Source organism: Jaculus jaculus, chromosome 16, assembly GCF_020740685.1.
Source record: "Jaculus jaculus isolate mJacJac1 chromosome 16, mJacJac1.mat.Y.cur, whole genome shotgun sequence".
Taxonomy (NCBI): domain Eukaryota; kingdom Metazoa; phylum Chordata; class Mammalia; order Rodentia; family Dipodidae; genus Jaculus; species Jaculus jaculus.
Window position 1 is genome coordinate 34,315,812 of NC_059117.1, and position 72,089 is coordinate 34,387,900.

Consider the following 72,089-nt stretch of genomic DNA (forward strand, 5'->3'; position numbering starts at 1 on the left):
ACTATAGCATGTGGTGTTGTGGTGGTTTGAATGAGCTCCCTCTCCCCTACCCCCACCCCATCAGATTCAGGAATTTTATTCAAGCTTGTAATTCAGCATCACAGAGCAGATGCTAGGGTCCAGCCCTAAGGCGTGGGGGTGGATTTGGAATTCCAGTCTAAAGATATGCAAAGTGCTGGAGTTTTGCCTGGAGTTCCTGAAGTGCACTTGCTTGCTTGTGGTGGCTTGTGGCTTTTCTCTCTCTGCTTGAACCTGTGAAAGGGGGCCAGCTTCTTCTGCCATTATCAAACTTCCACTGGGTCTGTAAGCTTCAGATAACTTTCCTTCCTCCCTAACTATGCCTGGTTTGAAAGTTCATCCCAGCGACGTGTGGCTGTCTACTGCAGGTACCTTCAGCAATAGAGTCTTAGCATCTAGTTCTGATGGGCAGCCAAAAGCATTGCAAACACGCTGTATTGTTTTAGGAGCCTCAGGGGGTCTCCCTAACCAATAATCTACAGCCTTTCACTTTTTTTTTTATTTTTGTTTTGAGGCAAGTTTTCTTGATCACCATGGCATTCTCCAGGCTAGCAGGTCCCTGGGCTTTTAGGGATTGTCTACCTTCCATCCTTATAGCTTACAGTATGGTGTGTAGTTTTATATAGTGACACACACAGAAAACAACTTTTCCTGGAGATGTGAACACATGTCTTCACCCTAAGTAGGACTCAGATGGCAGACCAAAGTACAATTGCACCAATACCGGGTCAGTGAATCAATGGATTGGGGGAGTGTACAGACCATGGAGGGGGGTTATTTACAGGAATGTGGTACCCCCAGAGGAGCAGCTGTGTTGATGGTTCTTCCTGTGTCAACATTACTCCTTGGATGCTCCTCAGCCACAGACTGAGGACTAACTTAAAGAACATGGGGACCCCAGAACAGCCACAGCAGTGAGAAGTTTCATCCTATCATGGGTGACTATTTCCCCACAGCCGCTTCAAGGAGCTCCTTATCACTGCCGAGGAGTACAGAAACCACAGAGCCGCACTTCCCTGGGGCTCACTATATTGAGCTAGCCCCCACAGATGCTGTTCCCTCAGCCTCAGGATGAGGACTTACTTACAGAGCGTGCCGTTTTAGTGAGAATATACTTATTGTGCAACCTAATGGTTTTGTGGCATTTTCCTACATTTATTTTAGGACCTTTATTTTTATTTATTTATTTATTCATTTATTTATTTATTTATTTTTTGAGGCAGGATATCACTCACTCTGTAGCCCAGGCCAGCCTTCTACTTTAACTCCCAGAGCAATGGGATCAAAGAAGTGAGCTACCTTGCTACCATGACCAGCTTACATCATGAACCTTGGTCATATTCAGCCCTCCATTCCATCTTTTGCCCCTCCTCTCTTCCATTCTATTACTTTCATGGGTCTTTAATTTGTTTTTCAAATTTTTATTAACAATTTCCATGATTATAAAAAATATCCCACAGTACTACCCTCCCTCCCCCCACTTTCCCCTTTGAAACTCCATTTTCCATCATATCCCCTCCCCATCTCAATCAGTCTCCCTTTTATTTTGATGTCATGATCTTTTCCTCCTCTTATGTGGTCTTGTGTATGTGGTGTCGAGCACTGTGAAGTTATGGATATCCAGGCCATTTTGTGTCTGGGGGGAGCACGTTGTAAGGAGTCCTAATTTTTTTAAAAGATTGTATTTTCATTTATTGATTAGAGAGAGAGAGAGAGAGAGAGGGAGGGAGGGAGGGAGAGGGAGGGAGAGAATGGGCACACCAGGGTCTCTTGCAAACGAAATCCAGATGCATGTACCACCATGTGCATCTGGCTTACATGGGACCTGGTGAATTGAACAGAGGTTCTTTGCAGGCAAATGCCTTAAGAGCTAAGCCATCTCTCCAGCCCATCTTTTTTACATACAGCATGTGATAGTCATCCTTCTAATTCTGACTTCCATGGGGCAATGTCCAGTTCCATCCATTCTCCTGCAAATGACAGTTTCTTTCTACTTTGTGATTGAATAAAATCTCACTGTGGTTTTATATACAACACTTTATCCAGTTTTCTTCTTCTTCTTCTTTTTCTTTTTTTTTTTTTTGATGCATGTGCCACCATGTGCATCTGGTTTATGTGGGTCCTGGGGACTCGAACTGGTATCTTCAGACTTTGCAGACAAGCACCTTAAGTGCTAAGCCATCTCTCCATTCTTCTTTTTGGTGGTCCCCTAGTCTGATTTTTGGACTTGGCTATTATGAGCCATGCCATCTTAAACACAGGTATGCAGATACCTCCACTTATGGCATACACCTATGGGGGGGTATAGCTGGATCATAGTTTTAGGGGTTATTGTTGCTTTTTCTCTATGTGTGACAGGGCCTCATGTAGCCCAGGTGGACATAAAATTTGCTGTGTAGCTGAGATGGCCTTGAATTTCTGGTCCTCCTGCCTCTACCTGCATAGTGCTGGAATTGTAGGCATGTGCCGCCATGCCCAGCTTAGTTTTAGTTTGTTTGATTTCCGTAGTGGCTGCACCAGTTTACTTTCCCACCAGCAGTATACAAAGATTCCTTCCTCCACACACACGCAACCTTGTTGACATTTCTTTTGCTGATGTTAACCATTATCACTGGATTGGGGTAGAGTCTCGGTGTAGCTTTGACTTACAATTGATTTGCTTTTGAGATAGAGGCTGCACCAGTCTTCCCTTTGAGAACCAGCTATGCCCACCAGCTGGAGACACTGCGCGCTGGAGGCTCACAGCCGAGGCCTGCTCTAGGCAATGGTAACACCCGGAAGGCGCAGTCTTGGCCAGTGTGTGTTGTCCTGCCCGGATGAACTCACACCCTAAGACTGGCTCACATGGAGCTATGGTGCTCTTAAGACCTTGTTCATTTTTCAGTGGAGATTTTAAGAGCTTCCGCTAGGACAGAGCAAGGCTTCTCTTACAGCCATCTTCTCTCTGTGTCTGGTCCTGTTTTCCCTAAACCTCAGGAAATGACTTGATTGCAAGTACCAGTGATGAGTTTCAGAGTGGATCGGAGAATCCATCTGTGACAGCTGCATGCTCACAGCACAGGGAGTCTTCCAATGAGACTACCACAACAGCAGAATTAAAGACCACCATTTCACATAAATCGCCATGTTTATCTTGTGCCTTTGTTGTCCTTAGGTTACAGTCACTTTAAGGATAGCCTGTCTCATTACTCTGTCAGGGTTACTGGAAATCCCGTCAGGTGATCATTCCACTGACTCAACGTGCAGGCGAGTTCTTTTGTTTCATTTCACACTTTATTTGTAGACATTTTGTTTCCAAGTTTAAATGTCTATGTATTCATATGCTCCTAAATCACATAGTAGAAAATGGTTTGTAGAGAAGTAGTTTCCCCCACCCTCTCCCATGTGTAAAAACTTCTTGATTTTTCAGTTTCCTTTTTTTTTTTTAATTTTATTTATTTATTTATTTGAGAGTGAGAGAGAAAGACAGATAGAGCGAGAGAGAGAGAATGGGCGCGCCAGGGCTTCCAGCCTCTGCAAACGAACTCCAGACGCGTGCGCCCCCTTGTGCATCTGGCTAACGTGGGACCTGGGGAACCGAGCCTCGAACTGGGGTCCTTAGGCTTCATAGGCAAGCACTTAACCGCTAAGCCATCTCTCCAGCCCCAGTTTCCTTTTTTTTTTGTGAAGCAAGCTCAACAGACTGGCCTGTGAGAGAGCAAGAGTGAGCAAGAAAGAGACAGAGAGAATTGGCACACCCGGACCTCCAGCCACTGCAATTGAACTCCAGACATGTGCCACCTTGTGTTTATGTCACCTTTGTGCATCTGGCTTACATGGGATCTGAAGAGTCAAACATGGGTCCTTAGACTTTTCAGGCAAGCACCTTAACTGCTAAACCATCTCTCCAGCCCTTTTTTAAAGTTTTGGTTTTGAGTTATTCCATTGTTATGTTTTAATATACACATGATCAAATACTGTGTGTGCATGTGTGTTTATTTGTATGTAGTATATAACCCCTCTGCTCTCAAAGATGAATGGTAACTGATACACACATTTATCTCTTTAATTTTCACTTAAAATATATTTGGGGGGCGCTGGGGAGAGAGCTTAGTGGTTAAAGTATTTGATTGCAAAGCCTGATGACTTGAGTTTGATTCCTCAGTATCAATATAAAGTCAGATGCACAAAGTGGTATATGCATCTGGAGCTCATTTGCAGTAGAAGGAGGCTCTGACATGCCCATACAGTCTGTCTTTCTCAAATACATACATAATACATAAATAAAAATTAATTTTTTTCTAAATGTATCTTATGGCTGAAGAGATGGCTCAGTGGTTAAAGGTAATTGCTTGCAAATCCTGACAGCTCAGGTTTAATTCCCTAGTACTTACATGAATCCAGATGCACAAAATTGCCTTAGAGTCTGGAGTTTATCTGAAGTGGTAGGAGGCCCTGGTGTGCCCATACTTGTACAAACACACACACACACACACACACACTCTCTCTCTCTCTCTCTCTTTGTCTGCCTCTGTATCTCTCTCAAATCAATCAATAAATAACATTTTTTAAAATGTATCTTACAAAGCACTCCACTAAAGACGTAGTTGTAGTTTCTCTCTGTCTCTCATGTATGTATGTGTGTGTGTGTGAGACAGAGAGAGAGAGAGATGGTGTCATACGTGTGCGGCATAATGTGTGTGGTGGATGCCCATGTGTGTGCAGATGCTGACGCTCTGTGTTTTGGCCAGAGGAGAATGGCAATGTCCTGTTATTGCTCATCTTGCTGTTCCCTTGTTTGCTCACTGAAACTGAAGCTGCTGGCCATTTTCTGTCAGATCAGAGACCTGAAGTGATTCTCCATCCTCTGCTCTCCACAGGAGTAGGGTCACAGTCATGCAGGGCCACACCCAGCTTTTTATATTGGTGCTGGGGAATCAAACTCAGGGAGAATCAGACTCTTTCAGGCCCTCATGCTTGGCATGACAAGTGCTTTTACCTAGTAATTTAACTCCCCAGCCCATCCTTGTGGTTTTTTTTTTCAATATTTTATTTTATTTTTATTTATGTGAGAATGAGGCATAGTTGCATATTACTCCATTGTTATGTAGAATATCCCACCAAACTCCTACTGTTGAGCACTGGGCTTGTTCCAGTCTTACAACTAGGGGGACACTAGCTGTTTTGGTGTATAGTATCCTAGAAGAAGTCACATCAGAACAATGTACAAATGATTTCTCTAGAAATTTATAAATGCTTTAGGGTTGTATGATTTTTGAATTCCCAGCAGTGATGGATGACAGTGCCCGTTTTCCCAGCCATGAGAACAATTTCTCCTCCCAGCGAATTCCTATCTGAAGTTTGAGTGACCTGGATCTACAGTGCTCTGCTTGCTTCTCTTGCCTCCGTTTAAAAAGTAAGTCGATTATAAAGCTAAGAGGTTAAAACCATACTGTTATATTGCAGTTGGAGTTTGCATTTTTCCTTTGTAAAGAAGACTCAGTATCTTCCCATATGCCTAATAGTTGTTTGCAGGGTTGAACAGCTCAGCAAATTAGAAAGACAAAATAAAAAGGAAAAAGTCTAATTCTAAGAACTTAGGCATACATGCTATATGCCTCAATGACTTTCCTTTCTCATTAATGCCAAGGGAAACTAGAAAATAAAACCTCTAGTTTGGATGACTATGAGTTCCATTAAAATTTGGATTGGGGGGTCTGGAGCGATGGCTCTGTAGTTAAAGGCACTTGCTTGCAAAGCCTGATGGCCTGGGTTCAATTCCCCAGTATCTATTTCAAACCAGATGCATAAAGTAGTGCAGGCATCTGGAGTTCATTTGCAGTGACAAGTCGTCCTGGCAATCCATTATCTCTCTCAATCTCTCCCATTCTTTGTTGTTTTTAAAATATTTTATGTATTTATCTATTTTTTTTAAAAAAAAATATTGTTATTTGAGACAAAGAGAGAGGGGGAAGAGAAAGAAAGAGACAGACAAAGAGAGAATAGGTACACCAGGGCCTCTAGCCATGCAAACAAACTCCAGATGCATGCACCTCCTTATGCATCTGGCTAATGTGGGACCTGGAGAATTATACCTAGGTCCTTAGGCTTCGCAGACAAGTGCCTTAATTGCTAAGCCATGTCTCCAGCCTTTATTTATCTATTTATTTGTGGGCGGGGGGAGAGAGAATGGGCACACTAGGGCCTCTAGCCACTGTGAAGGAACTCCAGATGCATGGACCACCTTGTGCATCTGGCTTATGTGGGTACTGGGGATTCAAACTTGGATCTATCTCTTTGCTTGCAAATAAACAAGTAAAATATTTAAATTAAAAAAAATACTTGGGAGCCGGGCATGGTGGTGCACGCCTTTAATCTCAGCACTCAGGAGGCAGAGGTAGGAGGATTGCTGTGAGTTCAAGGCCACTCTGAGACTACACAGTGAATTCCAGGTCAGCCTGGGCCAGAGTGAGACCCTACCTTGAAAAACCAAAAACAGAAACAAACAAACAAACAAACAAAAAAACTTGGAGTGGTGGTAAGTGTCCTATTACCAAGAAGAGTAAAGAATGAATGGACACTAGGGACAGCTAGCAGTTTCTGCCACATTATCATCTTTGAAAAAAAGCCAAACATCACTGTAGCCATTGAATGATGGTGCCCCACAGTTTTTGTCTCCAGTATGCTCCTTTTGACTGGCCATCATGCTGTTTCTCCAGAACCAAGCATCTTGAGAGTCTGCATGCTCTTTCTCCCCTATCTTGCCCTGAAACCTTCTAGAATCCATGGCACATTCTGTTACTGGTGTCTGCTCACAACTTATGCCTTGTCTCAACACTGATGCTGATTCACATCCACCCTTAATCCTTTATGCTCCTTTAGTTTTCCTCTTGGAACTAATCCCCATGCGACTGAAAAGACATGTGGTATCTTTGCTTATTTCTCATGTTTCCTCCTCTATAACTAATGAGTCTAGTATAGTGCTAGTCATGTACCAGGCATTTGTGCTTTTTATACATTTATATTTAGACTGAACTGCTTCTCATAGCACTCTGTGATCATCTCTTATCACCATACTCTTGCTACATAACAAAGCTGGTCACAACCATGTAGCTGGATGAAAGACCTGGAACTTGCTCTATGGCCCCAGGCTGGCCTTGAATTCATGGACATGATGGACTGGGACAAGACACAGACAGAACCTCAGCCTCCTGAGTGCTGGGACTAAAGGCATGTGCCACCATGCTTGGCTTGAAGGTCATTAATTCTTGACCATGCCTTTATTTATGCCTGCAGGCTGATCAAGACTAGACAGCTTCTATAAGTCAAGTCCAGGTTGGATCCTGGCCCCAGCAGGTTAGCTGGGGATGTCCCCCTCATGACAGTGGCAGAAGCATGAGAAAGCAAGCCTCACCATGCAGGAGAACCTCAAGCCTCTGTGGTATGTCTGTCTGTCTACATTCCAGTAACTGAAGGAAGTCTCCTGGCCAAAATTTTCATGAATGCTAACAGCTACTCTTCTCATAGGAGGTATGCAGGCGGCATATTTGCTGAAGAAAGAAAATTAGTTTTCCTGTTTAGCAAGCTGAGGCACCTGGAAGGTAAGTTGCTGGCCTAGTCATGCCCATGGCAGCACTTGGTAGAAGTGGAAAGTAAACCCAGTTGGAAAAGGTCTCGGCCTAACTGTTGTAAGTCTAGCTTAAACTAGCAATATGAGGATAAGCACTGCACTGTTTGGCCATTCTTTTCTACTCCCAGCACGTAGAAGAGTGCTTGGCACTCAGTAGGTGCTTCACACAAATGAAGTCAGCATAGTGTGTTGATATTTTAAGTGGTACTTGATAAATTATTGTGAACATTGTTTAAAATTTTAGAATAAGGAATTAAATCATTGAAAAATTTATTGAAAACTTGGAAGTAAAGGATAAGGTATGGGGGGCACTAGAGAGATGGCTTAGCAGTTAAGGCACTTGCCTGCAAAGCCAAAGGATCCAGGTTCAATTCCCTAGGACTCATGTAAGCCAGGTGCACAAGGTGGTGCATGCATCTGGAGTTCATTTGTAGCAGCTAGATGCCCTGGTGCACTCATTCTCTCTCTGTGTGTGTCCTTTCTTTCTTTCAAATAAATAAATAAAAATAAAGTAATGAGGGCCTGGAAAGATGGCTCAGTGATTAAGACACTTGCCTGACCACCCTGGTTCGATTCCCCAGTACCCACATAAAGCTAGATGCAAAAGTGGCACATTCATCTGCAGTTCATTTATAGACATTGGAGGTCCTTGCGTGCCCATTCTCTCGTTTGTCTCTCTTCTCTCTGCTTGCAAATAAATAAATATCGCCTTCTGAGTGCTGGGATAAGACATGTGTTACTACGCCCAGCTAAATAAAATATTTTTTAAAAGGGTAAACCATTGTGAAAAATATTGAAGACTTGAAAACAAGATACAGCAAAGGCAGCATGTCTTGCAATACAGTACAGGAATGTTATTCAACTTTAGAGTTGGTTCACTAAAAATAGTTTCATTACCTAGGGAATTTTTTCTTTTGATTCATTATCTACTCTTGAGGTTATATTTTTATTTACTGACATTACAGATATAGACTATTTCTGAAAAAAATTCATTCTGGTGGAGAAAAAAAGATGGTATTGTCTTGTAGGACCTTGGTGGCTGCTGCATGTATCCTAGCTGTCTTATTCCTGGAGCTCCTCTCCAGTGGGACATCAATGTTCTGTTCATGGGTGAGATGACGAAGAAAGATCTGCTATCTCCATTCTGTGTCTGGTGACATTTTTAACTATTCAAAGTTTTACTTGAATTGCTGCATTATTATTTCATTTTTTTTTCCTGCTGAAACTAAACATGGTTTATTCACTTCTAATTTAACAGTTATGTACAAATGTCTGCATCTGGTGGAGCAGGGGAGGCCAAGCTGCCCTGTGGGGTCAGAGTTACAAGGGGTCAGAGTTACAACTCTGTTAGACTTCCATGCTAGCAGCTGGGAGCCCCAAAGATGCGACAGATCACACAGAGCAGGTTTGACAGCCCTGAAGTCATGATAAAGGCTGTCCAGGGGTTTGTTTTAATTCAAGAGTCTGATCATATGGGGAGAAAAGCTTATAGATGGCTATGAGAGAATATTCCCTAAAGAAAAGAAAAGAAAGAACACCCAAGTCTTGCTGTGTACATTGATTTACGAGCAATGGCGTGATATATTGATTGTTGGAGGCAACACTTTTTCCACAACTTCTAAGGAACAGGGGGCTTAAAGTCCACTTTTGAAATTAACAGCGGGGAACAATTATTTAAAACGGTTTAGTTCCAAGAACTGGCAATAAAATAAAATAAAATAAAATAAAATAAAATAAAATAAAATAAAATAAAATAAAATAAAATAAAATAAAATAAATCCTGGCTACTTTAGGGCCCTGGGGAGCAAGGCTCCTTCTGTGGAGGCTGCTGACTGGAGCTGGTCAGTCCCCAGCATCCATATAAAACCTGGCACCAAGCCGCATGGAGTCCGGGCACTGCTATGGCAGAGGGACTTCGAGTGAGGACAACCAGGAAGTTCATGGGGTCACCTAGTGTGGCTTTCCCAGAGTCAGACTAAAGAAGTCCCTGCCTCAGACAAGGTGGAAGGAGAGGACTGACACCCCAAGGTTGTTCTCTGACCTCCACACATGAGCTGTCCGTACTATACACATACCGTCGTACATACACACAATTAATTCTCGGGCTGGACAGATGGCTTAGCGGTGAAGGCCCTTGCTTGCAAAAACCAAAGGCCCCAGGACCCACATAAGCCAAATGCACGAGGTGGCACATGCATTCGGGGTTCCTCCCTCCCCCCTCTCTGCCTCTTTCTTTCTCTAATAAATAAATAAATAAAAATAAAATATTTAAAAAATTTCTGGCTACATCAGTAATGAGAATTTTCTCAATACTTTCAATGGCAGTATAGATTTGGAATTGACCAAGATGTCCGTGGTGCTGGAGCTGGAACTCAGGGCTTGGGGCGATGCCTGGCATCTAGCACTGAGCTACATTCCCAGTCCAGAAGGATTGTGCAACCTCCAATCTTCCTCCCTTGACCATTTCACTTTTTTTGTTTTTGGCTTTCTGAGGTAGGGTCTTTGGCCCAGGCTGATCTGGAATTCACTATGCAGTCTCTTTTCACTCTTTTTTTTTTTTTTTTTTTTGGTTTTTCGAGGTAGGGTCTCACTCTGGTCCAGGCTGACCTGGAATTCACTATGCAGTCTCAGGGTGGCCTCGAACTCATGGCGATCCTCCTACCTCTGTCTCCCGAGTTTGGGGATTAAAGGCGTGCGCCACCACGCCCGGACATTTTCACTCTTGAATGGACCAGCAGTTCAGAGTGTCAGTCTTGGCCTTTACAGAGAGCGGTGCGTCCTCTTTAGAGTTATCTGAACCTTCCGGCTGCGCCGAGGATGGGAATCGGTTTGCAGGACTTGCATCTCCGTCTTCTTCCACCGCCGTCAGGACTCCTGAATGGATCCGAGACTCTTTTTCTTGAAATACTTAAGACAATCTCAGGCAAGGGGAACAAAACTCTCAACTCGGGCCACCCCTCCCCTAACCCAATTTCCATCACTTCCCGTTAATTAACTACCTTGAGGCATTCCCACAAGGAAACACTGGCCACCATGAACCCCGGGATCGCATCAGGGCTGATTTTGCGCTGTACCCGGAGCACCCCCAACATGCCCAGTGGGTAAAGAGCAGAGGGCGGTGGCAGGATGCGCTGGCCAAGGCGGGCGGGGGAGCCGGGTCTCCTCAGCCTCTGGCTCCGCCTCGGCAGGGGCGGGGCCGCCGTTCCCCGGGCAACGGGGACGCGCTGCACTCCCGAGCTGCAAGGTGCAGCCGCCCGCTCGCCCGCCGTGCGCAGTCGCCGCGGAGGAGGAGGTGCGCGCCTCCAGGGGTGCGCTGCGTTTGGAGAGCCCCATGGCTGCCCGAGCGGAGGTCCGGACGGAGCGCCTCGCCCTCGAGGCGGACCCGGAGCTGGCGGGCACCGCGGAGCCCGAGGACGAGGAAGAGGATGGGGAGGAGGACGAGGAGGCGGCGGCCGCCCGGAGAGCGCGGCGATTCGCCCGAGACCCCCGGGTCAGCTTCCTGGGCGGTCGCCTGTGCCAAGTGCTCCGGCTCCCCGAGGAAAAGTGGAGCCAGTGCTTGGAGAGCGAGGACAACCGACAGATCCTGGGGGGCTTTCTGGAAAGCACGAGCCCCGACTGCTTGGTGTTCGGTGTCCCAACTGCAGGGCAGCTGGTGGCCTTCCCGGAGGTAAGGAGGAAGGGGTGGCTGGCGGGCGAGGGTCCCTCGGGCAGGGAGGTGAGGCCAGGGGCGCCTGCCTCCCTGCACTCCCGCGGGGCGTTTCCAGGGATGCTTGAACCTGAAGTGTGCGCTCTAGACTCTGGAGACCACCCCCCCCAATCCCCGGGACACGCACGATGCCCGACTGCGGCTGTAGGCCGCTTTCCAGAAAGTCCCCGGTGGAGCTTGTTGAGCGGATGATGCCCAGCTGCTGGACATTGGCGCCAGGTGCGTCTTCTGTGTGCGAAATAACTTTTGTTTCCTGGGTGGGCCGCTCTGGAGTCGAAGCCTTAAGAAAGAAATTTGCGCTGGAAAGATGGCTTAGCGGTTAAGGCGCTTACCTGCGAAGCTTAAGGACCTATGTTCGATTCCCCAATACCCACGTAAGCCAGATGCACAAGGTGGTGTGTGTGTCTGGCGTTCTTTTGCAGTGGCTAGAGCCCCTGGAGGGCCCATTCTCCCCCACCCCGCACGCCTCTCTGTGTCGCTCTCAAATAAATAATTTTTAAATTTTTTATTATTTATTTATTTGCAAGCGGGGGTTGGGAGGGGAGATAGAATGGACGCTCCAGGGCCTCTAGCCACTGCAAAAGAACTTCAGATGCATGCGCCACCTTGTGCATCTGGTTTACGTGGGTACTGGGGGAATTGAACCTGATCCTTTAGCTTTGCAGGTAAGCGCCTTAACAGCTAAGCCATCTGTCCAGCCCGAATAAATGAATAAATTTTTAAGTATTTGGCAGAACACATATAACTTCTATATTTAGTCTCCTTGCCTGTCAATTACATATTGTCGGGGGTGGGGTGGGGGACTGAGTTCTTAAAAAAAACAATGTCTGGTGTTGTTTGAAAGATGGAATGAGCAAGGTTCCATGGTGTACTGGTGAGCACTCTAGACTTTGAAAGACTGAATCATTATTTTGTGTTACATGAATTGATGGATTATTGGCGATTTCAAGGAGCATTTTCTTGTTCATTACGTTGCAGATTCTTGCTGGAGGGGTCGAGTAAAGCAGCCCTCAGTTTTGTTTGCATGAGAGGTGCATTCTGGAATGCTTGCCTAGAAACAGAAGCTTTGAAAACTGCTTTCCAACTAATTCATTCTCTGATGTGTTTTTCTGTGAAATAGTGTGGGATCCCATCATATGAAACTGTAAAAGGAAAATGTAAGGGGAAAAAGTTAGTGTTTACCAAATAAACCAAGTATCGTTTTTTTGCCATCCACCCTCAAGCTCAAGTCCCACCCACCCCCCGTGTGTGTGTGTGTGTGTGTGTGGTTATATGTTTTGTTTTGGTTTTTTGAGGTAGGGTCTTGCTGTAGCCCAGGCTGAACTGAAATTCACTGTGTGGTCTCAGGGTGGCCTCGAACTCACAGCGATCCTCCTATCTCTGCCTCCCACATGCTGGGATTAAAGGCGTGTGCCACCATGCCTGGCTTGAATTTTTTGTTTTAAAGAACAATGAGGACTCACACTTTGTAGAGAGAGAAGAGCAGCCAAACCACCTTGTTTGTAAACATGGACAAGATGCCAGGTTTTGTTTCTTCTGTTGACAAACTGGCTTCAAGTGGCATACTGACAGTCCTTCCACTTAAACAAAGAAACTATACGGTAAACTTGAACTAATTGTCTTGCTTTTGTTTCAGATTCCAAGAGATGCCAAACATAAGCTTGTTTATCTCATCAAGAAGACGGCCGAGAGCACTGGAGAGAAGGATTTCTCCCGAACAGTTTTGTTTGGAGAACTGCCTGTGTTGTCTCTCACTCACATAACTACTTTCCTAGATGAGGTACTGGTCCACACCGGAGTCTTTCCTTTACCCCTGTGGCAATTGCAGTTACCTGGAACATCTGTGGTGTTTAAAAAGCAGCCCACAGTCTCTTTGACCAGGTGTATGGCATGGTTGCATTTAGCCTCTTTCTCAAGTAAGCTGATGCTAACAGGGGGGTTATTTGTCAGGTCACTCTTCTCTTCTCTTCCCCTTCCCTTCTTCCTCTCAAACTAGAGGAAAAGGCCAGGGAGATGACTCAGGTGGTAAAGTGCTTCCTGTGTAGGCACGAGGACCTGAGTTCAGAACCCACGTAAATACCAGGTATGGTGACTTCTTGTCTGTAATCTCAGCACTCAGGAGGCAGAGACAGACAGACAGACAAGCCAGAATAGCCAAATAGGTGAGCTATGGGTTCAGTGAAAGATCCCATCTTAATAAGGGGGAGAGAAATTGCGGAAGATACCAGTGACGACTTCTGGTCTCCACATACACACACATCCAAAAAAAACCAAAAAAATTAACGGAAGTATACACAAGCCAGTTCAGACTGACGAGGATCTTTCTCATAGCTATAGGACTTAAATGCCACATTCAGAGTCGGGACAAGCTTGTGATTTGCAGAGTGGTATTATCCATGTTCGTGTTCTGTTCAGACGCTGAAAGTGAAAGCTGAGGTTTAGTTATGTCCGAACCTGGAAGAGATGGTGGGAATGGCTTCCGCCCCCTTCCACTTGCCAGTGCTTGGGCTGGACGGCTTCAGAAGGACACGTGTATGGCTCGTTCCTGAGATTTGGGAGGCGGTGGGACCTCATAGATGGAAATTAGGTCACAGAGGGGGTGCCCTTTCCCTTCTCTCAGCTTCCTGGGTTCCATGAGCTGAGTGGCTTTCTTGGCCGCCCACTCATGTCGTGATGTGCTGCCTTGCTGCAAGTCTGGACTGCAGCCGTGAGCCGAAGTACACTTTTCCTGCTCTGTCTTAAGGAGTTTGTCACAGTAACCGAAAGCCACCCCTTTAAGTCAGAGAAATGCTCTCTAAGGAAGGTCAGCAGCAGGGCACTTAGCCATGTGTAAGAGCTGCCTGAGCGATCTGCCCTTATAGCTTGACTCAGTTTGCGGGGCCCGGGGTGGATTCCCTTTGTTCACAGATGGTTTGGAGAAACATAACAAGTAGCTTCCACAAAGCCCGAACAGTGGTTTTCAACTGTGCTGAACATTAGATGCACCTGGTGTGTGGGGGGGAGAGATTTCCTAACATCCCAGCGCCTAGGGCAGGGCTCCTGGGAACCACCAAACTCCTGCAATGGGAGCCAGGCTGGAGAAGTTTAGGGTTCCCAGCTGCAGTTCCCATTCAGCAGTCATAGGGCACCACAGGGTGGCTATCTGTGTATCAGGTCCACTCCTCGGTCTGATTGCTCAGCCTGACTTTAGTAATCAATGCAGTCCTGCCAAGACCATATTTATGGTTGGATGCCATATTCGTTTGTCATGAGTTTTTGTTTTTGTTTTTTCAAGGTAGGGTCTCACTCTAGCCCAGGCTGACCTGGAATTCACTATGTAGTTTCAAGGTGGCCTTGAACTCATGGTGATCGTTCTACATCTGCCTCCTGAGTGCTGGTATTAAAGGCGTGTTCACCACACCCAGCTTGTCATGACTTCTCAATGTTCTGGGATTGCTTTTCTTCTACTTGGGTCTGTTGGCTGTCTTCCTGGAAGGAGGTCTTTTCTTACTGTCACCAGGCTTGCCATGTCTCTGCCCTGGTTTCAGTCCTTTGCTTGGGTTCCCTTCCTCTTACTTGGTTTAGTTAAGGCTAGGGAGGGAGTTTTCTAGACTCAGTGCCTGAAGCAGATTTTGGTGTGGAGAAGGTACTCAAGAAACTTGCCTAACGTGGAATCTGATTACTTGGTCATTATTTGATCTACTGTGCTATCTGTCCACTGGGGCTTGGCAAGGTGTGGCTGTCCTTGATTGGGACTCCAATTCTGCCCTCTGTGCTTGGCAAAGAAGAGAAGGCTTGGATTCCTCTGTTTTGTTTTGTTTTTTCCCCCCTCTGAAATGATTTTAGTAGCAGGCACTGCATAGCATTTAGAAAATCATCTAAGTGCAAGAGTAAACTCACAGAGGGTACGTCTGTAGAAAGCATAAAACACCCAGAGTTTTTGTTTTTTTCAAGGTAGGGTCACACTGTAGTTCAGGCTGACCTGGGACTCAACCATGATCCTTCTACCAACTCTGCCTCCCAGAGTGCTGTGATTAAAGGCTGGTGCCACCCTACCCAACTTTGGTTTATTTTTATTAGAATGTATTAATTATATCAAACTAGTTTTCATTGTGACATTTTCATACATGCATTTAACATAATGCCTCATGCATTAGCCTCTTGTTTCCCTGCTCCCTGGTTCTCATCTTCTTCCCAAATAGTCTTCCTTATTTTTCATCTCTTTCTCACACTTTTGTTATTTTAGGTATGGTCATGCTGTAGCCCAGGCTGACCTATAATTCACTATGTAGTCTCAGGCTGCCCTCAAACTCACAGAGATCCTCCTACCTCAGCCTCTTGAGTGCTGGGATCAAAGATGTGACACCGTGCCTGGCCTGTTTGGTTTTGATCAACACAAAATTTGAATTTAAGTGACTTGGAAGAGTCTGATAGGAGCATTAGAGAAAAGGAGGCGTTATTATATCATGCATGCATCTGGAACTCGTTTGCAGTGGCTGGAAGCCCTGGTGTGCCCTCTCTCTCTCTCTTTCTCAAATAAATAAAATATAGATATATTTTTAAAAAATGAGCTTGAAGCCAGCCTACTTTTAAAAAAATGCACACCACAAGCAGGGGATTCATTAGTCCTGGGGTGGGACCTAAGAAGTTAAAAGTCTAACATGGTTCCAGGTGATGTTGCCGACTCCCCAGAGGCACAAAGTGATCTTGACCACAGTGATCCCCGGCTGTAGTTTGAATTAAACAGATGCTGAGAGGGGATGTGTCTGACCCTTAAGTTTCAACAAGAACACTCCTCTGTTCTGCGGGGTGGTGAGTCAGCTGCAGCAGGGCCCTTCCAAGGCTGACACAGCACCACAGGAGAGCCAGGGCTGATGCTGGAAGTGCTTCCAAGGTGGAAACAACATAATTGACTAACAGAATGCATGAATCATGTGAGTCACAGGAGGAGTGAAAGATGGCTGAGGCTCTCTGACCTGGGCACCGGAAGGGTATGCATTTAGAAAATCATTTAAGTGCAAGAGTAAACTCACAGAGGGTACGTCTATAGAAAGCATAAAACACTCAGTTTTTATTTATTTCTGCCTTGTGCATCTGGCTTGTGTGGGTCCTGGAGAATTGAACTGGGATCCCTTGGCTTTGCAGGCAAACGCCTTAACTGCTAAGCCATCTCTCCAGCTATAGTCTAGTGTGTATTTTATGGGGGAAGTACTGGCTCAGGGTCCCTGTGGTTCTGGCTTTCCCATTTCTTCTCTATAAAGCACCTCACTGGCTACTGTCCTTAAACACCCGAGGCACAAACCTGCTCCAAAGCCTTTGCTCTTAATTTCTCCTCTTTTCCTGAATTCACTCAGCTCATCCCTTCCTGCCCTTCAAGTCTTTGACTCAAATCACTTTGTAGTGAAGCTTCATTCAACAGAGCAGGGAGTGTTCAGGATGGAGACCAGGGTGAGAAAAGTGAAACACACACTTCAGTAGCCGAGTTTGCATAGTAAAAACAGAACCTCAAATCAACTAGGCAATCAAGGTGTGTGTGTGTCTATCCCATATGTTATGTTTGTTGAGGCAGGGTCTCACAAACACACATATACATGCATACATACATGTGTGTACCCCCATACACAATATACATATATGTGTGTATCTAAGTATGTGTGTATATATATATATATATATACATATATATATATGTATCCCCCATACACAATATAAACAGACATGTATGTATGCATATGTGTATTGTGTGTGTGTGTGTGTCTATATATCTATCTATATATATATATTCCCCCATACACACACATAAACAGACAATATGAGCCATCAATCTTGGCAAGATAGTATAAAAATAAAACAACAAATGTTTTATTTACTTTGCTAAAGTCTTGGGTCCAATAAAACAAACTGCTGACCTAATGTCAACAAGCTGGACATGTCGTGATACATTTGAGCTCATAAATCCAGAAGAGGGACCAGTGATATTAGTAGGGGGAAATGCAGATTTGAAGTCAGAACAATTGATCTTACATTGAAATAACATACATAGTCTGGAATCCTTTATGGACAAGTTTGTAAAGTTCTACAGTTGCTACATGTGCAATCTACTTTTTACAAATATGTAATTGCCTCCAAACCTTTACCTGTTATGTTTGGGGTTTATTGATTGCTATAAGTGCTACATTCTCAACGAAATTTAAAACAAGGAGGAGTGAAAAAAGTAAACATCTAGTTTGACATTACTTACAAAAGTGAGTCTAACCCCCCCCCTTCCTTCCAGCATACCATGTGGGGGAGATGATAGCTCAGGAAAGTGCCGCCTTGCGAGCGTGACAACCTTTGATATGATCCCTCGTCCCCACATACAAATGCTAGTTGCGGTGGCATGCACTTGTAATCCTAGCATTTAGGTAAGCGGAGACAGGAGGATGCCTCGGGTATGTTGGCCAGCCATTCTAGCCGTAATTGCTGAGCTCCTACAGAGACCCTACCTTGAGGGCGTGTGTGACCAAGTTTAATTTGGGTTGTCTGCATGAGCATGGGTTGGGGTTTATTTGCCAGAACACACAATCTACCGGTGGTTACACCATGAAGACCTAGTAGCTTCTCAGGGAGGAATGAAGGCCTCATGCCCTCTTCTACCACTGGTGACAGACAGGCCTTTGTTCTTTAAGTCCACCCCTGTTATGTCACTCGGGCTGAGCTTGACCTAGAGACAGTCCTGCCTCGGCCTTCTGGGTGCTGGGAGTACCACCCTGCGCAGCTTGGTGAGCTGACTTAGGTTGTCCTACGCTCGGTTCCAGAGGCTGGAGTTGTGAGTCTAGGGTGGCAGCAGGGTAGAGTCCACGGTTAAGGCCCTCTTTCAAGAGGGGGCAGAGAGGCAGCAATAGGGGTATATTACCTCTTTTCTTTCAGTAAACATGTTCAAATTATTATTTATTTAAGAGAGGGAGGGAAGGAGGGGGAGAGAGAATGGGCATGCCAGGGCCTTCAGCTGCTGCAAACAAACTCCAGACATGTGCTCCCCCTTGTGTGCATGTGTGACATCATGCACTTGCGTGACTGTGTCTGGCTTACGTGGGACCTGGAGATCCGAACTTGAGTTCTTAGGCTTCTCAGGCAAGTGACTTAACCACTAAGCCATCTCTCCAGCCCAAACTATTATTTTTTAAAATGTTCTTTTGAGAATTTGAAAGCAAAGAGCAAGAGAGAGAGTGACACACACACGCACACGCACGCACACATGCACGCACACACACAAATAGATATATATAGAGAGAGAGGGAGGGAGGGAGGGAGGGAGGGAGGGAGGGAATATGGGTTCACCAGGGCCTCTTGAACTGCAAACAAACTCCAGATGCATGTACCACTTTGAGTATCTGGCTTCATGTAGGTAATGGGGAATTGAACCTGAGTCGGCAGGCTTTACAAGTAAGTGCCTTTAGCCACTGAGCAATCTTCCCAGACCCCAGATTATTTTGTTTCACTGAGAAAGTTTGAAATTGTTCTTACAAACTATCCCAACTAAGGCAAAGAGGTTACCCCCCTAATTAGTTGGATTCTTCTGTGTATCATTTGTTGATTAAAATTTGTTGTAATTAACAAGCAACTCCCAGGTCTGGCTGTTTTGAGTTACAGGGACACTTTAGCTATTGACTTGAATAATTATTTTCCAGAGCTCAGAACATTTCTTTTTTTTTTTGAGGCAGGGTCTCACTCTAGGCCAGAACAACCTGGAATTCAAGATGGCCTCAAACTCACAGCAATCCTTGTACCTCTGACTCCCAAGTGCTGGGAATAAAGGCATGTGCCATCATGCCAGGCTGGCTCAGAGTTTTACAGCTACTTTACTTAGAGTTCACAGTGCAATCATTAGGTGTTCAGAAAAGTTGGCCATGTCACAGAATAGCAAATAGAGGGAAAGTCTGAAACTGTGCCTTGTCCATCAGGATTGTTGAGACTAATTGTCCTTTTATCCAACTTTCAGACCATGCTGTTGGGCTGCGGGATTTAGTCTAGAAGGTATTTCCCTGTGGACTGATACATGTTCATTGCAACTAACCTAATCTCTCCAGCCTGGTTTCCAAAGTGCTTGGAAATCCCGGTCCCCTCCCTTGCTGCCAGAAGCCTGTCATTTCTCTTAGGGGTACGGGTAGAGGGACTGTCAGGTTGAGGGACAGTTTCCCCTAAGCGCCACATTCCCTGAGTCCCCATGATTTTGGAATGTTTACAGTGGTTCTCAGTTGGAGCTTCTATAACAAGAGGCCATTGACTGGGTTCTCTATAAACAACAAAATTCATCTCATTACTCTGAGGGCTGGAAATTCGAGACCAAATGGCTGACAGATTTGAATTTCTAGTGAGGGTTCCCTTCCTGGTTCCTGATTGATGCTTCTTGGCTATGTCCTCAGCAGGTGAAAGGGGCAGATGAACTCTTGTGGCCCACTTTTATGAGTGTCTGAAGCTCCCTGGTGGTCTAATGGTTAGTATTTGTATTTGGTGTGCTTGTTAGCTTGCACCATCTAATCACCTGCCAATAGCCATGCCTCCTGACACTGTCAAAGGAAGGTTAAGATTCCAACATAGGCATGAAGGCAAGGTGCAGTCCTCCCTTCCGGTCATTCCCCACCTGTTTGTTTTCTTGTTTAGTTTTGTTTTTTTGAGGTAGAGTTTTGCTCTAGTCCAGGCTGGCCTGGAATTCACTATGTAGTCTCAGGGTGGCCTCAAACCCACAGCAATCCTCCTACCTCTGGCTCCCGAGTGCTGGGATTAAAGATGTGCATCACTATGCCTGGCCATTCAACTTGTTTTGCCTTTGCTCTTTAAAGGCTTTTCTGGCAAGTGTTTTCTAAAACCCCTTTGTTCCAGAGGCAGGTATGATATGTCATGTCTTCTTACTCATTTGGAGCAGACTGCTCATTGCAGTAGTTCACACGTGGGAGGACATGGTTTCCCGGACTTCCCCCACCCCCCCCCGGGCTCACTGGGGGCAGAGAGCATTTATTAATCGCCATACTTCTGGCTTGACACAGTTTTCTGGGAAGTCATGATGGCGATCGTATCATTTGGAGGGACTGCTTTGATACCATTTGAATGCAAAGCTGAGTGTTCAGTTTTTGTTTACCGGAAGAGTAAACAAATTGAATAAGTTTTATCCAAAAGTCGAAAGTCTGAAATATTTCAAAATCTAAAACTTACTGAGAGCCAACGTGATGCTCCAAGTGGAAAATTCCACACTGTAGAACTTTGTCTCAAGCAGTTATTAAAGTATTATGTTCATTTGCATTCCAGCTATCAGTATAAAGTGAATAGGAAAAACAAATGTATTTTATGTTTAGAGTGGATGCCGGTTCCAAGATGTCTCATTATTGGCACAAATATGCCAAATCCTCAAAAATCTGAAAATCAGAAACAATTATAGTCTCAAGCATTCTAGATGAGGAATGTTTATGTTCAACTTTAAAGAGGTGGACTAATTGCTTTCTGAGCATTGAGCTGCATTGTAGTTTTATAGCATTATTCTTACAAACTGCACGGATTCTATTGTAGTGTGAGAAATATTTGAAATTGCTAGATATTAGGAAAGAGTGGAAAATCAAGAAGACACCAATTCCAGTAGCAGTATGATTCATTAGTTCTGTAACTTGTGCTAGGCTCTGAGAATGCGATGAATATTTTTGGGGTGTGTGTGTGTGTGTGTGTGTGTGTGTGTGTGTGTGTATGTGTGTATGGTATGTGTGCATGGGTGTATACGTGTTTGTGTGACGATGTACACTGAACAGTCTCCAACTGAACATTCTCCCCAGCCTGCAGTAAATATTATTTTTAACAGTTCTCACATACTCATTCACTGATGTTCCTCATGTAGTGGGAAAGGTCCATGTAGTTGAATAAACTTTCTGACTATCCAGTGTTTGATCCACTGGGATGCCACCCAGCGGGAGAAGCTTACTAACTCCTTGCCTTCACAGGATTCAGAGGTTGTTTACATCAGTATGCCTGTCAGCATGTTCAGTTTCCATTAATAAAGAAGTGCATGTTATGTAACTTTACGACTTCCTGCAGTGATTGAGTTATTGGAAGCTTCCATAAGCGCTTGGTAAATGGATAAATGGATGAGCAAGCTACATCACATTTCCGTTTGTACAGAACCTGCATGTCACTGATTAAGTGTGAAAAGGGCACTGGCTTTGTCCTTTTGGTGTGGATTCTGCATTCCCAGGGTCTTTATGAAATTGTGAGGCTTTATTGTCAAGACAAAATATTGTATGACAAGAAAGTCTGAAGACACGCATTGCAAACCAACTGTTTTTTTTTTTCTAAACATGCTTTTTCTCTAGATATTAGTGCCAATTCTTTCTAATAAGAAAAATCACAAATCCTGGTCATGCTTTACTTCTCAAGATATGGAACGCCATGTCGAAGCCTTGAAAAACAAGATACATGTTTTTAGAGGCAAAATGTCTAGAAGAACTCTTCTACCAATTCCTACCATTGCGGAAAGCATTGACCTGGAACAGGACTATTCAGAGAACAGGTGTGTAGTGATGTGGTTTGCACACTGTGTTAAAATGGACAATGAACACTCCCATGTAGTGGTATACCCCTCAACCTATTAGCAAAACAGAGCTTCAAACTGTATATTATTTCCATTAAGAGCATACTTTTAGCTAACTGTTGCCACCATCTCAGCAATATTCCTTTAGGAAAAATACTTTTTAAGGATATGATAACTTTAACTTTTTTTTTTTTAACACGAGAGACATGCTAAACCTTGAGTAAAATGATGCCACACAAAACTGAAATCAAGAGTATGAAAATGTATTTTTTGAAGAATGTATAACATCCACAAAATGGGTTTATAGATGCATAAAGTGATTATTAGAATTCATATCCTAAGGTGGGGGAGGGGCAGCAAGAACAAATTGTGTTTAAGAAAATCCATATCCTGTATTTATCTGGACAGTCTCACTTTGGATTATCTTATTATTTTTAATATCTGTAGGTTGCAGTCAGATGAGAGGAAAATTATCCATGCAATTGAATCCGTGGTGATTAAGTGGTCACATCAAATCCAAGAAATCATGGCAAAAGCTTTGGTGCAGCCTTTGCTCAATGGCCATCGCCTGACTCCTGAGGCCGAGCTGGACTTCTGGGCCGTGAGGAGGGAAAACCTGGAATGCACTTACCGCCAAGTGAGCGCTGAGCCCAGTGACCCAGGCTGAAGCGGGGAAGCCAAGCCAACTGTAGATTGCAATCTCCAGAGCATGAGAACCCATCCTCAGGGAGAGTTAGCAGTCCGTATGATTTAGGGGTCGGCACTTTGCTTCCTCCAAAGTGCTGTCTCTGTGGCGTGTCTTTTAAAAATTAATGAGGATTAAAAGTCATTTTGCCTTTATGAGATCATTTTGACAGCATTGGAGATCACTGGGACTATTTTGGGGGCAGTGGAAAATGAGTAGTTCCCTGGGGAAGCTTGCAGATTGCAAGATTTAATTCATCTGGTCACGCTGATGGATAGGAGGAGCAAGTAGGGTCTTGCTCAGTGGGGCCATAGCTGTGGAGGAACCGACGTTGGTGTCTGCTCGGGGGCGTGCTGTGAAGTAGCTCACTCTGATGTTCTATAAACCGTGATGCTCATTCACAGGTCTCTCAGAGATTTTCTGAAACAGCTCCTTAGTTGTTTGTCTGCATCACATGTGAACTATCTCTTTGCAAAAAGTAAATGCAAAATGTATGTGCTTAGGAAAATATACTTAAAATTATTTTCAGTTTGAAACCAGCTATGCCTTTGAGCATTCTATACAGTACATATTGTGTGAGTGGAATATAATTTAAATATTTTATTAAGGTGTGCAGTTATTTAGTAATCTAGCTCATATTCCAGGTTTTTTTTAAACCTTTTTAGCTTCAGGCTCCTGTTGTCCTCAAGATGGCTCAGATACTGCAAACTAGGCAGAGCAGTTACTTTCCTACTCTGAAGGAGATCTTCATGGCTGTGGACTACGGTAAGACCCCAGTCCCTGACCCTGGCTTCACCATCACGGTTTGCCCATGATCCAGCCCCTCTTGACTGTCCATCCTTGATGTCTACATCACTGCACTTGGTTCTTCCAGCTGTATCTCTCCCCCTCTACTTGACTCTCCAGCTAAACTAAGTCCCCCAAATGTCTACAGGTAGAAGGTTTAACCAGATGGCAAAGGTGTTTATGGAAGGGAAAGGCTTCTGTACTTAGCAGAGGTCTACAGAAGCCCTTGGCAGAGGAGTAGGGATTCACCAGTTGGAATTGCTGGCTGTATTTGATCTGTGATTGATTCACTTTAAGCACTCAGCAATCACCATTGACATCCTTTAAAAAATATTTTTTATTTTATTTTGAGAGAGAGGCAGATAGAATGGGCATGCCAGGGCCTCTAAGCCACTGCAAACAAACTCCAGACACATTCTCCACCTTGTGCATCTGGCTTATGTAGGTAATGGGAAACCAAACCTGGGTCCATAGGCTTCACACGCAAGCGCCTTAACTACTAAGCATGTCTCCAGTCCCCCATTGACATCTTGATGGAGAGAAGACCTATGCAGCAGAGGAGCTGTAGAAAGATGGCTGAGTAACCATCTCGCCCTCATGCTGGCCCTCCCGCTGTCTGGTTTGAGTCTCACTCAAAGCAACCGTTCTCTGAAGTTTCTGATTTCTGTTCATTTATTTGTCCATGTTTAGGCACATCTGCATATACATGACACTGAAGTTTAAATTTTAAGATTAAAGCTAATGTAGACAAATAGTTTTGCTTGTTTCTAGCATTAAAATATCCTTTTTCTTTCCTGTATCACATTTGAATATTTAGGAAGTCATTAAAATTCATGTTAAAATGTGATACACAATTGAGATTGTCTCCATGAATCCTGTTAGCGATGACCACTGAGGATAAGGGGGAATATTTGATGTAGAATGCCCGTCAGATTTGAGTTCCTATTCTATCTCATTGTGAAATTGCTAAACCTCTGGAATTAAAAAAAAATTAATTTTATTTATTTGACAGAGAAAGAGGGAGAGAAGAGAGAATGGGCATGCCAGGGCCTCCAGCCACTGCAAACGAACTTCATATGTGTGCGCCCCATTGTGCATCTGGCTAATGTGGGTCCTGGAGAATTGAACCTGGGTCCTTTGGCTTCTCAGGCAAATGCCTTAACTACTAAGCCATTCCTCTAGCCCAAATCTCTGGATTTTTATTGGCCAAATCACCCTAAAACCTTTCTTGTGTAATTGCTGTGGGGACAAAGCAGTGTTTCTCATTATTATCCTGATCAACATTTTAGGTCAGATAATTCTTTGTTATGACAAATTATCTACATCCCATTATATATTTAGCATTATCTCACCCTCTAACCACTGCCCCATCCCAGTATGACAAAAATGTCCTCAGACATTGTCAGATGTCATTTGGGAACATATTCCCTACTCATTGAAATCACTGGATAAAGGTTCCATTCGTGTGTGTGTGTGTGTGTGTGTGTGTGAATTCACACACACACACACACACACACACACACATATATGGTGAGAGAGAGGGAGAGAGAAATAAGGTACTGGGCACATTGTAGTTTTGCTCTTAATAAATAGAGGCTGATAGCACTTTTTCTGTGCTTATATATGATGACTGTTTTCTGTGAACAAAGCCACAGGCATGAGTTCCAGGATCCTCAGAATCTTATGAGTATATGGCCTGGAAATTCAATAAACACGTTTTCAGTAGACATGTAGCTCAAATCTGTGGTCAGTTAGGGTTAGGAGGCTCTTTGCAAAGACATACTTGAGACTCTGAAATCAGCAGTCATGCTTAGACTATTTAAAGGACACTTACCTGTTAGGTGCAGTTATTTAAATTTGAAATTAACATTGATAAAATACACTAATTTCAAAACATTAGTGCATCTGGCTACATGTCAAGTTAAGCAGTCTAGCCGAGTGGCAGAGGTTGCAGGATTTTCTTGTCTTTTCATGTGAGTCCTTTGGGATAACACTGACAAATAAGATTTAGCTTTGTTCTTCACTTTCATGTACAGCTTACTTCTAGTAAATCAAAGTCTGCCCCAGGATCAAGGTGAAGTCTGATGTAATCAATTCAGGATATATTAAAAAGATGAATTTTAATTAAGAGAAAATTTTAATTTGATTAAGCAACCACAAACAGTACTAAAGATATTTAGTTTTTCATCCATCTATAAAATTTTTAAAACTATTTGTATTTGCACGGTTGGGGGGGGAGACACATAGGCACACCAGGGCTTCTTGCCACTGCAAACTCATTCCGCTTGCTGCATCTGGCTTTATATGGGTACTGGGGAATTGAACCTGGGCCAACAGGCTTTATTAGTAAGCACCTTTAATCACTGAGCTGTCTGACCAGCCTCTCTCTGGATTTTTAAAAATTATTTATTTATTAAAGAGAAAGAGAGAGAGAGAGGAAGATCACACGTGAGGTGAGCATGCCAGGGCTTTCAGCCACTGCAAACGAATTCCAGACACACATACCACCCTGTGCATCTGGCTTACGTGGGTTCTGGGGAAATGAACTGAGGTCCTTTAGCTTTGCAGACAAGCACTTTAATTGCTAACCCATCTCTCCAGCCCTCTCTATGGCATTTTAAAAAAGCATTCTTATATGCTTAATATTATTTAATTATTTATTTGAGAGAGAGAGTGGCAGATAGAATGGGTGTGCCAGGTCCTCTAGCCACTACAAATTAACTCCAGATGCTTGTGCCACCTTGGGCATCTGACTTTATGTGGGTAGTGAGGAATCAAACCTGAGTTCTTTGGCTTTGCAAGCAGGTACCTTAATATTATTTTTTAATATCATCATTTTTTTTGAGGTAAGGTCTCACTCTAGTTCAGCCTGACCTGGAATTCACTATGTAGTCTCAGGGTGGCCTTGAACTCAAGGTGATCCTCCTACCTCTGCCTCCCCAGTGCTGGGATTAAAGGCATGTGCCACCATGCCTGGCAATAGCAATATTATTTATTTATTTACTAGAAGTGGAGGGAGAATAAGATGGCGAGGAAATGGGTACAACAGGGCTCCCTGCCACTGTAAACAAACTCTAGACTGATCTGACTTTACATGAGAACTGGGAATTTGACTCCAGTCTGGTCAGCTTTGCAAGCAAGTACCTTTAACTGCCGAGCCATGTCCCCAGCCCAATATTGTTTTTATGTAGATAAACAATCACATAAAATATAAATATAAAGTTCAGTGACATTTAGGTTTTCGTGGTACTGTACAGTTGTTACTTCTGCCTGGCTTCAGGGTACTTTCATCACCATACCTAATAGTTGTAATGGTTACATTAGTTAATAAGGCAGTAGAAAATGTCCTGACCCTTCCATCAGCTCCCAGGACACTTTAATGACACAGTCAGGATGGGGCTGAGTCTACACCAAGCACTGAGGAGGACTGAAAATTCCCAAGAAGTCTGTAATGCAAGCCACGAAGTGACAACGACCCAGGGATGCTTTATTTCCACAGGGTGCCCATGGGGCCGAGGGTGGTGGTGTAGATCTCCTCAGAACCAGAGGCTTCCTTAGCCCGGGTCTTCCATCACAAAGTTGTTTCTGCTCAATGAGTACCTGGGCTAGAGCTCTCGTGGGCGCCGGAGTAACAGGAGTGACAAAGGACAGTGTTGCAGTCTTTGTCCAGACCACTCCTGTGTAGACTGTAGGAGACCTAATAGAAAAGGAAAGATGACGGCTTCTAGGTGTATGGCTGTCTTGTTTGACTTGGTCCTCTTGAACTTGTAAAGTGAATTTAGAAAATGAAAGATACCATGCTGTAAACATTGCTTCTGTTTCCTTTCAGCTCTGCTTGAAGCCCAAGATGTAGAGCTTCACCTGAGACCCCTGTGGAGCCACATCCGGAGCCTCCAGGAGGCCGACTTCCCACAGACCCGCGTATTAATCACCCCACTATTTCATACCATCTGTCTCATCTGGAGTCATTCCAAGTTTTATAATACCCCTGCTAGGATTATAATTTTATTGCAAGAGTTTTGTAATCTCTTCATTGACCAGGTATGAAGCATTAAGAATTAATAACAGTAAGAATCTTCTGCTCTGTCCTCACAGCCAAACACGGTTATCTTTGAAAAACAGTAGTGGAATTGTGTTGAAAGAATTCTGATTCATTGTTGATTTTAGAAATCTTTCATGCTTCCATTCTCCTTGCTTAGCTCACAAACTGCCTTTTTTTCAAAAAAAATATTTTTAAAATTATTTTTGTTTATTTATTTATTTATTTTTTAAATTTATTGGAGGAATGAGTAAATGACCATGGCATTCTTTTTTTTTTAATTTTTTTATTTATTTAATTGAGAGCGACAGACACAGAGAGAAAGACAGATAGAGGGAGAGAGAGAGAGAATGGGCGCGCCAGGGCTTCCAGCCTCTGCAAACGAACTCCAGACGCGTGCGCCCCCTTGTGCATCTGGCTAACGTGGGACCTGGGGAACCGAGCCTCGAACCGGGGTCCTTAGGCTTCACAGGCAAGCGCTTAACCGCTAAGCCATCTCTCCAGCCCTTGTTTATTTGAAAGTGACAGACAGAAAGTGAAAGTGGCAGAGAGAGAGAGACAATGGGCATGCCAGGGCCTCCAGCCCCTGCAAACGAACTCCAGATACGTGCGTCCCCTTGTGCATCTGGCTAATGTTGGTCCCGGGGAATTGAGCCTTGAACCAGGGTCCTTAGGCTTCACAGGTGAGAGCTTAACCACTAAGCCATTTCTCCAGCCCTAAAAAAATATTTATTTATTTATTTGAGAGAGAGAGAGAGCCCGGGAGGAAGGGGAAGATAGAGAATGGGTGCACCAGCCACTGCAGATGAACTCCAGGTGCATATGCCATCTTGTGCATCTGGTTTATATGGGTACTAGGGAATTGAACCTGGGTCCTTTGGCTTCTCAGGCAAGTGCCTTAACCTCTAAGCCATCTCTCCAGCCCACAAACTATCTTTTTAAAACAAAGAGACCACCTCCCTTGGCTTCCACGTCCTTTATCTGCAGTGTCTAAGAGTATTACCCTGATGTGAGAGTGTGTATTCGTTGGGAGTGTGTCATGGTCTTCTGGGTAGGCATAACTAAATGACCCTGGGCCTTAAACAATAGGTTTTCTCAGTTCTGGAGGCTGGAAGTCTACAGTCAGGTGAGGGCAGGGTCAAGCTCCAATCTGCTCCTCACCTGATGGTCTTGACCTTCTGGTCGAGTCGCACAGCCTTTACGGATTAGGGGCTCATGGTTTTGTTTTGTATTGTTTGTCCGAAACATGGTCTCATGTTGCCCTGGCTGGTCTCCAATCTCTTCTCCTCTTGCCTCAGGATTCTAGGCATGTACCCCACACATTGGCCTTAATTACCTCCTCAAGACCTGGTGACCAGGTCTAGTTACACTGGGACGCAGGCCTTCAATGTACGGATTTGTGGCCACTACAATTCACATGCTTTTCGGATGAATTAATTGAGATCTGAAAGATGACGTCATTTGCTCAGTTTCCCTGCAAAATTAGAAGAAAAAGCCAGGCCATACCAGACATGTGCAGATTTGTGCTTCAGAGGGTCTGATGACTGAGTTGTGACGTGTCTGTCTTCTTCTCTCCGGCCTTGTGGAAGTTCAGTGATGTGTGGCTGCAGACCAGCCTGGTTCTAACAGAGCCACTTAAGGATGTTAAGTTATTTCTCCGAGCCTCAGTCCTCCAGTCAGTGGGGATGGAGCCTGAGTCCATGCAACTGTGGAGACCAGAAGAGATAGTAATGAAATGTCCAGTGTGGTGCTGGGTGTTAACAGTTGGAAAGCAAATCTGTTTTGTTCTCTTGCCAGACTGTTGACTTTACAGGCCAGGTACAGCTCCTGATAGGGGATGGGTAGCAACAGGTCAGTTCCCTACTGTACTTTATCAGCCTCTCTGATTTCATTCTGTTTCTCTTCTTAGTGTCAAACTCTGTTTGCTCTGGTTAAGCAGGTCCCCAGGGTCCCAGTGGCTTCTCTCTCCTTGTTCCATCTCATTACCATGTCATAAATACAACCGGTACTTCTTCCCTCATCTGTATGAAGGACCCTCTTCTTTTGGAATTTATCAAAACCATTTCACTGTATTGCTATGCAAACTCCAACAGGTGGCCTTTCATTGGTGTAAGTGGCTTGTAAGTAGACCTAGTAACCTTTAAGCCAGTAAAACCTATTATCTCAATTCCTACTATGTGTCAACAGCCTGAGTCTGCCAAACTCCAGAGATACTGTAACTTCTCTTCTTTAGTTCTGGCTTCAGGCCAGAGGTTCTAGTGACCTGGTTTCCTTGATTTTCCAAGTAGCAGGTCCTTTATTTGGTAGTAAATCTGCCACCACATGTTAGGAATCTAAAATCTGCAATGAGCCAGCTTTCATACTGAGGTTTTTTTTTTGTTTTTTTGTTTTTTTAAGGCACGGTTTCACTCTAGCTCAGGCTAACCTGGAATTCACTATGGAGTCTCAGGGTGGTCTCAAACTCTCAGCGATCCTCCTACCTCTGCTTCCCGAGTGCTGGGATTAAAGGTGTGCGCCACCATATCCGGCCATACTTAGTTCTTTTAAGAGCAAATTTTCAAGCTGATTTGGTGGCGCACACCTTTAATCCCAGCACGTGGGAGGCAGAGGTAGGGGGATCGCCTTGAGTTCAAGGCCACCTTGAGACTACACAGTGAATTGCAGGTCAGTCAGCCTGGGCTAGAGTGAAACCTTACTTCAAAAAAAAAAAAAAAATCCTCTCCTTCCTATGTACCATTCTATGTATTGAACAAACATGATATATACTCATTATCTTGCAAGAAACTTTGTTTCTTGTGTTCTGTTGTATGGTCTCACTAAATGTATCAAGTTGGCCTGAAAGTTACTAAGTATCCCAGGCTGGCCTTGAAGTCATAAACCCTTTGCCTTGGCCTCCCAAATACTAGGATTATAGGCATGTGCCACCATGCCAAGCTTTGCCAGGAACTCTTTGAAGTCCTTTACAAAGTGTCACAGCTACTTAAGAGGCTGAGGCAGGAGAATCATGTGTTTAAGGCCAGTCTGGGCCCTATAGCAAACAAGACTACAGCAGAGACACTATTCATAGTTTCCTTGTTAATTAATCTGAGGGCCTGAAAAGATAAAATGATGTTCCCAGGGTTCTATTTCTATATGTGCAAGATGAGGAGATGAATCGAGAGAACCTCAGGGGAAATGGTCCCACTTCAGAGGTTTTATAAATAAGATACAGTCAGATTTATGTAACCGGACAGGGTTCTCATGCATGACTTCAACTAACCATGAATCAACAATGTTTAAAAAAATCTAGATACAGCTAGAAGAGATTGAGTTCTTACGCATTTTACTGTGCTTCACATTTTTAGTAGCACGTACTTCAAATGTCAACATACATGAAATGATGTACTAGTGGTAATGGTAAGGTGTTGGGTAGTATATGTGACTGTGTAGTCTTACAACACTGTCATTCTGAACCCTGCCTTTTAACTGTCTCTCCTAAAATGCATGCATGCTGATGGTTTTTAAAATATTTTATTTTTATTCATTTATTTGAGAGAGAGAGGAAAACAGAGAGAGAATGTACATGAAAAAAACAATACAGGGCTGGAGAGATGGCTTAGCGGTTAAGCGCTCGCCTGTGAAGCCTAAGGACCCCGGTTCGAGGCTCGGTTCCCCAGGTCCCACGTTAGCCAGATGCACAAGGGGCGCACGCGTCTGGAGTTCGTTTGCAGAGGCTGGAAGCCCTGGCGCGCCCATTCTCTCTCTCTCTCTCTCTCTCTCTCTCTCTCTCTATCTATCTATCTATCTAGCTTTCTCTCTGTCTCTGTCGCTCTCAAATAAATAAATAAATAAATAAAATACAAACCTCTAGCTTGGGTGCACATTGCTTATGGCTCTGGAACAGTATTTACAATTTACAGATTCTTTCTTGAAACTGTGTTAACGGCATTATTACTAATGTGTAAAAAGTTTTAGTGCCAGCTTTGGTCATTATAATTTTTTTTAATCAGGGCAATTCATTGGTTATTCAGCAGTGCTCTGTGGTTTCCTTCTGTGTGCCTTGCCTCTTGGGCATGGTTATACTCCTTTTGTTTGGTTTTTGAGACACAGTCTCATTATATAACCCAGGCTGGCTTGGAGCTTGCACAATTACACGTTAAAAAAACTTATTTATTTGCCAGCAGAGAGAGAGAGAGATAGACACACACACACACAGACACAGAGAGAGAGAGAATGGGAGGGCCTCCAGCTGCTGTAAATGAACTCCAGATGCATGCATCACTGTGCATCTGGCTTTATGTGAATACTGGTTGTTAGGCTTTGCAGGCAAATGCCTTAGCCACTGAGCCATCTCTCCAGCCCAATTACCCATTCTTGTACTTTTTATAATTATATTTCCTCAAGTAGCCTGCATATGCTTTTCCTCCATGAATTTCTGAATATTAATATTTTAATGAAAAGTAAACATTATTTACTTGTTACATAGGAGAAGTTATAAATCTGTAATATATATTAAGGTCATACTTAGCATTATATCAGTTACATTTGTTTCATAGATCAATGTACTGCTTTTATTTTGGGGTGTGTGTGTGTGTTTGGTCTGGAAATGAACCCAGGGCCTTGTGCATGCTAGGCAAGTGTTCTACAACTCAGTTAAATTCCAATCTGTTTAAATTTTTTTTTTTTTTTAGAAAGAGCCTCATTAGGCTGGCCTTAAACTCACTCTGTAGCCTAGGCAGGCAGTCTTGTCACAGCGTCATGAGTAGCTGAGATTGTTGGCCCCTTCTACCAGGTCCAGCTGCATGATTTTCTTCTTTCTTTCTCTTTTCTTTCCTTCTGACCTTTTATTTACTTATTTATTTTTTTTGAGGTAGGGTCTTGCTTTCGTTCAGGCTGACTTGGAGTTCACTATGTAGTTTCAGGGTGGCCTTGAACTCACGGTGATCCTCCTACCTTTGCCTTCCAAGTGTTGAGATTAAAGGCATGTGCCACTACACCTAGCTTTGCGTGACATTTTTTAATTAAAAAAATTAGTATTGCTGTTTAATTTAAGTAGATTTTATTTCCGATATTCTAGCTTCCACCGAAAAGTCAGAGATATTGCCATGCTGTTTGTGCCCTCTTCATTGGCACATTTGGCTGTTGGAACTCATATGCTCCTGTGGACAGGCCAGGTGCTATTGAAGGGACCACAGTCTTCATCATTTGCCGTGGCTCCTGCTTTTCCGCACTCAACCCATGTTTAGCCTCATGGCTAAACCCAGCCATAGTCAGAAGCCCTTTGGTTACTTGACAAGCAAATGTGTTTCTCTTGACTAGCTGTCTTACAGCGACCATTAATGCCATCCCTTAGGCCAGACACACGAAAGACTTCATCTGGTCACCTGGCTTTAGTAACAGGGCCTTCTCTTAGTGCCTTGCCTCATTTCCCTGGTAACCTGACTCTGCTGCCTCATCATTATGAGTGGTTATCTCTTTGGGTTCACTTCTGCTCGTTCCATGGTGTGGAATCTCTATTGTGGGTATTAACATCCATGAGACCCCGGGGGGAGGGTCTGTGGTGGGAGGAAGTCTAAGTGTCAGAAGTCCATCTTGCATAAGGGATGTGTCAGTATTGAGCAAAAGTAAGAGTTTATGATAGCACATAGAAAAGAAAAGCAGCAAATGGGAGATAAGTATCAAACTCACAGGACATCATTGGAAAATTGACAGTTAACTGTAGCTTATGTATCTATAAATTGGTAGAATATTTATCCCTCAATTATCTGTGGGGTATTAGTTCCAGGACCTCCATGGTTACCAAAATTCATGGATGTTCAAGTCCCTTATAGAAAATGATAGTATTTTCAGATAATATATGCATGCCACCCCATATCCTTCAAATCATTCCTTGATTGTTTGTAATACTTTATGGTGCAATGAAAAAATGTGATGTAAGTAATAGTTATAATGTATTATTTAGGAAATAATGCCAATGAAAGGTCCTACATGTTCCGTACACATGGATGTTTAAATGTTGACTCCTGCTTAGTTGAATGCATGCATGAGGAACCCTGTTAATGCAAGTCCGACTATATTTTACCTTATAAAGCCTCTGAAGTGGGACTGGTTGCTCACCAGAGTCTCTTGATTCATCTCCCTCATTTTGCTGATGTGGAAATAGGTCCCATGAGGCGACTTGGCTAATGTCAGTAAAACAATTAGTCTTCATTTGCTCATGGCCCTTGATGCTCTTTCCCTTACACTGTATGCTGCCCAGTGTAGAGACGGACTGAGTTCTACCATCGGGGCTCGTAAGCCCCATTGACTTGTCTCAGGAGGCGATTTTCAACACTGATTTTATATAACCAGACAGTTCATGGGATGGGATGGTCTCAGCTTTGGGAGGGTCAGGCAAGAAGCACAGGAAGGCACATTAGGCTGGCTTGTCTTGGTGATATCACTTTAAATGGAGGTGGCTGATTAAGTAACAGGGGGCTGCTGAAACAGGGGAAGCTGAAGTTATCATAGAGTTTCAGCTTCCTAAAGTGTAATAGAGTACATAAAGTCTATAAGGAACATCACCCTGATGAGTCAAGTGGCTTAGTGCTCACACCACGAAGGATCTACTGGGAGATCTTTTCCCTGTTCTCTGTGGCGTGTTGGTAGCTTGCATGTGGAGGTTGAGTTCCTGTCCGGCATGAGTAGAAAATAAGAGTGCAGATTGGGAACCAACATCAGTTAGAACCTGTGCTTGGTATTGTGATCAGTAGGGTTTTTAGATACTACCTGAATAATTTTTTTTATTGCCTTTCAAATGACATACAGATGATACTATTCTAAATGTTTATAGGTAAAACTATAGCATTAATGGTAAACAGGGGAACCCTATATCCACATTTAGAAAACAGTAGTCTTCTGTGTGCTGGGTGAAACCATTATCGGTACAGCCCCAGGACAACTTTCTGAGCAGACGTGAAATTCAAAGAGCACAATTTAAAGTCTGTGAGGTTAAGACACATCAGGAAATATAGTAACATACAAACACCAGACAGTATAGGCTCTTACAGTGCTTGAAGAGGGGACTCAACGTTCATGACAGATATGACAATGAGGACTTGGAAGGTGCTGGATGGAACTCCTGTGAGCAAGCTGTGCTGTGCTTCTGGGCCACACGATTCTACTTGCCTGCTGGGCTCTGCTCCTCTTCCTTTTCGTCAAAACTAGTTTCATGTGATGTAGTTCAGTTACACTGAATGTCTCACATTGCCACGTAAGCCTCTGAGAAAAAATGCTTGCAAACCAATATTGCCAGTGGTACCACACCTAATCAGTCTCTCACCTCTCCAAGTGACCCTGATAAAGTTTATTGAATAAACTTGTGTTGTGGGCTGGAGAGAGAGTTAGTGGTCAAGGCGCTTGCCTAGAAAGCCTAAGGACCCATGTTCAACTCTCCAGGTCCCACATAAGCCAGTTGTACAAGGTGGTACATGTGTCTGGTGTTTGACTGCAGTGATTGGAGACCCTGGCACACCAATTCTCTTTCTCTCTTGTGCATTCTCTCTCTCTCTCTCTCTCATAAAAATAATTCAAAAAAGAAAGAAAGAAAAAGAAAAAAAAAACAACCTGTGTTGTGACAGCTGTCCCTGATGTCTAATCAAACCCTTGCCATCTATGTGAGGCTTAGCAAAAATGTAATTATTGCTAGAATGTATAAATCCCAAGATAGCAGGACTTCCTGTATGCTATTCAAACATGTAAGTATGCTATTGAAGCCTGAATGTTCAAATTACTAGAATCTGCTTTCTGTCTCAAAGCATGTTTGGCCTGATTCTGGAAACCTGTACTTAACAATGGTTAATTAAAATATATGCTTACAATAAAAGAATTAGTAAATATCATTTTGATCATGTTTATTTTCATAACATCCTAGGCAATAGAGTACCTGTCGCCTGAAGATCTTCTGAAGGGTGAAAATGAAGACTCACTGGAAAAGGTGCAGGTGGCCATTAACATCTTAAAGACTTTCCAGAATTCTTTCTTTAAGTATAGAAAAAGACTGGAAAAATATTTCACAGGAAATACAGAGCCGAGACCCTGGGATTTTCAATCTCATCTGGTGTTTTGCAGACTTAACAAGTTTCTTGACCGCTTGATGAAAATAGAGGTATTCATTTATTAACTTTTATTCAGATTATGGGTAAGGTCAGAAAGCCTTTAAGCTTGTCAGCTTGCCACATGACTCATGGACAATTTATTCCTTGTGATGGGGGAGCTCTGCTATAAGGATAGAATGTCTTTAAAAGCTTTAACCTTGGTTTCCTTCGATCCTTCCCTTTTTTGTGGTACTAGTGATCAAACACAGGGATTTGGCATATGCTATGCAAGTCCTCTGTCACTTTTTTTTGGAACAGGGCCTTATGTTGCTCAGACTAGGTCTTGAACCTACATAGCTCAAGCTGACCTTGAACTCTATTCTCTACTTCCAAAATGTTGACATTACACATATATAACCACCACACCTAGCTTTTTATTTGTTGGTTGGTTGGTTTTTATTTTTTTATTTTATTTATTTATTTATTTGAGAGCAACAGACACAGAGAGAAAGACAGATAGAGGGAGAGAGAGAGAGAATGGCGTTCCAGAGCTTCCAGCCTCTGCAAACGAACTCCAGACGCGTGCACCCCCTTGTGCATCTGGCTAACGTGGGACCTGGGGAACCGAGCCTCGAACCGGGGTCCTTAGGCTTCACAGGCAAGCGCTTAACCGCTAAGCCATCTCTCCAGCCCAGGTTGGTTGGTTTTAAGTAGGGTCTCAATCTAGCCTCGGCTGGCTTGGAACTCACTCTGTAGCTCACAATGGCCTCAAACTCACAGTGGTTCTCCCACCACAACCTCCCAAGTGCTGCAACTAATGGCATGTGCTGCTACACCTGGCCTCTTAACTCAGTTTTAAATTCTGTCAGTAGAGTAAATGAGTCTTTCTCTCTAGTAGTGACTTGACATAAGTTTTAAGAATATTTTATTTTCAAGCAGAGAGATAGTGAGGGGGGTGACGAGAAAGATTGAGCTCAAGATTTGGCATGTAAAGGCCTCTTACCTCTGCACAAGAACTCCACACACATGCCACTCTACATCTGGCTTTACATGGATATTGGGGAATCATACTTGGACTCCCAGGCTTTGCAAGCAAGCACCTTGAACCACTGAGCCATCTCTCCAGCCCAGCTTGACATAATTTACTGAGCATCTGGGGAAAAAATTGTGAATCAGGACGACGTAAAAGAGTCCCTTTTCCTTTAAATATTTAAAATAGAAAATAAAACAAATTGCATTTAAGGGCTGGAGAGATGGCTTAGTGGTGAGAAGCCTAAGGACCCATATCTGAATCTCCAGATCCCATGCAAGCCAGACACACAAATGTGAGGCAGGTGCATGGCTGCTCATGCCCAATAGGTGGTGCAAGCATCTGGAGTTCAGTTGCAGTGGCTAAGGCCCTGGTGTGCCAATTCTCTCTCTCTCCAAAATAAAAAAGTGCACTTGGTAATTTTTAATACTTTTTTAATTTTGAAATTTCAATTTTTTTTTCTTCTTTTGGGGGGGGTTGAGGTAGGGTCTCACTCTAGCTCAGGCTGACCTGGAAATCACTCTGTAGTCTTTTTTTTTTTTTTAATTTTTATTTATTTGAGAGCGACAGACACAGAGAGAAAGATAGATAGAGGGAGAGAGAGAGAATGGGCGCGCCAGGGCTTCCAGCCACTGCAAACGAACTCCAGACGCGTGCGCCTCCTTGTGCATCTGGCTAACCTGGGACCTGGGGAACTGAGCCTCGAACCGGGGTCCTTAGGCTTCACAGGCAAGCGCTTAACCGCTAAGCCACCTCTCCAGCCCTACTCTGTAGTCTTGAACTCACGGCAATCCTCCTACCTCTGCCTCCCCGCCCCGAGTGCTGGGATTAAAGGCATGTGCTACCACGCCTGGCCTTTGAAATTTATTTTTAAGAAAAGGTCTCTCTTTGTAGCTCAGGCTGGCCTCACAGTTGATGTGTAGCACAGGCTGGTCCAAACTCAAAATTCTTCTGCTCCATCCTTCCAGATTCCCTTATCATAATAGAGGGTGTGTGAGTGATCAGACCTGGCTTTGATACTGCCATTTAGCATGTAAATGAAATGTGCAATGTAATATGGATATTGTAAAACTATTTAAACCATTCATAAGAATTAAAAGGGTTATGAAAATGTTCTTTGTATAAATATTTTTCAAATATCTAAAAACTGAGAAACAAATGACCACACTGTCACCCTTGTGTGGAGACTTATAACTAAAGTTTAAAAAAAAGTCTGAACTGATAATATTGCCTTCTTATCTTTGGAAAGTTGTCTACACAAATATTTTATTACTGATGCAAGATTTATTGACTTTTCATTGAAAATTGGAGATCTGTGTTGTGAAAATTCTCATTGTTAATCAGCTTAAAAGCCACTTAGCATCTCTTAAAACACCTGACCAGGGTGCATGGCGTGACCTTTTCTGAAGTCTCCTGAGCTCTTTCGCAATCAAGAAGCTGACTCACTGCAAAGTGTAGGTGGCTAAAAATATGAATTTTGGGATATTGCCTTAGAGACCCGACTTTTCATTAGGAGGATAAGAAATCACAGGTCTCACATGTACGTGGTAAATTAGGGGTTACCTTTACTATGAGGAAAATGGAATGTGACTTTTAAAATTGGCAATTACTTTGTCCAATTACATCAGGAGTATTCATGTTCTGCTCACTGCTTCCAAGTGTTTAAAATGTTTTTAATTTGCAACTTTGAACCTTTACTTGCTCAAGATGATGGAAAGGTCTTTTCCTGTTTTCTACGAAGGATATTTTTGTCACCATACTGGAATTTGAAAAGCTGGAAAGACTGGAATTTGGTGGTACCAAGGGAGCAGTTCTGAATGAGCAAATCCATAGGATGAGTGAAGAATTTTTAGAACACTGTAAAGTTTTCAAACAGAGCCCATATGACCCATCTGACTGCGATAACATGGTAATGTACCTTTGCCCTTTTATTGCATAGTTTTTTGGCATTTGAAAGCTGGAAAAGGAGGTAGATCACAGTGGATAATTGCCTGACTCCACTAGGACCAATTGAGGTTCCAGAACTGCCTGAATTCTTTCGCTCCTTGGCTGCAAATCAGAGACCAGAGCGGAAGCTCTGTTTCTGACATGACAGTGGACCTCAGTCTAGGTTTGCTTTTTGTGCGCATTGAAGATAGACTTTTTGTATCCACATGTTGACCTGATGACTGTTCCATGTTCATTCTGCTCATGTGTCAAGTGACGCTTTTCCTGGCGCATGTGTGTATTTCAGTCTGTTGAAATAGTTTTTCTCCTGTCATTGCATGCATTACTAACATGGCTATTATCTCATAAGCTTTGCTATTGAAAACTAGTAATGATTTCATCTCTTCAGCCTCAGGAAACAGAAGGAAGCCTTTCTGAGTTTGACTGCTTTCAGTCTCTGTCACTTTTAGCTTGTTTATGTCCAGGGAGTTATCAGTGAGGCCACTGCAGTGGTAGGATAAAAACAGATTTATTTGTGGTTTGCCAAAAAAGAAACCTATTAGAGAATTTAGCCTACCTTTCAAAAAAATATATGGGCTGGAAAAATGGCTTAATGATTAAGGTGCTTGCCTGCAAAGCCAAAGGACCCAGGACCCATGTAAGCCAGATGCATAAGGGGGTGTATATGCATCTGGAGTTTATTTACAGTGGCTGGAGGCCCTAGCATGCCTATTCTCTTCCTCTCCCTCCCTATTTCTCTCTCTCTCAAATAAAAAAGAAAAAATAAAATAATTTTAAAAATAGATTTTGGGATGGAGAGAAGGCTTAGTGGTTAAGGTGATAGCCTGTGAAGTCTAAGGACCTAGGTTCAATTCCCCAGAATCCACATAAGCCAGATACACAAGGTAGCACATGTGTCTGGAGTTTGTTTGCAATGGCTGGAGGCCTTGGGGTGCCCAATCTCTCTCTGTCTCTTGCACACACAAACAAAAATAAAATATTAACATAACTATTAAAGTATAGAATGTAAATTTACTCACTATTGTGTTTCTCTGTGGTCAAATAATTCAGTCTTTACAATGTGCAAGTATAGTATGTTCACTGTTGAAGAATGTGACTAGCAAACATCTCTCCAAATCACCCTGTTTTTTGGGACATGCAAGTAGAGGGAGAGGACCCTCCTGTGAGGAGTGCTAAGCTTGTTCCCTGGAATTGGTGGGCAAGTTGAAGGAACCCAGTGACAAAGCCTGATGGGTTTTCAGAGAGACCTGTGTCACATTTCACTGATGCCCTTTCCTTGGCCATGGCAAAGGTTCAGATCTTCCTCCTGGGTCTGCCTGTTCAGTCAGAGGGAGGATGAATAGGAAACTGACTTGCCCTCCACCTGCTGACCTGCTGGGCATTTGTATTCAGCAGGCCTGTCCACTTTGTGAATAAGGTGGGCTGGGCCTCTTTAGGTCTGACATCAACAATTGGAAACATCACCAATATTCCTTGAGTCCCCCCTTCATTGCCTGCCTCGTTGTTTTACCTCAGAATGGAATCTAGGGCTAGGGTAGCTCAATGACAGAGCACTTGCCAAGCATGCATGAGGCCCTGAGTTGTAGGTCAACATGGAAAAACAAACAAAAATCCAAAAGAGAATGCAGAGGATACTTAAGTTTTGGTTCTTCCTTCAAATTAAAATAGGAAGTAACAAACAGTTTACCTAACTGATGTATTTGTGTTGAAGAAGGCTCTCATTTCAAAAAAATATTTTGGTTATTTTTTTTTTAATTTATTTATTTGAGAGCGACAGACACAGAGAGAAAGACAGATAGAGGGGGAGAGAGAGAATGGGCGCGCCAGGGCTTCCAGCCTCTGCAAACGAACTCCAGATGCGTGCGCCCCCTTGTGCATCTGGCTAACGTGGGACCTGGGGAACCGAGCCTCGAACCGGGGTCCTTAGGCTTCACAGGCAAGTGCTTAACTGCTAAGCCATCTCTCCAGCCCATTTTGGTTAATTTTAATACTTCAGAATATCACATCAAAATTTTACACATATTTGCTTAAAACTGTTTACTTTGTTGATTATCTGAGCTTATTATTCTTTGATTTTTTTATGATGAAGTCTTTTAGTTTCTAAATGCCTGAGTGTGTATTCCTTCACTACGTGTGTGTTCATGTGTCCTTCTCAGTCCCCAGACTGTACACCATACTGATTGAACAGGTGTGTCCCACCCAGTCATCCTGTACTGTAGGATAGAAGGGATTCTAGTACATTAAAGAAAGTTCACTGGCAGTCAGCTTTCCAAAATACTGCCTCTCTTTTTTTCAAGCAAACCTGTTTGCCAGGCTTTTAGCCTTTATTAAAAGGAAAGGAACCTAGAAACATGGTGTTAAGTTCCCTAGTTTTCTTGTTGTATAAGTTAGCCCAAAGTCGGAGCCAAATCTACCAGTAACCTGGAAATGCTAATGGGTCCAGACCAAGAGACCAAAGAGGTGGCAGCCTGGCAAGATAGAAATATTGAAGACTAGCGTCCACAGTGCAGCCAGACATTACAGAAGAAGCTGTGCCCACCACCGCCATGCAGGGGACTCTGGGTAGAGTGTCTATATCAACTTGCTCCCCTACCACTCTGCTGGGCAGGGTCAGAGATGGCCACAGGGGAGCCACAGTCTTAATGTCTGCTAGCTGGGAGAAGTGGTCATGGTGGCTCCATAGAATGCCAGATGTTTCCACACCCAGTAGCATCCTCATGCCACAGAGTCAGTATCAGAGGAAGTCTAGTGTCAAGACTTTCACTGTCGCCAAGTGGTAACAAAGGCACCCACAGTGGCATCGGTACAGCCCACTCGGGAGTGACACCTCCCACCCTAGCCAGGAATCATCTGCCCTTTGGTATGAATTCCCTCCTGTAGAATGGGCCTCATATCCAACAGGAGAACAGTAGGGTACCCCAATAACAGTCATGCCGCTATGATACTAGTAGGTACATCTTGGTTGGTCATTTGTGTAGTAAGCAGGGTGTATCCATCCTTGGGTAAGATTGCTGCTGGCCCATCTCTTCCAGCAGCCTACATAGCCCTTGCCAGCAGAGAGGACCCTTCCAGCTCAGTTTCTTTTTTCTTTTGAGGTAGGGTCTCACTGTACCTCAGGCTGACCTGGAATTCACTATGTAGTCACAGGATGGCCTGGAACTCACAACCATCCTTTTACCTCTGCCTCTGGAGTGCTGGGATTAAAGGCATGTGCCACCACACCCAGCTCAGTTTCATTTTTATGGTTCAGTGTCCTGCAACTGACACCTGTGTGGTCTTTAGTAATAGAGTCTTACCAGGTATTTCTGGTGGGCAACCAAGAGCCTTGGCAAAAACCTGTAATGTTTTGAGAACCTCAGGGGTCTCTCACCTCACTGGGAAATATCCCATTCCTGATACTGGACTTTCCTGAAACAGCCAGTGGCTTCATTATCCATAACCCCAGGAAAATTTTGGCCAATCTCTTTCTATCTTAATGCTGTTTGTTTTTAAATTATCTAACAAACTTAGGTTTTATTTTAAAATTATTTATTTATTAGTGTGTGTGTGTGTGAGAGAGAGAATGGGCATGCCAGGGCCTCTAGCCACTTTAAACAAACTCCAGATGCATGCACCACTTTTTGCATCTGGCTTACTCCTGAGGAATTGAACCTGGATCCTTAGGTTTTGCAGGCAAGACCCTTAACTGCTAAGCCATCTCTCCAGCCTCCTATGACTTTTTAAAATAACATCTTTAGGGCTGGAGAGATGGCTTAGCGGTTAAGCGCTTGCCTGTGAAGCCTAAAGACCCCAGTTCGAGGCTTGGTTCCCCAGGTCCCACGTTAGCCAGATGCACAAGGGGGCGCACGCGTCTGGAGTTCGTTTGCAGAGGCTGGAAGCCCTGGCACACCCATTCTCTCTTTCTCTCTCCCTCTATCTGTCTTTCTCTCTGTGTCTGTCGCTCTCAAATAAATAAATAAATAAAATTAAAATTAAAAAAAAATCTTTAAAATAACATCTTTAGTTTTGGTTAGCCCTTCTCCACACCTCTTTTCTCCATTCCCTTCTACTGACCCACTTGAACCTTTCTACCCTCAGTATTGTATCCCTCAACTACATTGATACGATCCCCCCTCTTAATCCCTAACTTCTCACCTCACTCCTGGCACCTTTCTAGTTTCCTTGGCCTCTACTGACGTTTCAACTTGCATATAAATGTAAAAATTCAAAGTTAGGATTCACGTATGAGAGAGAACATGTAGCATTTATCTTTCTGGGCCTAGATTACCTCACTCTGTGTGATCTTTTTTGGTTACATCCATTTTCCCTAAAAAAAGTTATAATTTTTCTTTAATGTTGAATAAAACTCCATTGTGTGTGTGTGTGTGTGTGTGTGTGTGTGTGTGTGTGTGTGTGTGTGTATCACATCATCATCCACTCATCAGTTATTGGGCATCTAGTTTGACTCCATTTCCTAGGTATAGTGACTAGAAGAGCTATAAACAGATGAACAAGTCTCTGTAATGAAGGGTGGAGTCCTTAGAGTGCACGCTCAGGAGTGGCATAGCGGGTTCATCTGGTTGATCTATTTTTAGCTTTTGTTTGTGTGTGTGTTTTTTGTTTTCTTGAAGCAGGGTCTCACTCTAGCTCAGGCTGACCTGGAATTCACTATGTAATCTCAGGGTAGCCTTGAACTCATGGTGATCCTCTTACTTCAGTCACCCAAGTGCTGGGATTAAAGGCGTGAGCCACCATGCCTGGTTATTTTCAGCTTTTGGAGAAACCTCTGACTGATTTCCATAATGGCTGCATTAGCTCACATTTCTACTAACAGGGAATAAGGGTCACTCATTCCTGCCCCTCCCCCCCCCACTCACCAGCATTTGTCATTTGATTTTGTTTGTTTGTTGTTTTTTTCCAACGTAAGGTCTCACTCTAGCCCAGGCTAACATGGAATTCACTATGTAGTCTCACGGTGGCCTTGAACTCATGGCAAACCTCCTAAATCTGCCTCCCGAGTGCTGGGATTAAAGGCATGTGCCACCACACCCAGCTGTTATTTTTAGCCCTTCTGACTGAGGTGAGATGGAATCTCAAAGTAGTTTATTTTTATTTTTTTAATTTTTTCTTGTTTTTATTAATTAGTTTTGTAGTCAGTGAATACAGTCGAGTTGGTACCATTGTTAGCTTCCCCCTGGCCCCTCCGTTTGAGGTATATGGGTCATGCATTGTGAATTTAGCCCACAGTTATTAACAGAAGGAAATGTCTCTGTGTATCATGACCCAATGTGCGGCTCTTACGTTCTTTCTGCCCCCACTTCCACAAAATTTCCCTGAGCCGTGTTGAGTTCATTTTGGGTCCGCTTCAGTGATAAGGTGTCAGGGACCTCTGTGCCTGTGGATCTCTCATTTGGTAGGAGTTGGTTGTTCTCTGTGTTGATCTCCTTCACCCTTGTGCTGGTACCAGGTTCACCAAGAAAACAGTACCCTATTTTTATTTTTTATGATAGAGAATATTGATGTGCCAGGGTCTCCAGCCACTCAATCAGCTCAATCACCTTGTGCACATGTGTGACTTTGCACGTGTGCATCACCTTGTGTGTCTGGCTTACATGGGATATGGAGAGTTGAACATGGGTCCTTAGGCTTTGCAGGCAAGCACCTTAACTACTAATCCTTTTTTCTAGCCCCTCAAAATAGTTTTAATTTACCTTTGCCTGATGGCTAAAGGTGTTGAACACTTTAAAAAGTTAATTGAGCATTTACATATATGTCTTCATTTGAGAGCTCTCTGTTCATTTATTATTTCATTTTTTGAGGTCTTTGTATCTTCTAGATACTAATTTTCTGTGAGATGTACAGTTGGCAAAGACTTTTTTCCATTCTGGTAACTGGGATCCTATTCAGAGAGTTCTTGCCCATGCCTGCATCTTGAAGTGTTCTCCCTGCTTTTTCCTCTAGTCATTTCAGGGTTTTAGGTCTCATATTGAGGTTCTTGAGCCTTTGGAAGTGGACTGTGTGCGTGATGAGATCTGAGGTTCTAGACTCATTCTTCTGCATAGAGACCTCCAGTTTTCCTAGCACCATTTGTTGATGTTGCAGTCAGGTTTGCATCGCTGGCAGAAATCACCCAACAAGAGCAGCTGTGGGAAAACAAGGTTTATTTTGGCTTACAGACTCAATGGGGAAGCTCCACGATGGCATGAGCAGAGAGCGGACATCACCCCCAGCCAACATAAGGTGGACCATAGCAACCGGATAGTGTGCCAAACACTGGCATGGGCAAACTGGCTATATACCCTGTAAGCCCACCCCCAACAATACACCATCTCCAGGAGGCTTTAATTTGCAATTACCATCAGCTGGGGAACCTAGCATCCAGAACACCTAAGTTTATGGGGGAACACCTGAATCAAACCACCACAGTTGAAAATGCTGCCCTTTCTCTAATGTGCGCTTTTGACATCTTTGTCAAAAGTCAGGTGGCTATAATTACGTGCGAGTATTCCTGGCTCTTCTATTCTGTTAATCTCTGTGTCCATTTTGTGCTGATATTATGTTGGAATTTTAGTACCATGGCTCTGTAGTCTAACTTGAAATCAGGTATGGAGATACACCTAGCAGCCTTTGCTTGACTCAGGATTGCTTTGGCTATCTAGGGCCCTTTTTGCTTCCACATAAACTTTAAGATTGATTATGTTTTATATTCTGTGAAGAATGGTACTAGAAATTTTACTGGGATTGCACTGAATATGTATATTGCTTTTGATAAGTTATTTTTATGCTATTAATTTTCTAATGCAAGAGCATTAAGAAATTTTTCTGTCTTCTGGTATCTCCCTCAATTTCTTTTTCAGTGTTTTAAAGTTTTCATTGTAGAGACTTTTCACTTCTATACTTAATATTTTGTGGCTATTGTAAATGGGGCTGTTTCCCAGATTTCTTTTTCAGTATGTTTGTCACTAGCATATAAGAAGGACACTGGTTTTTGTGTGTTTAATCTTATATCTTGCCACTTTGCTAAAAGCATTTATCATCCCTAGGAATTCAAGGGTCTCTTATATATAGAATCATATTATCTGAAAATAGTTTATTTTTATCCTTTGTTATTTGCGTCTCTTTTATTTTTTTCCTCTTTTCACTTTAGCTAAGATTTGGAGCACTATATTAAGTAGCAGTGGAAAGAGGAGACAACTTGTATTTTTCCAGATCTTTTTTTAATTAAAATTTTTTGTTTATTTTTATTTATTTGAGAGTGACAGACAGAGAGAAAGAGGTGAGAGAAAGAGGTAGAGTGAAAGAGAGAGAGAGGGAACGGGTGCGCCAGGGCCTCCAGCCACTGTAAACGAAATCCAGACGCGTGTGCCCCCTTGTGCATCTGGCTAATGTGGGTCCTGGAGAATCGAGCCTTGAACTGGGGTCCTTAGGCTTCACAGAGAAGTGCTTAACCACTAAGCCATCTCTCCAGCCCCCAGATCTTCTTACTAAGAATACTTTGAGGGCTGGAGAGATGGCTTAGCGGTTAAGCGCTTGCCTGTGAAGCCTAAGGACCCCGGTTCGAGGCTTGGTTCCCCAGGTCCCACGTTAGCCAGATGCACAAGGGGATGCACGCGTCTGGAGTTCGTTTGCAGAGGCTGGAAGCCCTGGCACGCCCATTCTCTCTCTCTCCCTCTATCTGTCTTTCTCTCTGTGTCTGTCGCTCTCAAATAAATAAATTAAAAAAAAATTTAAAAATTCTCAAAAAAAAAATACTTGAGCTTTTCTCCACTGAGTATGGCATTGGCTGTAGGTGTGTTTTATATAATCTTTATTATGTTCTCTCCATCCCTCTATATCCAGTATCCTCTATAGAGCTGGTTTAGACCTCACAAATTCCTTTAGCTCAATTTTATCATGGAAATTTTTCTTTCTCCTTTTATCATAAGAGATTATTTTGCTTGGTATTGTGGTATGGACTGGCAGGTGGTATCTTTCAGTACTTGGAATACATCATTTCCTTTCATTGAAAAACCAGCTACTACTTGGTTGGTCCAATTTTTTTTTTTTTGGTCCAATCTTTATATGTGGCTATAGGTTTATGTTTCTTTCTTGCAGCACTCAGTATCCATTCTTCTGTGTATTAAATATTCTATGCATGTTGCTTGGTCTTTTTATGGTGTCCCAAATAGCTCACGTGTTCTATATATTGGGTTTTAGGACTTCTCATTTATTTTGTGTAATTGATCCAATTCTTCTACCTTGTTTGTCATTGGAACTTTGTATTCTGTCTCCCTGACCCATTCCCTTGGTGTAGATTTCCACAGAGCTTTTGTTTCACTTATAGCTTCATTTCAGTTTGGTTTTATTTCAGGATTAATACCTAGTTTTTATAAAACATTTTAATTGACAATTTTACACATAAGCATAATGTAATTTGATCATAATCTCCTCCTAATACCTACTTCTAAAGTCCCCACCCCCTCACCCACTCCTCCTCCACTGAGCTCTTCCTTCTTTTCCAAACAGACCCTCTTCTATTTTGGTGACTTTTTGTTGCTTTATTATTGTTGTTGGCCTCTTTTATCTATGTTGAAATGTCAGTGAGCTCCATATTATGCATGTCTCATGAAGGAAGTGACAGCTGCCTTGAGATTACATATGAGGTAATGGCCACTTTGTGTCCATGAATCTATGTATGCCCCATCCTATAGCTCTTACATTATTTCTACTCCCCGTTCTGCAAGGCTGTTTGAGCCTTGGGGGGCATGAAAAATATGTCTCATTTAGCACTGAGCATTCAACCCTTACTTAATCTTGCACTTTGATGACTTTTGAATCTCCTCAGTAATCACTGTTATCAGCAAAAAGAAGCATCTCTGACAAAAAGTACGGTCAGCACTAACCTCTGGGGGAAAACATAATATAAATATTTAGAGGGCAAATTGATGGACACTATATTTAGTCATATAATAATAGTAGCTTCCTTACAGACTTCTGACCGTGTTTTCAGTACCATGTATGAATTCTCTCCCATAGAGGAGGTCTCAAATTCAATTAGCAGTTAGTGCCTCCATAACAGTCATGCCACTATTACACAGGTGGGCATCTCTTGCTTGGCTGGCCAGTTGTGTACCTTGCAGGGTCCACTGCTGCTTAAGAATGTTGATGGCTTTGCTGTCTAAGCAGGCTACGTGGCATGCTCTAGCACTATAACTGTTAGCCAGCAAGGAGCCGGCTCCCAGCTCAGCTCTAGGTTGATTTCTCAGTGTTGTGCAGCCAAAGTCCATGGTACATTCATCCACAGGGTCTTATCATCTAGTTCTGATGGTCAACCAAGAAGATTGGCAGTAGCTGGTATTGTTTGGGAGCTCCAGGGACCTCTGTGACCAATAACTCGCTGGGAGGTAACTTACCCCCAGTAATGGGGTTTTTCTGTAATACCTTATGGCTTCTGGACAGAGCATTATCCACCCTTCCAGAGTATTTCTGCTCAAACACACATACATTCTCTTTCTCTTTTTAAAATTTGTATGTTTTTGATTAGCTAAACAAGAAGTAGTCCCTCTTCACCATCTTCCTCCCCAACCCCACTTAGACCATTATATATGCTCCAGTATTCCGCCCTTCTACTTAACAAACCTACATCTGACTTTAGCTCTTCTTTAAAGAACTGGTAGAAATCTGCTGTGAATCCTTCTGACTTTTTTTTTTTTGTAGTTGAGTGATTTTTGTATTATTGCTTCACATTAGTTTCTATTGGCCTGTTTAAATTACATATTTGATCTTGATTTAATTTTGGTAGATCTTATGTATCTAGTATCTTCATCCATTTCTTTTAGACTATCCAACTTGGTGGAGTATAGATTTAAAAGTATGTCCTTATGATTTGTTTGAATTTTGTTGATATAAGAACAACTCTCTTCATGTTATTTATTCTTTGTAGTTTTTCATTTCTATTTCAATAATTTCTTCTGTGATCTTCATTATTCTCTTTTACTGTTTTGGGGGGCTGTTATTGCTATTTTAACAGGCTTATTTAACAGGCTTATTTATTTGAGACCTATTTGCTTTTTAAGTTGTAAACACGAAGCTATAGACTTTCTCCTTAGGATTACCTTCAGTGTACAGTGTACAGTGTTGGTTTGGTTTTTTTTTTTTTTTTTTTTTTTTTTTGTGTGTGTGTGTGTGTGTGTGTGTGTGCGTTTCAATTTGAGGAAGGTTTTGATTTCTTTCTTGACTTCTTCAAATGGCCCATTCATTATTTTTGTGTTTTTTGATCTCCTGGAGTTTGTGTATTTTTTTGTATATTTTCTTGTTAATTTCTGCCTTTATTGAATTGTGGTTGGATAAAATAAGAATTATTTCAATTTTCCCACATTTATTGACTTGTTTTGTGTCCTAATGTGTGATCTATTTTAGAGTAAGACTCTAAGACTTCTGAGATTAATGTGTAGTCAGTAGTTTTGGTATAGGAGTTTGGGTGTCTTTGAGAGTGATGGAGCCTTTTCAGCTCTTGGTTGGGCTTTAACCCAGGAGTTAGAGAACATGACTACCATGGTTACACAAAACTACCATTGAGGCAGTAGCCTCCAGGTTCTTATTTTGTGAGTTCAAAAGAGATCCTTCAACCATAGAGGGTTATATTTAGAAAAGATTTTATTGTAGACAGAACTTCAGAGAAGGAAGGAATGCCAAGTTCTTGCCCAAGAAGAGGCAGGAGGGGATTGCAGAGAAGGAAAAGCCCACCTAGAGAGCCAGACTGAGTTCTTCTAGAGCTTAAGGGAAGGAAAGAAGAAAACACTTCTGTAAAACAGGAGGGCCTTGAGCAGGCAAGTCTCCTGGTCACTGTAATCCAGGTCCTTCATGGGAAGGGGAACTCCTTCAGGGAGAAGGAGATCCAGGGAGGGAATCTGGGTTTAAGGAAAAAGAATACTAGGGAGGACCACCTTCAGGCAGAAAGAGGTAAGGAAAGGCCAGATCCTTTTGACACTTCTGACCTCTAGCAAAGTGGAATGACTCAGACTCTCCCTTATAGGTCCAGGGACATTGCTTGCTGTTACTTTTGGGGATCCTGTTACCCCTAAACTGCCTCAGTTTTTTGAATGGAATGTTCTCTGGCCATGTTATGATTTTTAGCCCGATGATATTATTTAGCTTCTTTCTTTCTCTCCTTCCTTCCCGCCCGCCTGCCTGCCTGCCTTCCTTCCTTCCTTCCTTCCTTCCTGTTTGCTTAACCTGCCTATGGGTGAGAGTGGTATGTTGAAGTCCCCCAGTATAGCTGCATTGGGATTAATATGTGGTTTCATGTCTAGTGGTATTTGTTATGAAGTTGGGTGCCCCTGTGTTTGGTACATATATATTTAGGATTGAATGTCTTCATGTGGATTGTCCCATTGATCAACATAAATTTCCTTCTTTATCTTTTTAAACTAGTTTTTCTTTGAAGTCTATTTTGTTATTAGAAATATATATATATATAATTCTAGAGTGGAAATCTGAGAGTAGATGGAGCCCCACAAGGTATGGAAACAGTGAAAGAGACCTTGGCTCAAAACAAGACCAGGCAGAAGAGCAATGGAGTGGGACACCTGATGTTCCGCTCTGGTCACCGCAGGACAGCACATGGGGTACCACAAGGACGCATACATGTGTATACAAACATGCTACCACATGTACCCAGCCACACAAAAAAATTCTAAAAAGAGGAAGGGTTTAGAGAGGTGGCTCATTTGTTAAATGGAACTTCTTGTCCAAGTGTGAGGGAATGAGGGAGACTGAGGCCACTTGAGTTTGAATCTCCAGAACCTACATATGCAGCTGTACGTGGCCATGCAGCTGTGTCCCTAGTCCTGTGGCGGATCAGAGACTAGGGAATCACCAGGACTTGTGAAAGGCAGGCTCTGGAGTTACTAGGAGATGCCGTCTCAAGGGAAAAGAGGCGGGTGAGCGATGCAGTACACAGGGTTCTACGTCAGCCTACCCACAACCACCACATGTTCTCCACCCCCCCCCCCCCAGGAAAGTCCCAATAATTCACATGTCAAGATTACAGTATTAAAACAAACAGGATGGGCATGGAGCAATTAGAAGGAAGTAAATGCAAGTGATCCTGGCCTGACTTCATGATGTTTCAACTCACTTTTTCAGGGCCTTATACAGCCAAGGCTCACTTTGAACTCTCAGCTTTCTGTCACCAGCTGCTGAGTGCTAGGAATATAAGTGCCACCATTCTCGCAATTTTTGACCTTATAATGCTGAAAAATCTATATGCTTCCTAGTCAAATTTCACATTTTGTTTATTTTTATTTATTTACTTGAGAGCGGCAGACATAGAAAGAGGCAGAGAGAGAGTGAATGGGCACACCAGAGCCTCCAGCCACCTTGTACATCTGGCTTACATGGGTTCTGGGGAATTGAGCCTTGAACCAGGGTCCTTAGGCTTCACAGGCAAGCGCTTAACCACTAAACCATCTCTCCAGCCCCAAATTCCACATTTTGATATTCTGTAGGCTAGCTGTCATAATGCTAGGCATGGGCCACAACTTCCATCAGTAGTGACCAATGTTCTGTGGTACATGTGGAGTGCATTTGAGTTGAGTCATATGTATTTAAACTTATGATTGGTTTATTAGGTCACAGTTTTATCATAAATTGAAGTGTTTGTAATAATCATCACAACCCCATAATATGCATCACAAGAAAAGCAGAAAAATCAATGAAACTGACCACTGGGTCATTGAAAAGATAGAGCTCGAATTGGAGAGATGGCTCAGTGTAGATGTGCTTGCTTGTAAAGCCTGCAGCCTGGGTATGACTCCCCACTATCATGTATCAGACACACAGGCGTATGTGTTTGCAGAGTTTGTTTGCAGTGGCAGGAGGCCCTGGCATGTCCATACTCACTCTCTCTCTACCTCTTTCTCTTTGCCTCTCAAGTCAATAAGTAAGTAAATAAATATATAACTTTTTTTTCTTTGGTTTTTTCGAGGTAAGGTCTCACTCTGGTCCAGGCTGACCTGAAATTCACTATGTAGTCTTAGGGTGGCCTCAAACTCACAGTGATCCACCTACCTCTGCCTCCCAAGTGCTGGGATTAAAGGCATGCACCCCCACCCCCACCTTATAGCTATATATATATATTAAAAAGACAAAGTTCTCCAAAGGTGACAAAGAATGAAGATTACCAATATCAGAAATAAATTTGATCACTATTACAAACTTTGTAGCTATCAAAAAGAAAATAAAAAACAAAATGGATTTTCTATACATGAATTTGACAACTCAGATGAAATGAACCGAATTCTCACCAGTCTGGACACTGATGCAAATAACCCAACATGAGATAGACAACGTGAATAACACTCCTAAGAAAATTGAGTTTGTAATTAACTCCTGGAAAGGAAATGTCCTGGCTGTAATGTTTTACTGTAGAATTCCTCCAATGTTTAAGAATTGACACCAGTTCTACACAATTCCTTCTAGAAGCAGAAGGGAGCCCTTCACAGCTTTATGAGGCTAGTTTTCATTACCTTGGTATCAAAACTAAAGAAGTTAATGTAAATAAGGGAAAAATATTCACCAGTATTCCTCATAAATATGCATGTAGACTTCCGGCCAAGATGGCAACTGCCTAGCTATGCTGCAAATCCTGGGGAAAGAAAGATAGATGTAGATCCTAAGGAGAGAGCCACCCCATCATACCTCAAAAGGGCCCTGGCTGAAACTAAGAAAAATTGGCGAAACAAGCAAGGATGCTATTTTCCTGATAAAGCAGATACCAGCACAAGGGGGAAGGAGATCAACACAGAGAAAAATCAACTCCTACCAAATCAGAGAGCCAGAGCCTCAGAGGCCCCCAACACCTCATCACTGAAGCAGACCAAATATGAACCCAACATGACTCAGGGAAATTTTGCGGAACAGGGGGCAGAAAGAATGTCAGAGCCACATGTTGGATCATGATATGCAGAGACATTTATCCTACCCATAACTGTGAGCTAACTCCACAATGCACGACCCATGTACCTCAACAAGGAGGGGCCAATGGAGAGGGGGTAGGTTATGGATGAGCAATAATAATAATAATAATAATAATAATAATAATAATAATGGTACCAAACTGACTGTATTTGCTGAATACAAAACTAATTAAAAAAAGAGATGATCAAAAAAAAATATGCATGTAAAAATTCTCAAGAGGTTTTCATCCAATAGAATCTAGCAGTATAAAAAAGAAATTAATTTTGATGGCCCTAATTTTATTTTATCAGTGAAGATAAACTTTGTTTTATGTATTTTAGGTTTCTGCAACTAGATCTTATGACACATGGATACAGCCAAAACTCTGCCTTAGTGAAGCAGCTTACTGCATCTTCATCTTACCTTATTATTTTTTTGTGTGTCAAGATCATCTCAGTTCTGCTTAACAATCCCAAATCCGATTTTGCTAGGTTTCTCGTGTTGTATATTATACATATAGAATCTAGAATTGCTTTTCTTACGCATCTGCTATTTTGTACCCTGTGTCCTGTCTCTCACCGTTTCGCATCTTGCTTTACGTTCAGGCCCTGCCGTTTACGACAGTGTGTGCCTGATGGTCACTCTCTGTTTCCTGCCTTCTCGTTAAGGGCGTGGGTGGTTACGCATGAGGAGGAAGCTGGGGGTTGTTAGTGGCATATTAATGAGAACCTGGGAGGGTGTCAGAGCATTTTGCTTCCTAACTGTCACTCATGGTGCTTTCTCACAGAAGTGGGGATGTTAGTGCTCAACAACATCCACGTTTCCATGTGGATTTTCCTAGTTAAGCTTAGAGATAGACTTCAGTTATATAAGGATGTTCATTTTTTTCTTTTTTGGAAAGCTTACTTTATTATTTATTTATTTATTTAATTTTGGTTTTTCGAGGTAGGGTCTCTAGCCCAGGCTGACCTGGAATTCACTATGCAGTCTCAGGGTGGCCTTGAACTCACGGCGATCCTCCTGCCTCTGCCTCTCGAGTGCTGGGATTAAAGGCGTGCATCACCACGCCCGGCTAAGCTTTGCTTTTTTTCTTTGAATATTTTATTTATTTATTTATTTGAGAGAGAGAGAGAGGGAGAGAGAGGGGCGGGGGGGTGTACAGGGAAGGCAGATAGATAATGGGTATGCCAGCAGGACCTCCAGCCACTACAAACTCCACACATATGTGCCCCCTTGTGCATCTGGCTTACGTGGGTCCTGGGGAATTGAACTGAGGTCCTTAGGCTTCACAGGCAAATACCTTAATTGCTAAGTAATTTCTCCAGCCCGAAAAGCTTTACTTTTCTTTTGTTTTTTGTTTTGGTTTTACTTTTAAACCTGCAGTCAAGAGGAATGGAGAAGGGCGGCGCTCATAATGCGAACCATGGGGCCACAGCCCTGGTGTGGAAGGTTGAGCGTATGAACATTGGGAGTCCTTGGGGTACACAGGCAGTGTTCCTAGACAACAGGCACGTGTGTACTCAGATACAGCTGTGTCTCGGTCTTCTCTCAAATCCTGCTCTGAAAAGTAAATGTATGCAGAGATAGAAAGGTCAAACCTGCGTGGCTGTTGTTTTCATTGTTGGATTTTTTTGCTCTAAACTCATATTTCACTTTGAATGTTACAGGAGTTTGAAGACCACTATGTTGAGTTTAAGTCCAAAATTCTGGATTTTGACCGAAGGCTTGGGACGTTGCTTTGTGATGGGTTCTGTAGCTGCAGTGGTCTGGAGGCTGCATTTAAGGTTAGTTCCGAGGGTGTGTGCAAGGGAACGAGTCAGGCTTTGAGATGAAAGGATCACACACATTCTTTTCTGATTCAGGCCAAGCATTAACTAGACGGTCGTCAACAGGCCCTTCTCATTCAATGCATCGAATTAGAAAGTTTGAACAATGCCAGGCAGAATAGTGAAGTTTATTACAGGAAAGTCATTGTTGGGACATTTAACTTTTGATGTTTTAGCTCTCATCTTTTAGAAGGGCTAGAGAGATAGCTTAGCAGTTAAGGCTAAGCCTTACCTTGGAAGCCTAAGGATCCAGGTTCAATTCCTCAGTACCCACATAAGCCATATGCACAAAGGGCACATGTGTCTGGAGGCCCTGGTATGCCCATTCCCATTCTCTATGTCTCTCTTCTCTCTATTTCTCTCTGCTGGAAAATAAATAAACAAATAAAAAAATACATTTTAAAATCCTTTAGAAAAACCTTCCAGCCTTGTTTTGATCCCTTAGTACCCACATAAACCAGATGCATAAAGTAGTGCATGTGTCTGTAGGTCATTTACAGTGGCAAGAGGCCCTGGCATGCCCATTCTCTCTGTTTGCAAATAAATTATAATAACTAAAACATAAGAAAATTCTTTAGAGTAAGTTTGACCAACAAAATACTTAATTCAATAATTTCTTTTTGTTCTATAATTTGTACATTCAGGGGTCACCTACTTTATTACTCTGAAACAAATAGTAGCTTAAATTTTGTATTTCATTAGGTATAAACCATCATTGCTTACCAGACACATCATGATTTATGTGTCAGTAAAGAAAGACAATGCCAAAAATTATAATTTTATTGATTGCACAATTTCAATTTCAGAGATATTGAATCATGAATGAACGTTTTTCAAAGAGCTTACTGAATCAAGGATATGTGTCTTAAGAATTATGCAAAAGGGATCAGGATGTAGCTCAGTGGCAGAGAGGTTGCTTAGCATGTATGAGTTTATGTGTACATGGCATATATGAAATATAAATGAACTTTATGCTTAGATGTGGGCTGCGCTCCCAAGATTTCTCACAACACACACACACACACACACACACACACACACACACACACACACACACACACAGTTATTCCAAAATCTAAAAATATCTGAAGTCCAAAACATGTCTGACTGCAAGTGTTTCCATTAGTATTTAGTTTGCATTTGAAAATCGTGAATTTGTGTTGCATATATGGCTCAGGTTCCCACAGACTAAAGACTTTATTAATTCATTTATTTATTTTAGGGAGAGACAGAGAGAGAGAAAAAGACACAGAGAGAGAATTGGCTCGCCAGGGCCTCAGCTACTATAATTGAACTTCAGACGCTTGTGCCACCTAGTGGGCATGTGTGACCTTGTGCTTGCTTCACCTTTGTGCATCTGGCTAATGTGGGATCTGGAGGGTCAAACATGGGTCCTTAGGCTTTACAGGCAAGTTTTTTTAACCACTGAGCAATCTCTCCAGCCCAAGAAAGAATCTTTGAACTAGGAAACCTTAGAGGAAATTAAAATAGGCACCACTATCACCTGTGGCAGCCAAATCATGACACTCAGACTTACACTAGGAAATTGAGAAAAAGAACCCTTAAAGGCATATTTATGGATCAAATCAGTCTTCAGTCTTGTGGGCCAATGTGAAGGAAACATCAGTATGCATAAAATGACTCTTGTCCTGTAACAAAGAAGCAAGGGGTTCCAGTAACTTCTGTCCTTTCCCTGGAGGGTCATGTTTCCATATTGTGCCAAGGAATAACGATCGTCCTGCAACTGCCCAACAGGCCAATGTTTACTATTTTTTGGTTTTGCAACTTCTCTGGAGAATGTTTTCGCTCTCGGCCACCACCTCCACTCTGCATTTAAGGACCACTAGGCAAGTGGGCAAGATGATGTGTGTCCAGGAGGTTTCTGGGGGTCAGGCTAAGTGTTTGCAAAACAGGGTTGTGAAGTAACTGGATTTTTCTTTTGTTGCTGGGGTACACTTTGTTAAATCTGTTGGTTTTTGAAGTCCCATGAAGCCTAAGCTTAAAATAATACTAAGGGAAGAGAGTTAATAATTTATTTGCTAGATAACTAACCAAGTGGATTTAAAAATACTTAGCCATTTCTCTTACAGTTACACTTGTTACCCAAGTAACCAGAATGTGTTTGTCTAAATTGGCTCTGGGATAGAGTCCCATTTACATTTTAGTTTGCATAATTTTTTTCATTATATTGTTATTTTCATTGTGTGTATTTGATAGGAATGTTTGCAAAACTTAATAATGAAGCTTTTTTTTCAATAAAAGTTTGGAGGAACAGATTTCTTCTCTTGGACAAAAGGAACAAGATTCTCTTCTTTTTCATATGGCTAACAAGCAGACGCCTCAGAATACAAGTTTTATGTTGCTTTAAAAATACTTAATTATTTTGGAAAGTTTTCTATTAAAGAAAATATTAGGGTAAACTACACAATATGAAGCCCACCCAGAATAACTGGTTTATAAATGACAACATTCCTCACCCATACGGGGCGTACTTCGAAGCCCTCAATGGGAGTCTGTAACCTTGTATATCACTGAACCCTACCTGCATATACTATATTTTTCCTGTTCTTAGGTACTCATGATAAAATTTAGTTGGTAAATTATTAACAGTAAGAAAGCAACCACATTCACAATACATGGAATTCTTGCACCAGAGTAGTACAATAAAAGTTTTTCAAACTCATGAAATTCTTTTTTTAAAAAAATACTTTAGTTTTATTTATTTATTTATTTATTTATTTGAAAGAGGGAGGGAGAGAGAGAGAATGAGAATGAATGGGCATGCCAGGGCCTTCAGCCACTGCAAACAAACTCCAGTTGTGTGTGCCCCTTGTGCATTTGGCTAACTTGGGTTCTGGGGAATTGAACCTGGGTCCTTGGGCTTTGCAGGCAAACGCCTTAACTGCTAAGCCATCCCTCCAGCCCTGAAATTCTTTACTTTTACAATTTTCTATTTGATAGTATTGGACTGCGGTTGACCACTAGCAACTGATACTGTATGAAGCAAAACTTTGGGTCAGGAGACTACTGTGGCATAACTTTTCATGGTCAACTTAGCTGATTAGACGGTAACCAGTGAATTGTGGGGCTTGGTTTTAAATTCAAGCTCTGCCATTAGCCTTATGAATCTGGAGAAGTTACTCCCTTCAGTTCAATGTTCTCACCTGGAACATCTGATGACCGGATTGTTAAAGCCTTTAATCCGTTGTGCCTGGTGCATAGCACTGTGTAAACTGGTTTTATATATATATATATATATATATATATATATATATATATATAGCGCTAAGTATAATATTTTGCTTACATGTATCATGTACTCATGTATTTCATGCTATCTCATACACACACACACACACATATATATATATATACATATATACATACATATACACACACACACACACACATATATATATATATATATATATATATATATATATATATATATATATATATATATATATCTCACAGTCAATAAGCCTGAGGCTGATGGAGATCCAAGATTAGGCCACTTAGCTTCTCAGAAACCGGTAGGGAAGCTACTTTGAAATCTCAGGGCCTTCACTCTCCTGCCTCGTGGGCACTGTGTCCTCGTGCTCAGTCACTCCACATTGTCTACTGTTCTCTGTCCACTCTCAATGTACTTCCTCTCCTGAATGCATTCAGCTGGCCACATGTTAACTATTGCCAAGAGGGGGCTAGAAAGAGGGAGTGGGAGAGATGACTAAGTGCAAGGCAGTGGTTTGGGCCAGTACGTTCATTTCACTGTTAAGAGGTGGCTACACCTTTTGGGTTCACCAGGAGCACCCTGGGCAGAGCAGTTACTGTGATGGGTGCCTCTGGTGTAATTACTGATGGGGTACTCAGGAGGACCTCCATATGTAGGAGGGAAGAATAAATAACATGTACATAACTCCTGCTTCTACTCTTGTCCACAGAAGACAACTCGAAGAATTTCTTGTCGCCCAACAAGATGCAGTGCACCCGTGAGCAGGGACTAACAGCTGTAGCTCATTGCTGGCCCTCCCGGCTGCCATTGAAGAAATGAAATTTCATTCAGAATTTGGTTTATTGGTTATATAGAATCTTAGGAAGGTACAAAAAAAAGAAACAGGTTTTTTATTTTGTGACAGTGCAGATATCTAAGGGTTCTAAACTTTGCCTCTAGTTGCATAAGAGGTTTGATGTGGGAAGTTGTAATCTGAATACTTGCACTAAAAAACTCATAGTTTTTAACCTTTCCTTAACTTTTATTTTTATAGCTTCTGACCATATTTGGGAATTTTCTAGAGAAACCAGTTGTCATGGAAATTTTCAGCCCACATTACAGCACATTACTGAACATGCTTAATACAGAGTTAGACACATGTAAGCATCTGTACGATGAACACATGAAGCAGGTATGTGGTGGTAAGACTGAGCATCTTTACAAGTATATAATGGCTGTCAACTAGAACTATACCATTACGTGTGAAGAGGAGACGCAGTACATACGTTACATACATTAATTTTTTTTAAAGGACAAAGGGAGCTGAGTCCCAGCATTCATTTCTCTTTCCTCCTGAGAATGGACACAGTGGGAATCAGTGTCTTAGGCTTTTGCCTCACACATCATGGCCGAACTCTGAACCGAAACAGTTCCTTCCTTCCTTAAATTGCTCTTGTCAGGTGTTTTGTCATAGCAATAAGAAAAATTAACTACTGCACTATATATGCATACTACACACACACACACATCTATCTATCTAATCTAGATATTAGTGACATTACATATAGGTACTAATTTTTTTCTAGCACTGGAGGTCAAACACAGGGCCTTCTGCATGCTACCACTGAGCTATGCATACAGCCCTATACTTTTTCTTTTCTAACTTACTTTTTATTTTATTTTATTTTATTCATTTATTTATTTATAAATTTATTTATTAGAGACAGAGAGAGGGAGAGAGTGTGCGTGTGAGAGAATGGGCATGTCAGGGCTTTTAGCCACTGCAAACAAACTCCAGATGTATGTACCACCATGTGCATCTGGCTTACATGAGACCTGGAGAATCGAACCTGGGTCCTTAGGCTTTGCAGGCATATGCCTTAACTGCTAAGCCATCTCTCCAGCCCATTATTTAATGTTTTTTTCTTATGGAGAAGGAGAACTGTCTTTGGGACTATAACTCAGTGTTCTAGTAATCAAGTTATTTGGCACATGTTTACCACCCCTGTGAAAGTACTAAAATAAACAATTGTTTCTGAAGTTAGATGTTCCCTGACTAAGTGTTCACTTTCTACCTCTTCATGAAAATACTCACAGATCGATCAAGGACAGGTACTTCTTCACAAGAACATGCCATTCACCTCTGGAAATATCAAATGGTCCAAAGAGCTCCTTGAGCGTCTTCAAATGTTTTGGACCAGTTTTGCATCTCTCCGTTTTCTGTAAGTCATCAGGCGTGCACCGTGGTAAACTCTGCCACTTATTATGGGAGGTTTTTATTCAGGGAGGTGAGCTGTTTAGATTGGTACTTAGAAGAGACGCCTGTTTTATTTCGTGGCTTGGTTTGGTGAACGGGCTTCCTCTCCATGGTTTTGAAATATTTTTAATGGGACTTCTGTAGCTTCATATGATTCTGTGCTTTCTAGTCATTTTATCTTTTTCTCTTTTTCATATACACTATGTTTGGGATTTTTGTTACTTTTCCTTTCTCCAATACAAGCATACCTTTCTTTAAAAAAATTTACTTTAGAGTGACAAAGAAAGAGGCAGTTAGAGAAAGCGCACGTGCATGAGTGAGAGAATGGACATGCCAGAGCCTCCAGCCACTGCAAACAAACTCCAGACATGGATGCCCCTTTATGCATCTGGTTGACATGGGTCCTGGCGAATCAAGCCTCGAACTGGGGTCCTTAGGCTTCATAGGCAAGCACTTAACCCCTAAGCCATCTCTCCAGCATACCTTTTATTTTGTAGTCCTCTGCCCTTTTCATCTCCTGCTAGAAATAGGCAACTTGTTATTGCTATTTAGGGAAGCCTTTGGAGACCCATTTATTCATTTATAACTATATCTTTTAAAGCAAAAACAAAAAATTTAAAAAATAAGATTTGATTGATTGTTTTTCTTCTCTTTCTGGTTGTTTATCATGCATTACCTCATTGATGTGTGCCCATTAATCACAGTTATCAGCTCTAGTGGATCTAGACTCACCTAGGAAACAAATCTCTGGGCCTGTCCATGAGGGAGTTTCCGGGGTTAGGTTAGTTGAGGTGAGTGGCACCATTCTATGGGCCAAAGTCCCAGACTAAATAAAAAGGGCAAAGGGACCTGGAGAGCTGGCCCAGTGATGAAGGAGCTTTCCTACACAACCTAATGACCTGGGTTTGGGTCCCCAGTGTCCATGTAAAGCCAGATGCACAATCTGACACATGCATCTGGAGTTCATTTGCAGTGGCTGGAGGCCCTGAAGTGCCCATTCTGTCTGTCTTCTCTCTCGGTCTCCCTTGCAAATAAATATTTTTTTAAAGGACAAAGGGAGCTGAGTCCCAGCATTCATTTCTCTTTCCTCCTGAGAATGGACACAGTGGGAATCGCTGTCTCAAGCTTTTGCCTCACGCATCATGGCCGAACTCTGAACCAAAACAGTCCCTTCCTTCCTTAAATTGCTCTTGTCAGGTGTTTTGTCACAGCAACGAGAAAATTAACTACTGCACTATATACATATAGTACATTCTGTATTGTAAATAAGTCACTTGATGTGTTGAAAAGTAGAACAACCTTATTCCTACAGATTCTTGGACAATCCCGAGGAAGCCACAATTTATCAGAAGTATGTTGAAATGACCACTTTACTAGACCAATTTGAAAACCATATTTATGATGACTGGAAAAGAAATGTAAATGAAATCTGTGAATTCAATTTGAATCAACCATTGGTCAAATTCAGTGCCATCAATGGTCTGCTTAGTGTCAACTTTGACCCAAAGGTAGGGAGTTAATTTTCTTCTTTTGCAAGCAACTTTTAATTAGATGTGGACATATTTTGTACGTAAACAGCACATGTTGGTACCATCCTTCCCCTTCTCCCTGCCCCTTTTCTGAAGATGCCTTCCTCATTGAGGATGCAGGTCAACCCCATGGGGAATGTGGGTTATGCATTATGGGGGCAGCAGTCAGTTATGGGGGGAGGCAATGTCTCTTTGCATTATGTCCCAACTTGTGGCTCTAACAGTCTTTCTGCCCCTCTTCTGCAAAATCCCCTGAGCCATGCCAGGAGTATTTTGAGTCTACTTCAGTGATGGGCACTTAGGAGCTTCTGGATCTCTGGTTTGGTTGGCATTGAGTGTCTGGGAGTTAATTTTCTAAGATACCTTGTAGATGCTCTTGTTATTATAAATATATTCCTGCAATACTTCCTTATAAGCACATTTCAATCACGCACACTTTGAGAAAATAGCAGTGCCAGGAAGAACATAACCTTAAACTTCTTGAAAGTTTTTGTTTTGTTTGTTTTCTAAATTCTTTGTGTGTGTGCACACATGTGTGTCCACGTGGGCATTTCAACCTCAAGCCTCATGGATGCTAAACAGATACCCTGTCCCTGGGATATTCTCCAACATTTTTTATTTATTTTAATTAATTTATAGGGTCTCACTAAATTGCCTAGGCTGGCCTTCAACTTATCCTCTACCCGAGGCAGAGTTTGAACTAGTGATCTTCTAGCCTCAACCTTTGGAGTGGATGGAATTACAGGGCTGGGGCCCCCTAGGCTTGATCATTCAGTATTAGTTAGTATCATGTAATTGTTTCTTTACTACCTCATGCTCGCCTGACAGTGAGCAGTCAGGGGTAGGGTCTATTAAGCTGCCTCTTTTGTTCTGTGTTCCAGCAGTGTCCAGCACTTGGAAACTAGTGAGTGTGAGCTCAGCTTAACTACATCCTAAGTCTTTGCCAGATGGCTTTTTCCAAGTGTATTTTCATAACAGATTCCAGTTTTTTAGTTAACTAAAACATCATGGGATCTGGGAAAATGGATTAGCAGTTGAAGGCACTTGCTTGCAAAAGGCTGCTGGCCAAAGTTCAATTCCCCTGCACCCGTGTGAAGCTGGATGCAAAGTAGTATGTGCACCTGTGATACCCAAAGGATAGGCAGTGAGAGGCAGAGTCAGGAGACTCTTTAAGAGTGCACCAAGCAGAAGCCTGTGACCTTGATGAACTGGAAACATAGCAATCACTGGATGGCCTTCTGTGGTGGCTTGATTCAGCTGTCCCCCATAAACTTAGTGTTCTGAATGCTCGGTTCCCAGCTGATGCAGATTTGGGAATTAATGCCTCCTGGAGGTGGTGTATTGTTGGGAGCGGTCTTATGGGTATTATAGTCAGTTCCCCCAAGCCAGTGTTTGGCACACGCTCCTGTTCCTGTTGTCAACCTTATGTGGGCTAGGGGGTGATGTCCACCCTCTGCCCATGCCATCATTTTCCCTGCCATCATGGAGCTTCCCCTTGAGCCTGTAAGCCAAAACAAACCTCTTTTTCCAAAAAGCTGTTCTTGGTTGGGTGATTTCTACCAGCAATGTGAATCTGACTGCAACACCTTCTAAGTACTTCAAGTTAAACTTCTGTTTAAAAAGGGAAATATGGGGCTGGAAGAGATGGCTTGGTGGTTAAGGCACTTGCCTGCAAAGCCTAAGTATTCACGTTCAATTCCCAGCATCCATATAAGTCAGATGCAAAAGGTGGTGCAAGCGTCTGGAGTTTGCAGTGGCTAAAGGCCCTGGCATACCCATCCCCCATCTTTCTCTCTCAAATAAATGTTTTAAGAAAAGAGAAATATAGTCTTAAGATATTTAATGGTCCTTGATCTTTGACTAGCTCGTGGCTGTATTGAGAGAAGTGAAATACCTTTTAATGTTGAAGAAATCTGGCATGCCTCAGTCAGCTTTAGCCATTTTCCAAAAAAGGAACACCATTCTAAAGGTTTGTGCTTTTTGCTACTTGTTCATCTTTTGGACTGACATATTTTAACTTTGAATTAGCGTGCATACCTCTGGCATTTTTGATGCCTTTAGGACAAAGAAAAGAGCAAATGACATATCTGGCCTTTTTGGGGGGGTTGGGGTTTCTTTGCTCAGTACCTCAGGCATCTTGAACTGCTTGTGCAAGGGTACAACTGGCTGAAGCAGACTCTCCTGGAAGTGGAATACCCGCTCATTGAGGACGAGCTGGCGGCTGTTGATGAGCAGCTCCGAGCAGCCGCGACCTGGCTCACGTGGCAGGACGATTTCTGGAGCTACATGGAGGAGGTGCAGGTGGCCACGGCCCAGCTCGTGCGCAGAGTGGAGCGTGCGCAGAGCAACGTGCAGACCATCCAGCAGACCATGCGGGCGTGGGCAGAGTGTCCGCTGCTGCCCCGCAGGGAGACCAGAAGGGAGGTCACCTTGACCCTAGAAGACAAGGGGGATCTGTTCGCTAAAAAGTACAAGCTGATCCAAGAAGATGGCTGCAAGATACACAGCTTGGTGGAGGTAATTGCCTTCCGCGTTTTAACATGTATAGCAGGCCTTTCTGTTTAGGTCCGAGGAGAGCAAAAATACTTAATATTCTAGGACTCATTACGTGATGGAGCGTAATGAACAGTTTTGTTAGTGGAAGAATATTGCTTATCTGGGATTGCTGTAGCCCTCACTCATCTTCATTCCTGGGGGGAAGAGATGAGAATGTGAGCTGTTTTAACCAAACAACGGCTAGATGTGGGGTCCCTCTCTCTCTGTCATACTTGTACCCTCTTTCAGATGCTAACTAAGTGCTTCTACTGTGGGTTGACCAGGGCCAGCCACTCAGTTTGCATGAGCCCCCCAAAGCAAGACAAGAAGAGCTACTGTACTTTTAAAAAATATATTTAAAGCCAGGCATGGTGGCACGTGCCCTTATTCCCAGCACTTGGAAGGCAGAGGTAGGAGGATTGCTGTGACTTCAAGGCTACTACATAGTGGGTTCCAGGCCAGCCTGCATTAGATTGAGACTCTGCCTCAAAAAAATCAAAGAAAAAAATACATTTGAGATTTTTGAGGAGCGACAAGCACTCTTCTGAGTTGTCAGTTTAAGAGATAAAGGAAAACTAAACAGAAAAGAAGAGAAAAGCATGAACCAAAATCAAAGAAAGGAAAGACCAGTCCAGTCCCTAGTCTCGTGGGACTTGGTCAGAGGAGATGGCAAGAGGAAATGACGCACACTGGCATGCCCGTCGTACGTGAAGCCCCGATGGAAATGATGGACGAGGTGGGGTAGCAGAGTCAGGGGCAGCGGGGAGTGGCAGTTGGCATGGAGTGGTTGAACATGCCATCTCTGCATTTCTGCAGAGGGTGGGAAGGACCCAGGTCGTGAAAGAGCTGGCACAGGAGGAGGACACCAGCAGTAGCTAGGGTCTAGAAGCTAAGTGAAAAGTGTTAGTTGATAGGTAGATTTTCTTATAAAAACGTAAAAGGACCGGTTGACTGCTGTAGTGGATATGTGCATCAGAAGTAAATAAAAAGAAGGAAAATATTAATATAGGCTTCGAGATTTCAGTTAACTTCCACAGTTGTCTGAAAAAATGTTAAGCCATAGCCTTTTCTATTTCTGTCAGTTTGCCGGAACAGGACTGTCTCTGCCTTCTATGGTGGGTCTGCTGGTACCTGGGACTGCCATAGGGTTTTAAATGTCAGGTTTATTCTTTTTCCATATGGAGCCTTGGGGTCAAAGTTCAAGAGCTGAGCAGGGCCATGTTGGCTCTGCAGGCGCTGCCCAAGGTTGCAGAGCAGGAGAGAACGGCATCTGACACGTACCTGGAAACGAACGTTTTCCATGGAATATTAAGCAAACACTGCAGGGACTCTTTCTGGCCATACCTGGTTTGGTGTAAATTATTATGTAACTTTGGGTGTCGCCTTAGCTAGTGCTTATGCAGTAGAATGTCTCTCATAGGGCACAGGTGGTAGATGACAATTAGTGGTTTTGTTTTTTTCTGTTGTATTTTCTTTATAATAAAAAATGTATTCCCCAAACTCCAATGTAGGGGTTTTAGATCATTAAGATTTATGAATCCTGATTTGCATGCATTGAAAGTTAGCCCATTTCAGGCACACCCAGAAATTCTGAAACAAGTTTTTTTTATCCCCTTTTCAGAAAATAAGGTTGGAATTTCTTACTTCACCTTCTAACATATGGATTCTCTTATGGTTTTCTTTAAGTCAAAACCCAAGAGGGGAGCCAGGTATGGTGGGTGGTGCACACCTGTAATCCCAGTACTCGGAAGGCAGAGATGAGAGGATTGCTGTGAGTTCGATGCCACCCTGAGACTACATAGTGAATTCCATGTCAGCCTGGACTACAGTGAGACCCTACTTTGAAAAACCAAAACCAAACCAAAACAAAAAACACAAGAGGGGTTGAAAGCACAATTCTCAGTAAACTAAACAGGGCGAGTTTCTGATTTGAGGCAGATGGTCAATGATACTTCGTTTTCTGACAGTATTTCCTTTGAGCGAATTCTTCTCCTCTTGGACTTAACACATGACTGTGGACCTAGTTCTGAGGAGGTACCAGCTTAGGAGAAGCTGTAGGGATGTTAAGGAAGGTCCTGCTCTGGGGACACAGGAGTGGACTGGTTTCTAGCTTAACTGCTAACTTCCTCCCTACTAGGCCAACATTGAAGAGACTGAGTCTTTGTTTTCATATCTTTTATTCTTCTCTCTTTTCTATTTTCCCTGAGATAGGGTCTCATTCTAGCCTAGGCTGACCTAGAACTCACTCTGTAGTCCCAGGCTGCCTTTGAAATCGCAAAGATCCTCCTACCTCTGCCTCCAGAGTGCTGCGATTAAAGGCATGTGCCAACATGCCTGGCTGTGTTTTCATATCTTTACAAATGAAAAGACTGAACAAAATGTCTTGGGAATTTTTTCCCCCAATTTGCTCTAATATCAGCGCTTTTCCTTTCTGGTGCCCCTAAAGGAACTGGGCTGCTGTGTCCAGCGTCTCAGGATGTACACTGTAGAACTGCAGGGGTAGGGGCCACATGGACTCCATAGGTGTGCGTGACCCCTTGTGTGGTGGGCAACACAGCATCCCTACAAGAAGCCGTTTGTAAAGGCTCCAGCCTCCCTCCCAGAGCACTGCTCACAGAAGGACCCGTGAAAAGGCCATGTAAAGTTAAGTATGGAGCAGGACTAGAGCCCAGGTCCAATGCTTCTGGGATTCATTGGGAACTAGTATATTTCCTGTCTGTATTTGAAGATGGCCATCTTCATACTGGATTTTCTTTTATTTTTTTATAGCATTTATTTCCTTATGTGTGAGGTTTACATTGGTGGCTAGGATATTGAATGCAGGCCTTCAAGCTTTGAAAGCAAGTGCCTGTGGTCACTGAACCATCTCCCTTGCCCCTTGATTACTTTCTTCAAAGAATGTCTCATTTATTTAGTATTTATTGTTTATTTACAAGCAGAGAGAGAGAGAGAAGAGAGACAGAAACAGAATGGGCACTCCAGAGAGCCTCCAGCAACCTTGTGCATCTGGCTTTATGTGGGTACTGAGGAATTGAACCTGGTTCGTTAGGCTTTGCGGGCAAGTGCCTTAGCCACTAAGCCATCTCTTCAGCCCCCTAAAGAATGTCTTTTTTAAAAATTTAATTATTTGAGAGCGATAGAGAGAGAAAGAGGCAGAGAGAGAGAGAGAATGGGCACGCCAGGGCCTCCAGCCACTGCAAACGAACTCCAGATGCATGCGCCCCTTGTGCATCTGGCTAACGTGGGTCCTGGGGAATGAGCCTTGAACCGGGGTCCTTAGGCTTCACAGGCAAGTGCTTAACCGCTAAGCTATCTCTCCAGCCTCAAGAATGTTTTTTGAATGCACATTGTACATGAGCTTAAGGCTAGAAGCATCTGCTGAGGTCTTTACCTTCCAGCTCAAGGCTCTGCAGCCTTACATGTGAATGTGTCTGTATTTTGTGCTATGCACAAAAATGCAGTCTTTTTCTCAAGCCATTTCAACAGCTTTTTGCTTTTGTTTTTTAGTCCAGGCTGACCTGGAATTCACTCTGTAGTGTCACGGTGGCCTCAAACTCATGTTGATCCTCCTATCTCTGCCTCCTGAGTGCTGGGATTAAAGGTATGCGCCACCATACCCGGTTTGAGCTTTCACTTTTGCCTTGGTGGTGGTTCATGGGCCCACCCTTCAACCCCTGTCTATTTCTAGGAAAACAAGAAGCTCTTCAGAGCCAATCCTACCCTGGACACCTGGAAAATTTATGTGGAATTCCTTGATGACATTGTGGTAGAAGGCTTTTTTCAGGCCATCCTGCATGACCTGGACTTCTTTCTCATGAACACTGAGAAGCAATCAAAAGCTGCTCCATTTTTCCAAGCACAGATGATCTTAGTGCCCCCGGAGATAGTCTTTAAGCCTCCTTTAGAAAGAGAGGCTGGGGATGGTTTCTACGATCTGGTGGACGAAATGCTGTGCGGTAGCTTCAGAATGTCCGCCCAGATGAAACGTGTCGCAGCCCATCTGGAAATCGCCAACTATCAGGTATTTTCTTTGAAAACAAGTGCAAACTTTTGTATCAGTGATCCAAAAATAAACTGAGATAATGTGAAGCACAAGGGAAGAAATTAGTTAAAAAAAGATACAGTATTTTTTTCTTTTTTATTTGAGAGAGGGAAAGAGGGAGAGAGAGAGGGAGAAAGAGAGAGAGAATGGGTGCACCAGGGATTCCAGCCACTGCAAACGAACTCCAGATGCATGTGCTACCTTGTGCATCTGGCTTACATGGGTACTGGGAGATTGAACCAAGGTCCTTTGGCTTTTCAGGCACGCGCCTTAACCACTAAGCCATCTCTCTGGCCCCAAGATACAGTATTTTATGTAGAGGACAACTCTCTTTGCAGAATGACCCTGGGTTGTTCTGCTGTGCATAGTGGGAGTACAAAGTCTCTGAATAAAAACACATGTTTGGCTTTCCTCATTTAGAATGATATGGATAACATGCTAGGCTTGGCAGAGGCCAGGCAGGAGATCATGAACAGAGTGGCAGATGTCATCAACAAAGTCTTGGAGTTCAGAAATTCCCTGGAGACTCATGCTTACCTCTGGGTGGACGACCGAGCGGAGTTTATGAAGCACTTTCTCCTGTATGGCCATGCAGTACCACCGGAGGACATGGATGCTCACACAAGTGAGGAGATCCCACAGCCACCGACTCTGGCACAATTCAAGGAACAGGCAAGGAAACCCTGTGCATTTAGTGTACTTCTCCAGCCTTTGTGGAGCTGCTGTTCTTACCTTTCTTTCCTAATCTACAGATCGACATGTATGAAGCTCTGTACGTTCAGATGAGCAAGTTTGATGACTTCAGAGTGTTTAATAGTTGGTTCAAGGTGGACATGAAGCCTTTCAAACTGAGCCTGCTCAACGTGATCAAGAAGTGGAGCTGGACGTTCCAGGAGCACCTGCTGAGATTTGTCACTGACAGGTAGCCTTTGTGCTCTGGCATTTGCCATTGTACCAATATTCATGAAAAGTCGACTGGGAGCTCTTATTAGGAAACTAAGATGGCTCAGTGGATAAAGTCCTTGCCACATACAAATGAGAAACTGAGGCTGAGTCCCCAGCACCTATGTAAAAGCCAGCCACAGTAGTGCGTGCCTGTTTTCTGGGAGCTAGGGAGGCAGAGACAGCAGCATTCCTGGGACTCACTGGCTAGCTGAATCTGTGAGCTCCAGGTTCAGGGGAGACCATCTCCACCCCAAAATAAGGGGGAGGGCTGGGGAGATGGATCTGCAGGTAAGAGTCCTTTTTGTGCATAAGCATGAGGGCCAGGGACTGTCGGAGGAGGTTGATCCTTTAGCACTTACATAAAAAAAATTGGACATGGCCACGCACACATGTAACCCCACTTCTGCTGGGGGATGGAGACCAGAGAATAACTGGGGCTCACTGAGCTCAGGCTTCAGTGAAACACTGTTTCAGAGAAACCCATGGATGAGTGATGGAAGGGTTCTCTTGATGTTCTCCTGCAGCCTGTGTGTGTGCACACACATGCACTAGCATGCACATGCATCACCTCCACATCACCTCTCGCCACACATGCTAGTGTGTGCATAGGGATTCAAATTTACACCTGACACCAATTTCTGGCCTCCACATATGCACAAATGCACACATGAACTGCACATGCATGTGCCCGCATACACACACACATACATGCACACCACACACAGAAAATAAAGTTGATTACTTTGCTGTTGAGGTGCTAATTTCAAGAGCATTGGTGCTGCTGATTTCATATTAGAGATAACAAATCATGTTTCATCAGCTAGATAATGAATTTCCCCCATACATGCTACAAGCTGAATGAACTTCAAAAGCATCATACCTGGTACAAAAAGCTGCACACAGTAGGTCACATTGTATAACTCCATTTAGATAGAATTTTCTAGAATAACTGACCTGCAGAGACAGAAAATGATTGGCAGTTGCCAAAAGTGCTTATGCCACAATACACTTGCACATTTATCTATTGATGGACATATGGCTTCTTTCCATTCTTTTGTTCTTGTAAATAGGACTTTTTTGAACATTGTTGTATAAGGCTAAATGTCTTTAACATACTTTTTTTTGAGGCAAGCCCAACAGACTACCTTATGTTTATGTGGAGTGGGGGAGAGGGAGAGAAGGAGAGAATTTGCAGGGTTTCCAGCCTCTCCAGTCGAACTTCAGATGAGTGCACCCCCTTGTGCACATGTGTGACCCTGTGTGCTTGCATCTGGCTTATGTGGGACCTGGAGAGTCAAACATGAGTCCTTAGGCTTCACAGGCAAGTAGCTTTACCGCTATTTCTCCATCCCTGTCTTTCACGTACTTTTTTTGTGTATGTGTGTGTATGTGTGTATGTGTGTGTGTGTGTATTTTATAGTCTGAATGAGCTACAAGGATTTATCAAGCAGACAGATTCAGGACTTCAGAGAGAGCTGAGTGAAGGTGATCATGACGGCCTGGTTGACATCATGGGTCATCTTTTGGCTGTAAGAAGCCGACAGAGAGCTACTGATGAACTGTTTGAACCTCTGAAAGAAACCATCGCACTCCTGGAAAGCTATGGCCAGAAGATGCCGGAGCAAGTGTATGTGCAGCTGGAGGTGAGAGTTGTGGTAAATGTGGAACAACCATAAGCTGAATGCTTCCTCCAGCCCAGCTGCTCCCCGTGCAACTGCCATGTCTTCTGCAGTCAGTACTGGAGGGCTTTCAGCTCACAGGTTAGGACTCTGAAGCTGAAAGAGATTAGGTTGCTCAGCATGGTTTTAAAATCATGGCATATCAAATACAATTTGTTTTTGTTGATTTCCATCTCTCTCCTCACTCCCTTCTCCTCTCTCCCTCATTAACTTCCCCCTTTTATGTTTCTTCCTTCTGCTTACGTGCCACAGGAATCCTTTTGCCCCTCCCAACCCCTCTTCCAGCTCATCTCTGCATATTCACTTTTGGTGACAGTACTATGTCTATAACTTTTATGCATATTTGGCCCCTTATATACGCATGCTTACAAATACTACAAGCTAAGACTCACCTGTCAGAGAGCATGCAGCTTTGGTCTTTCTGAGCCTGAGTTACTTCACTCAGTATGATTCCAGGTCCATCCATTTTCCTTCAAATTTCATGAGTTCAGTTTTTCAAATTGCTGAGGTGAATTCCATTACATACACGTATTGCATTTTTCATTATCTGTTCATCTCTATTTGGGCATCTAGGCTGTTTTCAGTTCTTAGCTGTTGTAGACAGAGCTGCAGTAAACATGGACATGCAATTATCGCTGAAGTAGAGGGTGGAGTCCTTAGGGTGTTTGCTCAGAAACCTTCTTCAGCTGCCCCTCACCTCCTGCACACCTGGGTGTCCATGAAAGCCCACATTCTCCCATCCTTTTGTGGTAGTCACACCTCAAATGATCTCACCCTCCTAACTCTGCTGGTTAGAATCCAGTCATTTCTTCATAGCTCAGATTAAATGTCACCTTCTCTTTGAGTTGGATCCTATCAGTCAAATTTTGGAGGCATCTGATTTCGTGATTTCTAAGAAAAAAAAATTTTGTGTCAGGTGAAAAATCCACTTTTTTAGGTCTTGAGGATCCTGCTCTGACACCCCCCCCCCCACCGGCTTCACAGTCATGGGCCTCAGGTAGCTCAGCTTGGTCTCAAGTTTGCTATGTACCCGAGGATGGCCTTGAACCTCTGCCCCCTCCCCAGCATCTACCCCCCACATGCTGGGTTATAGACCTGCACCCACAGTTTGGTTTATGTGGTACTGCAGATTGAACCAGGGCTTCATGCATGCCAGACAAGCCCTCTAACACCTGGATTTGGAAATGCAAAGTGAGACTGTCGCTGCGGCTGAGATGCAAGGTTTTGGTGAGCAGAAGCACAGGGGTTTAGAATACAGGTTTCATACTTCTCCCTAAGCGTACTGAGGAAGCCTGCTGGTGGACAGTAACACATTGTGTCTCCACCATGCTTGATACATTTTTAATTAATTCAAACCAAAAAAAAAAAAATGGGTTTTACCTGGGAAGTCCATCCACACAGGACTGCATCTACTCAGAACAGCGCTCTCTTCATAACTAGCAGTTGCTGCATCACTCAGCAAATGTTTGCCGAAGGTTACCAAGTCATCTATAGAACCTTTGCATTTTGCAATTTGGCTAAACAAGTCGAGTCTCCGTCAACATGGGTGGTTTTGTATGACCCAACAATTTCAGTGTCCTAGGAGATGACCCAGAGAACAATACTCTGTTAGTCTGGACACAAGAATGCTTTTTGGTCATAATTATGCATCATAGCTCTTCAAAGAAAAATCAGTTGCCTTTGACCTATTTGCTTTGTAGACAGGGAGAGCGGAGTGCATTCGGTGCTTGAACTCTCCATTGC

General features: G+C 43.0%; 1 protein-coding gene across 1 annotated transcript; it reads left to right on the forward strand.

The window, feature by feature from the left end:
• Positions 1-10,958: 10,958 nt before the first annotated feature.
• On the forward strand, positions 10,959-23,458 carry LOC123455279 (dynein axonemal heavy chain 11-like). Its single transcript, XM_045135643.1, has 5 exons — positions 10,959-11,294; positions 12,970-13,113; positions 21,647-21,843; positions 22,312-22,501; positions 23,215-23,458. The coding sequence occupies exons 1-5, from the start codon at positions 10,959-10,961 to the stop codon at positions 23,362-23,364; spliced, it is 1,017 nt and encodes a 338-aa protein (XP_044991578.1). The 3' UTR covers positions 23,365-23,458.
• Positions 23,459-72,089: the final 48,631 nt, after the last annotated feature.

Excerpts from the sequence above, each read along its gene's own strand:
- LOC123455279 (XM_045135643.1), top strand. The coding sequence starts at position 10,959 with ATGGCTGCCCGAGCGGAGGTCCGGACGGAGCGCCTCGCCCTCGAGGCG. Across the intron at positions 11,295-12,969 it reads AGCTGGTGGCCTTCCCGGAG|ATTCCAAGAGATGCCAAACA; the intron begins GTAAGGAGGAAG and ends CTTTTGTTTCAG. Across the intron at positions 13,114-21,646 it reads TAACTACTTTCCTAGATGAG|ATATTAGTGCCAATTCTTTC; the intron begins GTACTGGTCCAC and ends CTTTTTCTCTAG.